We start from the raw sequence: 71232 nt of genomic DNA, 5'->3' as shown, positions 1-71232 counted from the left end.
TATAATGTTAAAGCAAGTTGAACCAGTCCTCATGTCAGTGGTCTCCTTTGTTTTTTAAATCAATTAATATTTGAAAATCTGCTTCCGTGTATAGCCAGCCTTCTGTCACATCTCAAAGAGAAGTGAAGTCCTGCTCTTTGTTTTTTAAAACAAGTGTGTGATGAACAACCTTGTATGGCGCCTTTTCTTTCTGCTGTCTCCTGTCTGACACCGCTGAATATTAACATTTAAGGAGGTTATCTGGCTTCTCTTGTTTGCTTTTATCTTCAAGGTAAAACAACTTACAGAACAAAAAAGAGAAAAGCAGAGAAACATGGTAAAGCTTTCAAATGATAGTCAACCACTACTTTCGACCTCCTACCTCTCTGCTCCCAACTCACCGGTATTCATCTCTTTTCATCAATGCTGCGGCCGTTGTTCAGGACTGAAAGACTGAAAGATACCCTCATTTTGGAGGTCTTTCTGTTGGCTTGCGCTGTATTTTCTAACAAAAAAACACACTGGGAATGAATAAAATGCTAGTTAGATACAAGTAAAGGCATGTGAATTCACACAGACACTCAAGTTAAGAACTAAAGCATGACAAGGACAGGGAACTTTTGAAGCCAGATGAATTATCCCCTGATATTAAAAGTGCCTTGGCCTTTCTGTGCTATTTGGGTATCAATGTTAGCCCCCTACAACTGAACCAGCTACTTGTATGGACAGAAATGACACCTCAAACTGACAATAAAATAAAATTATTTGCCTCTCTGTAGCTCCCATTGCTATTCCACTAGTTCCCTTTTCTAATGATCACAAAAACAAAACCTGCTGACTTTAATAACGTTATGGACAGTCTGTCCCTGAGCTCCCAGAGCTCATATATCAAAGTAATAATATAGACACCTTCTCTGACGCCACAGAGATCCCAACACTTTGTCACACACTGACACACAAGCACAGGAAAAAACACACATTATGGACAAAACTGAGAGTGAAAAGCCCTCCCATTGAATGAATCAGAATCATCAGAAAATGAAACAAAGCTGATTTGATCCGAGGAACAGGTGCTGTTGCGCGACACGCCATTAATCAATCAAAGATTAACAATGATCTCTGGACTCTGCTGGTTGTGAGCTTTGACCTCATCCATGAACATGTATGGAAAAGAGACTAATAGAGGTTGAACCTGCGTGAACCCAAACTGCATTAAACTGCTGAGCCAAAACTAACACATCTAACGATGTTACTCCTCTTCTGGAAAGGGATTGAAGGTGAAAAATAGCATGAAAAGGCTCTGTATACCAACAGTGAACTGACTGTTCTCACTAGTGTAGTCGAAGCTTATTCATCTGAAGATGAAATCATCCAAAAATGAAGAAAAGCACAGAAAGTATCCACTCTGTAGTCCTGGGAGGATTTGTGCTGATTTCAGTACACATGGGTACTGCTGTTTTCACTGAAATCCTGCCACAGGTAGGGATGGGGATTATTCATTTTATTGATACTGATACAATCCAAGTCCTTTTTGGTACTCTTGATACTTTTCTAGTGATTGTTGGAAAGACAAAACAAGACATCCTTTATAGTGGTATAAGCTGGATATATTTGGAAAGCCTCTTTATTTCCCTTTTAAATGATGCCACATTTGCAAGGAGCATGCATTTGTGGGATGAGCAGCAGAGCTAAGTATGTGGGTTGCACCCATGAAAAATTTGCAAAATCTTGTCTGCCAAAGCCAAACAGCTTATTCTGCTGTTTTTATCTACTCTTGTTTTGAGCTCCAGGTGCTGAAATCAGGTGGCTGATTAGCCTCACTTGACTGACATGTCTAGGGTTCGTGCAATAGGGCAGCTTCAAGCTGGTGTTCAGCAAAACCAAGTTGTGTGATTATTTGGACTGTGCCCTAGTACCATCTCCAAACTGAAGGCCAAGTTCCATGAGACAGGGGATGTCAGACAGCAGACCACAAAGTGGGCCTTCTAAGAAGACAACACCCCAAGAAGACCGTTTCCCCAACCTGTCAGCACTGAGGAACTGTAGGCTGTCTTCTACAGTTTTGCAGTCAAGGTTTGCAGCACAATACGGCAACTACTCTCTGCCCAGACAATCTGGAACAGAACCAATCTTTGGTCTCACAGGGCTGCCAGGAGCCCACCATGACTGCCCTTCATAGTCGGGCCTGTTAGCGCTGGTGTCGGCAACACGTGCACTGGAACATGAACATGTGGATAAACATCATGTTCAGCGTTTGGTCCAGATTCTGCCTACGGCAGTTGGATCACAGGGTCAAAGAGTGGAGAAAACACAGAGAACACTATGCTTTTTGTGGCGCTGATAGAGTGATAGGCTTGTCATCATTAGAGGCAACCCAATGCAGATAGATATCGAGATGAGATTCTGCAACCAATGGAAATCCCATATCTCCACCGTCTGGGACTGAACTCTATCCTCCAAGATTGGGGATTATCAGAGACTACCTCCCGAATTTGGGAGTGGAGAGGATGGAATGGCCTGCCAAGAATCCTGAACTCAACCCCACTGAACACTTGTGGAAACAGCTTGGGTGTGCTGTTTGTACCAACACAACCACACTGGCTGATCTGGAACTAATGCTGGTTGAAGAATGGGATGCCATCCCACATAAGTGAGTGACCAGGCTGCTGCCAAGTGTGAGCCTGCAGATATACTGTTGCAGAATTGACCAATATAGACATGACCTATTCGTACCAGAACAAGTGTTACTGAAAGTCTACCAGAATACCTTGTGAATCAACAACAAAATATTTGCTCTAGCATTAAAAAAAGTGCACAAAAACTACCTTAAGTTAATCTTTCTTTGAAGCAATGTGGTCCCTTCATTCAGAAAAATTGAAATTAACCACACAGTATGTAAAATTCCACCACTAGGGGGCTCTCAACCAAAACAGCAATACAACATGGCAAGTTTAGACTAGCGCTGTCCATCACTGCTGCTTACTTGATGTTTTGAATTGAGGACTCTGTTCTGTAAATTGCCACATCATAAGGCATATTTACCCAATTGAAAACCAGCGTTTTCTTTTCATTCATGTGTTTCTCATAATGAGGGAGAAATGCACTTAAAAGTGCACTTCTGTGTTCACGCTGGACGCAGTCCCAGAATGTGCATATGTGCTGGAAGCAACACAAGAGAGACTATGTGCATCCTGGTACTGATGTCAGCAGGAACCCAGAAGTACAAAGTAGTGTCAGTTAGATAAAAATATGTCATGTAAAATAAGTGACTGCATTAAGCTGGTTTTGGCTGCAAACACAGAGTCAGTGTGGATCACTCTCAACCAGGCTTACATATCTGCAACTTTACTCCACTCTTCCTTGGAAAACTGCTCAAGCTCTGCCAGATTTCACAGGAAGTGGACATGAACATCCCTTTTCAGGTCCAGCCTTGAACTTTCTGTTGGATTGAGGTCTGGGCTTTGGCTCAGCCAATCCTGACCATTCACCTTGTTGTCTTTAAACCATTTCTGTGTGGCTTCGCTTAATGCTTCGGGCGATTGTTTTGCCAGAAAAGAAACCTTCTTCCTTTCTGTAATTCTCTTGCAGACTGAATAAGACCGGCCACACACAACAGGATTTTAAGCCCAATTTAGGGCAAGATTTGCCTCCCCCAATGATCGTGGGGGTGCGTCCCAAGAGGAGCCTCATCACAAATGACTGTTTGCCTGAATAATCCTCATGTGTGTGGTGTCAAAATGATTGTTTTACTGATCCAAATCGCGTCGTAGCCTCTAAAATCACAAATTGTAAATATCTAAGTCGTAGTGCCTCTGATGAAGTAACCACAACAACCAATAAGAGAGAGCAGACGGGGTAGCGGCACAGCCGGCTCATACGTACTTTCACCGCTCACAACCATAAACACAGCTTTAACTTAATTCCAGCCAAGATTTCATCCTGAGTCTTTCCCTTGTTTTATTATTTTTGCTGCACCTATAATGCATGCCAGGACAGCCTGTTGTGGAGTGACAGCAAGACAGTATCGACAGACATCCGTGCTTGTTTGTTTTTTTCTGAAGTCACGTGATCACCGAGGTCGTCTGCAGGTCGGCCGGTGTGTGGCCTCCATGGATCTGACAGTCCGGCTGACTTGTCTTGTGTGTGCGTTCAGAGGATTAAAGATGAAAAATCTTTTAAATTTTCCTTATATCTGTGGTCTCCCACGGTTTTAAAATCTAAGTCCTAAGTCTAAAACCTAAGTCTTTCCTCAAGGATTTTGTCCTGCAGGATTAGTTTTTCCCTCTACCTTTACAAGCCTTTCAGGGCCGGCTGTCAAGAAGCATCCCTACAGCATGACGCTGCCACCACTATAATTCAGTGTGAAGATGGTGTGTTTGTGGTGATGTTCAAACATAGCATCTTGTCTGATGGCCAAAAAGCACCATTTTAGTCTCTCAGACCAAAGAACTTTTGACGTGGAGTCTCTCACACGCCTTTTGGTGAACTCCAGTCCAGATTTAATAGGAGTTTTCTTCAAAAGTGACTATCTCTTTGCTGCTCTTCAATAAAACTTTGACTGGTAAAGGCAACAGGTGTTGCATGCAGAGTCTCTTCCATCTCAGCTGCTGAAGCTTGTCACTCCTTCAGAGTAGTCACAGGTGTCATGGTGGCCCCTCTCACTAGTCTCCTTCTTGCTTGGTCACTCTTGTAAGGACAGGCAAATGAAAATGAGGGGTAGGGTAACATTCAGCCCAAAGGTTTGGAGTCACTATGTAATTATCCAATGATGCTAAAAGAAAACCATAGGATGATAGACAGTAAAAAGCTGAAATAACAAAATAAAGCTCTCCAGAACCATGATGGTGACACTGACAGATGTATGTCATATTTACAATGGAAATAGTTTATGAGTAATAGTGTACATCTGAGGCTGTACTGAGGCATTGCATTGAAGGAAGGTTTAAGAGGGTGCATTAGTGACAGACACACGGGCACACAGCATCAAAAAAACAAACAACAAAAAAAGCAATCCAGCTTGAAAGATGATGATTTGTGATGTGTCCAAATATCACAGAATCTGAACACATTTATCCACTCACCGCCTCTCAAACAGAAAATCACCAGAGCAATGCTGGATTATTTCTTTTATGCCATCTCAGATACTCAGCAAAATTTAACACAAACACACACATGGAAACACGGCAGCTGACCTTGTGGGGCTGTGTTGCAGCAGTCTCTATGGTGATGCACCTGAGAAGCTAACAAAGACACAGAGAAGCGTTTACAGTCCTCTCAGCTTTGAAGTTTGAAATGAGACTGAACATTTTTCTTGTCAAAAGAATAGTTTCCTTCAGAAGAACTGTTATTACTTGGAAGAAAAATATATAAAAATCATTATGCCAGCAGGGCAGTGGGGACAAAATCAGAGTAAAAGAAAGAAAACAGAAGTTTTAACGCAGGATGGAAAAATATTCAGTCCTTTTGAATAATGATTTAGAAGCTGACAAAAGTCTCAGCACATAAATTACATCTTACAAGGGCAGAATAGTAAAAAGGTGATAGATAAAAGTTAAAAATGGTTTCTGAGCCTCAGTCAGGCTAGTTTCTTTGCTTTACATCAGAGACATACAGACACTGGTGCTGTATATCTCCGTCTCTGATGATTTAAAAGTTTAGCCCACATAAGCCTGAAGTCAATTAGGCCACAAGCTGTGAAGTGATGAGAAGTTATAGGTATCAAGTGTAGGAATCATCTCTGAACGCCAAGTTCAGCTTGACGTCTGACGGATCTCTGCCAACAGGGCTGTTTGTGCTCTGCAGCCATCAATCTATTTTCCAGCCCAGATGGCTGCGATGGCTGTAGGAGGGGGAGACATGAGCTCTACCTGATGAGGATTAGATTCAGATCTGTCTTCATGTGTTTTTACTCCTCAGAATCTGCCTGTTTATTGTGCACACGGAGAATGCTTTCCATCATTATCGGCTTATTTTTTAAGAGTTTACCCTGAAGCACAAGTTGTATGTAAATGAGAGGGTGTGTTTGTAATTCTTACCAAAAAATTGCCTGCAATGTTTTTCATTTATCTATTCAACAAAAGCTGCGTTCACACATGCCCTGCAGAAATTTAAGGAGCAGTATGCACCTAAAAGTTTGGCAGAGTCTTAGGAGGCAGGACGCGTATGATGTGAAAAAAATACTTCATTAGTCATGTTTACAAGATAACCAAGATGGATATAAAGCAACAATGAACAACACACTAGTGACAGGTTTTAAGCCCCCGCACTGGCGATTGCTGAGGCTGGTGGCATTTTATTCATGGGATGTCCATCCATACATACTGTATGTAGGGGGGATTTTTGTAAACATAATATCACAAGAATGCTTTCAGAGATTTATGCAATCTTGCACAAATATTCTACTCTGTTTCAAAGACGTCCAAGTAAGATTTTGGTGGTCACAGGCAAGGCCGTGCATAAGGGGGGTAAAAGGGAGAGCTGTCTGGGGCCCAACCAAAAGGGGGGCCCATGGGGGTCAGGAAATCATAGTCCATTGTAAAGTTAATCATGATAACCATGTTTTATTTTTTACCTGAATAATAACCACTCTTATCAGAGCAACAAACTCTACATTTTATTCATTTGTTCTGTAGTACAATATAACCCTTTAAAAAATGGAAACCCTTTTTTGTAAAATAGTATCGCAATTTTTTTGTTAACATTGGACTCAACCATCTTGAAAATAATGTCAGACTTCGTAGCAAAGCCATGGTGTACACAAACTTCAGGCTAGCAGAGAATAAGGTAGAAGGAGCTGAAATAACTTTAAAGGAAGATGAATTAAATAATTGAAAAGACAAAAGAAATCAGCTAAACTGAGTTAATTTAGCCAAAAATTTGGTGAAACGTAGTGTTTAAATGTGGGTACAGGGTGGTTAAATGGGTTAAAGGTCACCCTTTTAAGACAAGTTTATATTGACTTCAGAGGTCCCCAAAACATGTTTGTGAAGTCTGTTTCTGAAAAGACACTCAACATCACAGTACAGGATTTTTGCATGCTGGAAACACCCTCTGTTTCAGCCCTGCTCAGAACGAGCTGTTTCTGTGTCTGTGGCTTTAAATGTTAATGAGCTGTCTGACTCCACCCCTCTCAGGAAATGGATGTGGCTTAACGGATGTGGCTCTCATGATCCTCCTCTCTGCAGAACTTTCTTTCAAGCAAGAAGGGCCAAACAAACAAACCTGAGGGCGGTGCTAACTCCCCACATGACATCATGAGGGGAAAATCAGCCTGTTTCAGCACAGGTTCTGATCCTTGGGGGGATTGTGGACAGGCAAGAGGTACATATTTTTGTTAGAAAAGCCTGAAAAATTGTGCTTTGCCTAATATGTGATGATGGAGGAATGGGTTGAAAGAGACAAAAATAGGATAGAGACAGCTAAAAGAGGCTAAGAAAGACAAAAAGGGGCAAAAATTGGTGGCAGAAATGAGTTAAAAGTGTCAACAATGGATTACCGAGGTAAAAATGTGCTAAAAGTGGAAAAAAATTGCTCTAAAAGTGAAAAATGGGCAACTGAAGTAGTGAACAAAAATGAAAAAGAACAAAAACAGGTATAAAGTGTCAAAAATGGGTTAATAGTGTAAAAGATGTGGCAAAAATGGCTGGAAATAGTCATGAAAAGGGATCTGAAAGTGACATGGATAGCTAATTTGAACATTAGTACCCAAGTCACACGTTGTACCTCAAAAATTAAGTAACTGTCAGCAGGACGCTAGCACCAATGCCACTGATCCAACACACCTGTATTAATATCATGAAATAAATCACAGCTGGGAATGCAGCTTTCTTTTCTGGGCAATTGAAGGCTCTGTCTCAGTCTCCTTTTTGAACCTTTCCCTGTCAAGCTCTACAATGACGTTTGTTTTAAACTAATTTTAGCTAGCTTGTGGGCTGAATTTGAGGTTATTATTTGACTGACATTTTGACATGTGTCAAGATGCCAAATGGCACAGACTGATTACATCACAGTAGAGAAGTCATTTTTCAAAATAAAACATCTTTAAGACTGTAAAAGCCAATGAAACGGAAATAAAATAAGTTATCTGTTCTTTCTGTGGGGCCCAGTACCAAACCCACAGATCGGTACAGGTCCATGGCCCTGTGGTTTGGCACTAGAATGCACTCCAAAATCTTGTGGAAAGGCTTCTAAGAGTGGAGGCTGTTATAGCAGCAAAGGGGGCCAACTCCATATTAAAGTACATGTATCTGAATACAATGTCTTTACAGTTCTTGTTGTTGTACTGCTCACTTCTGTCCATATAGTGTATGTAACTCTATCCACTCAGGACTTAAATCTATAGATCCAAATTCCATTTTAAAAATATGTCATTTAAACAAACCAGTTTGACTTGGTTCTAAATTTGAAGTCTGTGCCTGCATGAAATATTCATATATTACAGGATTAAAGATTTGTCTCATAGCGGTCCAGAGATGTATTTGCCTAATATATTTTTATGCATGGATGTGCTGAGACAAGGCACTTCATAGAAAGACGACTAGAAAGTCAAACTTTCATCACTTCTTCATCAGAAGTTTTTCTTCATTAGTCATTTGGGCTTTGTTCTTTTCATGATAATGAGTTCACACACAACCCACAACAGTCAGTGCTAATGCTTCAAGAACATCAATGGCCAACATCCAGAAAGAATTTGAATTAATCTCCATCAAACAAAGTGAACTGTTTGAATTAGTCCTCATCCTGCAAATGCATTTGATTAAATGAGTAGATGTGTGAACACAGCCGGAAGTATTAAGGAACATTTACAGCAAACCAGTTGATGGGAGTGGTTTTGTTTTTTCTATTAAATGGCCTTTTTCTTTTCCAGTCATTAGTTTATGAAGTAAGTAGTTCTGATTACATGTAGCACTGTTAAAAGAACAAAACCTGACATTATAGTCTCAGACTTTAATTCAGCAGCCATCTTGTAAACACTATATTGTCACTTCCTCTTCTGTCTTCCTCTGTCATCTTTTTATGTCACGTTTAAGTTACCCAGCTATTAATCTACAATGAAATTATATCTCACTATATAGGGATTACTTTTAAAGAGTGTCTAAGTAGCTATCTCCTCTATTAGGCTGGACACACACTAGATGATTTTCAAAAGTCTTCAATTTTGGGAGACCTGGGAGACCATGGACTAGAGAGGCTCCTCAGCGTATATCTCCCATCTGATTGAACGCTAAATATAATTGCATTTAGTCGATAAGGCTAGAGTCGAGTAGATACTTTCTTCAAAACAACTTTACAATACAACGTCAAACCGTAACAGTAATGGTGCGAAGCTGGTTTGCAGAATGTGGCTAATGTTAGCAGTGCTAGCCCACTGAAAGGATGTCAGTCATTAAGAGATGCATGTTGTTGTCTTTCGTTCCACTGGCAGACCAGAAGAACTTGTTGAGGTCAACTTAAAATTCTGGAAGTCTTCAGAAATTTTCTTTAAAATTATTAGATACATATTTCCAAAACAACAAGGAACAGTGCGAGATGTACTGGAACAGAGCCAATGCAGCAATGTTAGCTTTAGCAACAGGAACTTTAGCTGACATAGCTAAAGCTAATGTTAGCAATGTTGCTAATGCTATGTAGCGATGTGATATTCAGCAAATGCAGCATAAACTAACATAGCTAATGTAGCCATGTTAGCTTCAGCTCAGTAGCTAAAGTCATGTGCATAACTTTTGGGCATGAAGGGCGCTAAGGATTCATCACAGGGCCCAATGTGCCACAGAGTGGGGCTGGAGTGGGGGTGTGGGTGGCCAGAGTCAAGCTCAATACATGTTGTCACATGTATCACTTGGCAGCCAAGGTCAAGCTTGAAGGCATCTCTTTTGCTGAGGCCTTTTCACCTCTGGTAATACGCCTGGAGACTTGGTATCCTAACTCTTACCCTAACCCTAACTGGATGTTTAATCCGGTTTTATTTCAAAAGTTTTATTGTGTATTTCCAATCTGACAGAGGCGGCGTCTCACAATAGTTGTCTGCAAGGGGGGCGTCCGAGGTCTACAGCTAGACTGCCTTGTCTTTTAGTGGTTAGCCATCATGGTTAGCCACTGGTTTGTCCACTTCCACTTGTTATATCATCTGAAGTTCTACCTGTATTCATATCTACAGTAGTGACCCCAGGTATAAGGTGCAAAAAAGAAACAAACAACCAAATAAAACTTCACAATGCGAAGACCTACAGGAAGCATAATGGAGGTGGCTAAGCTTTCTTGTAGACCATGGATGAGACCAAAACCAGAGCAAAAAGGAGGGATCACAATAAGTTTCCTGGGGAAAAAAGCTCCTTCTGAAAGTTAATGTTGCTGCTAAAAGTGCTACATTTCAGAGCATGGGTTCAGTGAGCAGTTTGTCAACTCAGCTTAAAAAATGATGATTTTAGTACCGTGTTTCTGGTTCATTTCTGACACACCTTAACTGCCTTATATTTCAGACTGACATCATGGCAAATGGCAGAAACAAAGACATGTATTTTTACCTGCCAAAATAAATCCAACTTCACAACTCCTGTTTTTCAGACAAAAAGGGCATGTGATTACAGGTGACTGCTGCTCTCATGGCTGTCAGGTCCAATTGGTGCACTCGCCAGTCTCCTTAGCTGGGTTAATAAATCTCTGGCTCTGAATCAGCCAGTCGCAGTGTGAGGTTATTCTAGACCTTGCTCTCTTGCTGGGAGAAACTACTGTTTGCACTGTATCACCTGAAAGGGGCTACAATGGAGAGAAACATTTCAACTGAGCTGTAACTGAAAGCTGCTGCCGCCTGAGTTTCTCTGAGCCCGCAGCATTCATTTGCATAGTGTTTGCACAAGTGAGCATTCACTGAACCACCTGCTAAGTCTTTGTGATTACCACTGTGTTTCTACAGAGATAGAAAAGGTCTTTATATGACTAAATGGTGCATGAAGGGGATTCTACCCACTGACCATGATGCTGTTGGCATTCTCTCTTCTGCAACCACAAAAATGTTTCTCTGCATCAAATGAAACTGATAGTTCTTTTTTATTGTTCAACACAGTTTTAGAATTATGAACCACAATGATCTGCATTAAAAGATAAAAAAGACAATTTTTTTTAATCTTTTAATGCTGCATTTTAAGTGTTTTGGATATGACAGTTGATTTTCTTTCAAATACAAAAAAATTAAGACTCAAAAATCATTAAAGTTCACTTCCCATGAGACATTTTTGATTGGTTATGAGATGGACTGAAATCAATTTAAATTCTTCTTTATGAACAAAGAAAGTAAACAAGACCATAAAGACAAGGAATGACCTTATCTATATTCTTATTTTTAATGTATGACACTTTTACCGTAGGGTAGCTGTCAAATGAAGCTCATAGGGCACTGTCAAAGCTGCATTTTTGGCAATACATCATATACCGTTGGAATGCCAGTTTATTTCCCTATTAAATGGTGCCTCATTTGTAAGGAACATGCATTTGTTGGATTAGCAGCAGAGCTGAGTATGTGAGTTGCGCCCTTGAAAATGTTGCCAAATCTTCTGCCAATGGCAAACAGCTTATTCTGCCATTAACTCTTGTTTTGTGTTGTTTGGTGAATTCGATGATTGAAGTCTGAAGAAACTAGACATATTGACAATTTAACGACTAATTATTTTAACAAACAGGAGACTCAGTAGTGTGTATAAAAACGATACACAGCCACAACAGCCTGGCACCTCCTCCTCATGCAGGGAACTAGCATTGCCAGACACTGCGTTGGGATGGCATCCCATTCTTCAACCAGCATTTGTGGCAAGTCAGCCAATGGGGTTGTGTTGGTCACTCTGGCACGAACAGCACGCCCAAGCTGATGCCACAAGTGTTCAATGTGGTTGAGGTCAGGACTGCTGGCAAGCCATTCCATCCTCTCCGCTCCCAAATTCTGGAGGCAGTCTCTGACAAACACCACTCTGTGGGGGAAAGCAGAAATGGCTCAAAATTTGACCCAAAAAAGTAATGACCGTGGACCTGTCGTCAAATTTGAGAGTAAAAATCAACTTCGGTGAAACAACTCAAAATTTGACCCAAGAGACAGGACTGCAGATCTGTTGCAAAATTTTAACAAAAAATCAGCTGCAACAGAAAAGACTCACATTTGACAAAAAAGTCATGACTGCAGACCTGTCGCCAAATTTGAGAGAAAAATCAACGTTGGCGGAAACATCTCAAAATCTGACCCAAAAGACAGGGCCGTGACCCTGTCGCCAAATTTGAGCAAAAAAATCCACACCTGCAAAACGACTAAGAATTTGACCAAAAACTCATGACTGTGGATTTTTTGCAAAATTTTAGCAAAAAATCGACCTAGGCAGAAATATCTGTCATTTAACCAAAAAGTCACCTGTTGTCAAATTAGAGAGAAAAATTAATCTCGGTGGAAACAACTCAAAATTTGACCCAAAAGACATGACTGTGGACCTTGTCCTGCAAACTCTGACTGTGAATCTGTAGAAGGCAACCTCAGTGCTGACAGGATGAATTAACGGTCTTCTTCTTGGGGTGTCGTCATCTTCTTTGGATGTCCACTTCACAACCTGTCTCTGACATCTCCTGTTATATAGAACTTGGTCTTCTGTTTGGAGATGGGACTAGGGCTCACAATAATGCTGCAACATGGTTTTACAGAACACCACCTTGAAGTTGCCCTATCTCACAGGCCCCATCCAGATCAGTCAAAGGTAGCATGCTGATGCCAGGAGCTGACAACCTGGTACCTGATTGGCAGCACCTTGTTTTATCAGAGGCTCAAAAAAGTCAATAGCAACAGCAGAAGAAGCTGTTTGGGACTGGCAGAGAAGATTTTGCAAATTTTTAATGGGTGCAACCCACATATTCAGCTCTGCTGCTCATCCCACAAAGGCATGTTCCTTACAAATGTGGCACCATTTAAAAGGGAAATAAACAGGATTCCCAACAGCACAAGATTTATTATAAAGAAGAATTATTGCAACAAAGAAATTATCTACCAAACACAGATGTCCTTATTTTTTTGTGTTAGGTTTAGATAAGTAATTAAGTTGAAGGTTAAGAGAAAGCAGTATTATTATTTTTTGTTTAGAAATGCTTTTCAAACATGTACACAGCAAATCAGCAAAGAGATTAGAGTGTCCATAGTGGGCATCAAAATCATCACAAACTTAAAGTTCCTGATGCTTAAAGTTCCTTAAAGTCACGACTGTTTTTATTCTTTCTGTGAGAAAGACGGAAGGAAAGAGCAAAAAAATCCCAACAGGGAACTCCGGCACTCAATGACACTCTCTGTTTATTTGATCCCTCCCTGATTATGTTTCCTGTTTGTTTAATTAAAGATGAAAAATGCTGCAACAAACACCTTTGGTTTGCATAATGAAGCCATGTTGATAACCGTTCAAAAACATAAATAATGAGCCTGCAGTCGGTAGATGACTCATGTAAGGTGGCGATGCCTGCAACTCTTCTGTGCATTAGATGGAAAAACATGCAAAAGGCATAAAAACACATTTAGCAAACATTGTGTTTGGGCTTTCTATCTTTGCCAAAGTGAGCTCAGTTTCATTCTGTGGTGCCACCTTGGCTGCAGCATGAAGTGTCTCCAGCTGGAGACAAGCAGAATATCGAAGTGGCAGATTAGGAAATGGTAAAGAGCCGTCAGTGTACAGCCACAACCTCCTACCCTCCCCTCTATTTATGCATCTTTTCCTCCTCACTCTCCCTTCACACTCCCTCCCTTCCTCCAACCTCTCGACACAAACACATCAGAGACAGGCAGGCTGTTTCAAAGTCTCATCTTGCAGAGGGCTGTTTGTGTAACAACTATATTTCATGCACAAAATGCCTCTTTTACTCTGATTTTTCTATCAAGGGTTCAGAATTATCTTTTGCATGCAGTATACATCAAAAAAGACAAAAAGACGTACCTAAATTCACATGTGTTTGAATGTTTTTGTCCTGCTTTGCAGAATTTGGAGCCTATGTGGCTACTGAAAGTGATGATTTCATATTGTAGGCAGACACAGAACAAATAGAGAAAGAATAGAGGCCGATCAATATAAAATGAGATGCATTATGGTGCTTTTATGAGGAATCCTACAAAAATCAATCAGTGTAAATCACTCCCAGTATTCAACAACAAAGACAGAGGGGCGTGAAACAAAAGCTGCAGCCTCCCATAACTGCACAGCCCACATGGTGAAAGAGGATTACAGGAAAATTGAACAGCTACAAGTTGCTGTTACAGTCATATAGAGGCCTTTTGTCATTGCAGACGGCTTTGTCTTAGAAATCCCTCAATCTCTGCCTTAGTGAAAATGAAACTGAAATGTCGATGATTATTTTGATGGATGTGTATTTCAGTGCTCAGCCCAACTTTGACAGATATCAGCTGATGCTTTCAAGCAAAAAATAGAGAAAAATTATCTGGATCAGGAGGAAAATACCCCAGAGGGATGAATTAGGAGATCCTTTACATGCATCTCAGTACTTATAGATTAAATCCATTATCAGTAGTCATTGTTAGGATATTTCACATACACTGGCTGTCTCTCAGTTGACACATAAAGCACATATAGACAATTATGTTCTACTCTGAATGATTTACTGCTGATAAACGTGCATTAAGCACATCATAACAAGTGTTGAGTAATTACTTGGATGACTCCTCAGCCTCTTCTGTTCTGCCAAATCTGGAGGCTCTGGCATCATCACGTGTGATGCTTTTCATTGTTTTATCCATCATGTCGCATCGCCAAATGTCATGTATTTTCCACAACAAGATACATGTAATTTGGGAGAAAGCTCTGCTGGGAGTGCTTAGTGGAAATAATTGCGCAGCTGCGCAGGACAGGAAAAGGACTCTAAATAGTGAGAACATGTGACCCCCAACTGCAGTAAATAAATAGATTAATAGTGGAGGATATTTGGGATGGACTGCACTGACTTTGAACTGAATGGTGAAATTAAACATGTTTTGTTACCAGAAAAAGTCAGATGCCAAAATTAGCTTAATAGAGGAGATGTTTTTTAACTAAAAAAGGAAAGAAAAGCCATTTCATGCCGAAATCAACATAAGTAAACACACTTATCAGCAACATTTAATATGAGGTTATGCAGAATGGCGCGCTTCACTGTAATTTTCTTATAAAACTTTACGCACATTATGCAGAAATTTGCAAAGAAATGTTTGCATTAATTTGATAAAGGACTACTCCTGTTATACGTATAAATCATCACTTACTTCTGATTGACCATGATTATTATCTTCCATAAACCACACACTCTATCATCCCCATTTATGTTACTCTGTTGAGTTGTTGTGCAGCTCTGCCTATCTCCATTGCTTGACATTTTAATTTAAGGATTCTGTTTAATAAAAAAAAATCTCTCCATGACATGCTTTTACTAAACAGTAAAGTACCAATTTGGTTTGGTTTGGTTCACGGATGAATTTCACATAATGATGGAGAAAAGGTGTTATGAGTGTCCTCTCTGGTTTTAGCGGAAAGCCATCCTAATAGGTGACAGTGGGTATGTTGAAAATTATCCAGAATCTTGAAACCTTCTGATAATTTGGTTAAACGGCAATATTTTATAAAGCTGTCTGAAGTTTGGTATCTTCATTGCAAAAACATCAGGACTTCAAAATTTTTGGTAGCGCTTTATTTCAATAGGCCCTAATTATCTGGTAATTTTAAAGTAATAAGTGGTAATGATCTTGAAATTTCACAAAATAAGTGGGTAAATGCCAAGTAATAAGTTCTCATTTTAATTTAATAACTTGGTAATATTAAGGAAGTACTTGCCTAGTTATATTGTATTAATCATCAAGTAATTCCTTGTAATATTGTGGCAGCTATTTTACCCCAACCCTCACCTTTGTCCCCTAATCCTAAACCTTATCCTAATTATGCTAATCCTAATTAGTTGCTATATTACCCTAACTCTCTTAACCCCAACCCCAACTGTTGTTGTATTGTGGCAATTCTATGGTAATTAGGCAGTATTTTACCCCAACCCCCCGATCCTAACCCTAACCTTGTTATATTTTAGCAGCTCTATGGTAATATGGTGGTGTTTTACCCCAACCCTTTCTCTCTAACCCTAATCCTAATCCTAACCCTTACTCTAATCCATACTGTAGCAATTCTGGTAATTAGGTGGTATTTTACGCCAACCCTAACCCTGTAATCCTACTCCTCATAATATTGTGGCAGATCTCTGGTAATAATGTATTTTACCAAGTAAGAAATATTTTCCTATGAATAAAATGATATTTTCCTATATAAATTGCCTTATAATGCCAATTTATTTGTTTTGGTCAACTAACTTAAAGTGAGTCACTCCTGAATAATTTCTAAGTAATTTTTAGGGTTAGGGTTAATGCATCATGACTCAGTAAATACTTCATATTACCATATTTCCAAGTTCTTACTTGGTAAAATGCCAACTTGTGAGAAATTACAAGAAAATTACCACTTATTATTATGAAATTGCTGGGTAATAAGCCTCACTAAAGAAGGTGTTCACAAAATTTTTCAAATTGTGATTACTCTCAGAATTTCTGTAGGATTGCAATCAATCACATATTGTTGCATTTTGAAATTCCACTAATTAGTATTCATAGGGTAGTTTTTTCCATCTTGGATTTTTTGCATTGTCTTTTGTTTTGACAGAAAATATGGGACTTCAGGTAGATCAAAGAATACTGCATGATATTAAGTATGGCTATTAATGGCTATTAATTGCCATTTCAAAAATGTGTGCATTGATTATGGACCTTAATTAATTATGATTAATGCCTTAATGCTAATAGACCAATCAAACATCATTTATCATTTTAGGACAAACAGGAGGGCTACTTTTCAACATCTGAGGCTTGTATCAGAAAATCAGCAAATGAATAAATACATAAATAAGTAGTTAAAACTGCACTGTTAGAATTTAGTGTTTAATGAAATGGATTTAAAGCTTGTCATAACCAACCTCATGTCCTCAGTTTTTCTGTATCTTGTATCTAGCAGCAGTACATAAAGGTGTGGGTGATGCTTGGAGATGCACCTCTCTCAGGCTCGACGTCACACATATAAAGCAGCCTTGGAGCCGCGCGCGCTTCCACCAACTCTCAGTCCACCGCCGGCTGCTTTCCAGTCTGCTCCGTGTTTGACAGCATCTGTGGAGTCAACACAGCAGAGTTTCCCCGGGTCATTTATCATTAACATCACCACAACAATTTTCACCGGGGCTGGCTCGTAGTTTTTTGGAGTGAACTCAACAGTTTTATTACTGACGGAAGACCCCAACAAACGGAGCGGTTTAGTTTATTAACCAACTATTCTGAGACGTCATGAGACGGTGTAGGATGTTAGCGCCCAGAAAATCAAGGTACGTACGTTTTATAAAACGATTTCACTGTTACAATGTAGTTTTTATTTCTTCTTCAGCCGTAGTTAATTCTTTAATAATATTTATCTTGATATTTTAACCAACATATTTTAGTAACAGCACTAAGGACATCACCTTGGTCCATCTAATAACACGTCAAGTCAAGTTTATAGTTTTGATAAGACTGTTTCTCCCTCTCAAAAATATCAGATTAAACTTTACATGTAAACTAAGCTGCTTATAATAAATATCATAACTGGCGTCAAAAATGTTAATGCATCTTTGAACAGATTTGTGCGCCCCTTCTATTGTTCCATCCTTGATGCCTAATTAATCCAGTGATTATTGGGAGTAAAAACAGATTAATGCTTAATGACCTCTTTAATTAATAAGAAAGCCGGCCTGTCCTACATACTTAATGCTATGATTTCCCCTGAGGCTGCACAGGTTTGTCATCAACTGTTCAGTTTCCCACTGTTGTCTGGGATGCATCTGCTCTGGAGTCAGCTGGCTGATGCACTGATTCGCCCAGTATCTCCCAGCAACAAATTCCCTTCACACTTTATTAATCACACCAACACAGTGGTGTTATTTCATTGTATTCTGGCTTTACAAGGATGCATTTGTGTGTTTATTTATACATGTTTGTTCATTGTTTAATGGAAGACTAATCTTGTATCTCTTCATAGATGTCTCTTTGAATGGCTCTAATGATATCACAACACACACCTCTCCACTGAGCGCCTCCATCCCCATAAACCAGCCATGAAGTCTTCTCTGCACAGGATAGCAGGCACCACAGTGAGCACGCTAACAACAGGTGTCCAGTATCTGGGCTCAAATGATGCCAGCTATGACGACCCCTCCTCCGTGGACTCTGCTCTGATTAAAAACAGATTACACTTTGATAAACCTCCTTCGCTCAGTAACTCCTTTCTCCAAGGGTTTGTCCCTGGAAGTAAAGAGGTCATCATCGGTGGCCTCCCCAGTGTTCTCCCCACCAACGTGACTGACTTCCTGTTGAATGGCAGCTCAGTTGAGAGCGGAGGGACGGTACAATGTGGGGAGGACATGGTGGACAACATGGAGTGTTTTATGATTCTGACTCCCGGGCAGCAGCTTGCAATCGCCATCTTGGCACTCACATTGGGAACATTCACAGTCTTGGAGAATCTCATGGTGCTGTGTGTGATTTTACACTCGCAGACGCTTCGTTCTCGCCCCTCCTATCACTTCATTGGCAGCCTGGCGGTGGCTGACCTCATAGGCAGCATCATTTTTGTCTACAGCTTCCTGGACTTTCACGTCCTCCATAGGAAGGACACTCCTAATGTTTTCCTCTTCAAGCTGGCCGGGGTCATCGCCTCTTTCACCGCCTCTGTAGGTAGTTTGTTTCTCACTGCCATCGACCGCTACATCTCCATTCACAGGCCCATGGCGTACAAACGTATCGTCACAAAGACAAAAGCAGTCATCGCCTTTAGTTTGATGTGGACCATCTCTATCATCATCTCACTGCTGCCTCTGCTCGGGTGGAACTGCAAGCGCCTCAACTCTGTCTGCTCAGACATTTTCCCACTCATCGATGAAAAGTACCTGATGTTCTGGATTGGTATGACCAGTATCTTGGTGCTCTTCATCATCTACGCCTACATGTTCATCCTCTGGAAGTCCCACAACCATGCAGTCCGCATGCTGAGCCGCACCTCTCAGAGGAGTGTGATCGTCTACACTGCAGAGGGGACTAAAGTGCAGACAGTCAGGCCCGAGCAGGCCCGCATGGACTTGCGTCTTGCTAAAACCCTGGTTCTGATCCTGGTGGCTCTCATCATCTGCTGGGGCCCACTTCTCACCATCATGTTTTACGACATCTTCGGGAAGGTGAACGACTTCATCAGGACCATGTTTGCCTTCTGCAGCATGCTGTGCCTGCTCAACTCCACCGTCAACCCTGTGATCTACGCCATGAGGAGCAAAGACCTGCGCAGGGCCTTCCTCAACATCTGCCATGTGTGTCGGGGAGCATCACAGAGTCTGGACAACAGCGCCGAGAGTGACTGGAATAGCAGGAGCGTGAGAAGTACAGCAGGTGGGGCGGGGAGAGATGGGGTCTCCTCTGTAAAGGCTCGAGCAAAAGTAGCCCAGGTTTCTGTTTCAGGAGGGAATGACACTTCTACTGCAGCAGCAGTCTAAAAGAGGAGCTGCTCTCTGACACAACTGTGAAGAGAAGACGTAGAATAGCCCTGACCATTCTAGTTATTTGCTTTGTTACTGTGAAATGTGCCAAATAATGACAGTCACAAATCTGAAAATAAAGTTTGTGTTGCTGCAAAGCTGAAATCTGTAATGTTTGTTATACACCCAGGTACATGGTGGAGTGTGCAGACTTCGAAAATGCTATTAAAACAGGTAATCATTTCTTTGTAAGACAACTTTTTCAGGTAAGGAAATGTGTGAAAAAAATTAACAACAGAAAAAAGACAACTACAGTCACAAGAATTAGCTGGTTTAAATGAATTTGTTTCTGCAATTACTTTTACAAATGCTATGCTCATTGTTGCCATAGTTTAAATTTGTATGAAGTTACAGATTTCAGCTTTAAAGCTCCAGTGATGAAGTTTGAACTGGTCATAAAGCAGATTAAAATGAAGACAAATGTCTCCATATTACCTTTAAAAACAATCAAGAACGTCAGTAAGCAGTTTAAGTGTTTCCATGTGGTCGTTTTTAATGCCTGTGAACACTGCTGTGGGGTAGGTGTCAGACAAGACGATCAACAGAATCCTTATGTTTTCAGGAATCACAACATAAAGAGGCAAGAAGATTATAAAAAGTAACGCTTCACACACAGGGGGGTGAAAAATCCACAAAAATTACCTTCCTGAAAAGATGTTTGCTTTTGTTTCCTTTTCTGACATCATATCAGCAATATTGTGGAAGTAACGCAGGTGAAAGTGTGTCATTCATCGTACAAAATGTCCGTTAAATTAAAGCACAGTGCTTGTAAGTGAAGTTTGCATACTATAAGTAATGTAACTGAAATCAATGAATGATTTTGTAAAGCCATAATATTGTGAAATTTGGCATCTTTATTTATTCATTGCACAGTTGATTTAATAGATTAAATGGTGAGTCTTACTTTGAAACACGACTAGTGTTTTGATCAAATCAAAACTTTTCTCTGTAGTAATTTGGGTAGTATCACCTAGTTGCTTAGTACATGTGCTTATAAAACAGTTTAGGCATTTGTGAGAAGCTATGCTTCTGTGTTTATGTAAACATCCATTGTGCCAGTTTCCCCATGATTATGTACAGCAAAGACGTGAGTGAATAAATATATTAAATTGGTCTATTTTTTCCATAATTTCATCTGCATACTTAGTTTTTTATAATAATTTTTAAAAATAAAACATAAAACATTACAGTGTAACTTGCAGCTCATTTTGACATGTTTTCCTTTTCAAGATTAAAAAAGTGTTTGTGCAGCTGTTTTTTGCTTTGGACCTAAAATTGATGCTATAAAGCCCTAAGGAAGGGGTGTTTAAACTTTTTCCACTGAGGGCCACATAGAGGTAAATATTAGGATGGTGGGGCCACTTCCTTATACCTCCCCTTGAAGATGTTAAAGTTAGTATAACTAATCTGGTGTTGGTTAAGATAAGCTTAGTGCCTGCTTAAATTGATGGTTAATAGCTGACGAGGCAAAGACAATCATGTTAAGGTTTGGGAGGGGCCTGGGTCAGCCCTGTCTACTACTGGCTCCAACCCTGGAACGCCACTGGTACTGCTGTTTGCTGCTGTCATCCATCACAGCATTATAAATCAAGATACTGTTATTATTTTGGTTGCCGATATATTTACCATTTACAGTGTCATTTCAGTGTCATCACAAAGAAAAAACATATCAATGCATTCATCTTGTTAAAATGTTTGTTTACAGAATTAGAATGGAAGCACAGCCTTGTGCTGAAATAAAGAAATGCAATACAATCACAAGCTTTATGTTCTAATGTGGACTGTATTTCATTTTGTTCAGTGAATTTGGCCACTCAAAAATATACCACAGGCCGTATTTGGTGCCCAGGAAATAGTTTGGACACACCTGCCTTAAGGAAGGTTTTTGTGGACATTAAAAGCCCAAAAAAAGATAACTAGTCATATAGTGTTGCCTATCGTAAGGACCAGAGAGATTAAGAAACTGATTTAAAAACTAAGTCAAAGTTTTAGGTGCCATTTAAATAACTTTATTTCATATAGGTATAGATAAATGTATCACTTCTATAATTATGCTGTTGGTGATGTCTGGACTTTTGTGATCACTCCCTGTGGTCTGTGTTTTTTTGTGTCACACTGCCCTCTTGTGGCATTAAAGGAGACAACTTCCATCTATTGTGTGCAACTTTCCATCATAGTGATAGATAACATTTGTAGTTCATCGAACATGACATTGAAACTTTATAATTCATGTAGATCAACCATAGACTGTAGAAAAAATGAGATCAACAAGTAGTTTGGCACCAATCTGCAATTTCGCATTTCTTGGCTGTTTCACTACAAAACCCAGAATGCACAGCGGCGTATTTCAGATCTGACGTCAGAAGCCGGAGAAGCCGACAGCCTCATATCAAAAACAAGCTGCTAAGTTACGTTAGCTAGCTCCCCTGTCTAACAGCAGACGGTTGGCCCACAGCCGGCTGATCGTCACTTCAACTTTTGGGAAGCAACTTTTAGAACAACATAAGTTGTTGAACGCAGTTGGACGACACAACCTCACCCCCTCGAAAGGTAACAAAAAGCTTTTTTCAGTTGTACGTTAGAACACATCGCACCGTTCTACAAACGTTAGCCAAAGCTAACGTTAGCTTTGTTTTCTTTTTGATTATCGGCCAGCTTGCACAGCTAACGTTAGCTTGTTAGCAAATATTTAAAGCCTCAGCTGCGCAGTATGCTTAGCGTGTATTCTGTTAGCGAAGGGAACTTGTTTTGGCATTAAAATCACGCTTTAAACACTAAGCTCTGTTGAAGACTCGTAGTGTTCAACAGTCTCTTGAATTAACCGATGTTGACGCTGCATTACTGTTATGTTTCGGTATTTTGCACCCCCTCTCTCTTATCCTTTTAACAAACTGAAGTCATGGCGTGTGGAGCCACCCTGAAGAGGACCATGGATTTTGATCCCCTGATGAGTCCTACGTCCCCAAAAAGACGAAGATGTATCCCTGTGTCCCCCTCGTCCACGTCCTCATCCCCTAGGAAGTATCTTAGCATGGAGCCCTCGCCATTTGGGGAATCATCGTCAACACTTAGTGCAGGTAATGTTACTTATGTTGGCCTGCTTTGTTATCAGCCAGGGGCTTCAGGGGTATTAGCAACACGTTGTACCACCCTGCAACAAACCAGGCGACAGATAACGTTTGAATTTAACTGCAAATTCATAACGTGGTTGCTGTTTTGTCTTCACTAATGTACCTCTTTCTTTTGTTCCACTAGAACAAATCCTCAACAGCATCAAGCAGGAGTACAAACGCATTCAAAAGAGGAAGCATCTAGATGGAGGCTTCCAGCCGTCAGAGTGCTGCTATTCTCCAGAGTCCCCATCCCAGTCGTCTACTTTGAATGTTTCCAGCATGCCAGGTAATTTAAGCAAGGCTAACTATAGTTGAGACTAGTCCAGAATCCTACTCACATGCTCTATAACATTTCAAAATACAGAGCATGCCACTTAAATTTGTCCTTTCATTTAGGAGCGTCTTCTGGAGGCGTTTCTCCTTCTAGAAAAGAACAGCCATTATTCACCCTCAGACAAGTTGGAATGATTTGTGAACGCCTGCTGAAAGAAAGGGAAGAGAAGGTGCGGGAGGAGTATGAGGAGACGATGACCTCAAAACTGGCAGGTTGGTATACACAGACCAGTCTACTATAAATCAGCTTTCTTGTGAAAGATCTTGTGAAAGAAACATTAACTAATACTGCAAATGAAATAAAAACAAAAAGGTAAACAAACCCTTGAAATTTAGACATCTTAAGAGGCTTGTGTTTGATATTTTCCTTCAAGTTGTTTAGAAGTCACTAGAATTATAAATTTTCTCTGTTACTTTGACTGCATGTTTAAACAACAACGTGCATAAATTCAACTTTGTGTGTATGTAGAGAACTTGTACTGAGACATGTTTTTTACATCACAATGATAGATGTCAAAATAAGGCAAGAGACCTGTTAATGGTAAATCCTGAAAGTTTAAGTCCCCATCTGTCTAGTCCACTCTAAAAGTATTCCTCTCCTTAAAATTGCAGAGCAATACGACACCTTTGTGAAGTTCACACATGATCAGTTAATGCGACGATTTGGAGAGCAACCTGCAAGCTGTGAGTTATTTTATTTAATCTTGAATCATTTCCACATTCGCTGGCAGCCCGTGTGTGTGAGAGAGGCTTGGATCTTGGTTTGAGCTCTGTCTTTGAAGTTTTTAAAGTAACAAGTCTGTATTTTATTTCATCTCCTCTCCTCCAGATGTTTCCTGAGTGTGGCACAGAAATCTTTGCAAGACAGCCTTCCCTTGCTGCAAGCTATCATGCGATATCTCAAGAAAGGAAATCAAAATAAAGTTCATCATCGCAAGAGATTCAGTTCAGCCAGTTTAAATGAAACTTTTCTTACTGTGCCATATTTCTGTCTTTGGGCAAAGGTTTATATGACACTGTCGTCAGTTGTTGCCACTCTGTTGTAAGCGACTAGGTGCTTCCTGATGTAAATGAACAGACCCGATCTCTACCAGTGGCCTATGTTCCTCCCGCTGTACGTGTATCTACAGTTATCTCACTTTTGTAATGGTTCCCGGCATTCCAAGCTTTGTCACTTGTTTTCTGTTTGTTACATGTAAATATGATAAAGCAACAGAGTTTTACGTGAGGTTTGCTGGTCAATCTGATAGGAAGTGGAAGAAAACAGAGCTGAACAGAGAGATAATGTTTGCAGTTTGTTCTCTGTTCATTGCTTTTTAAATTCAACATATAGTGGGCTAATTTGATTTTTTTTGTTCTCCCTACAAGTGTTTTATTTATTTTGACTTTTGTTTTGCTGGTATCACTTTGAAACCAATGTACTTATTGGACAAAACAATAAAAATCTTTTAAGAGTTGAATTGTCCTGATGCATTTGAGACATTTTTAGAGTTTGGCATGTTTTAATGAGCTTATGCCTGTGTAAACTGGATAATAGCTAAAGTGGAGTCAGTCATGGCAAGAGCGCCAGCTCTAGAGGTGTTTCTAACTGAGGCTTTGGACAAACTTATTTCCATCGTACCCTAACCCTCATAAAGGAACAATTTCAACTGTCCGAAAGAAAATCTAATATCCCCGACACCCCAAATATACTGTACTATATGGTACCACTGGATGTCTGTCTGCATGATGCCTTTGCAATGCAAACAGAAAACCAATGCTGACTTCTATAATAAGCCATCAAATATGCAGTACCAGCCCAGTGATCATTGTAACAGTCAATGTGAATGGAAACAGCCATTCTAAGAATTCAAGTGCTTTGGTGTTAATGAAGATGAACTACTTTTCCTATATAAAATCCTGCAACCACTGTGTGCAAATCTCTACCATTCTTTCATCAGTTCTTATGATTCAGCCTCTTCAAGCTATTTTTCAATGAAGGTGAACTAAGTCAGTTACATCTGTCAGCCAATCTGCTGATGTAATGAACATTGGGTTCATTTTGGAATTACATCGACTCATAGTTATTACGTGCATGCAACAATCCAGTTCATCCCTCTGAAGATCTTGGTTTGCCCAAAGCACATCTTTCATCAGTTTTGGAAGACTGGCTGTCTTCAAAGCTATTGGGGTTTGTAGGCAGGCATCATTCAGGCCAGTTAAGGGTGCTAACTGCTGGGAGATGCCAGCGGATTTGGGAGGAAAACTTGCTATGTCACAGGAGATGGTTTGCACTAATTTGAAGCCTAAGTACTCTGGTCTTGGGATGGTTTATTTTATAGATCTGATGGTTTCCTAGGAGGATTCTATGGAGGAAGTGTATAAAGGAGCAGAAGCTGAATAGCGAGGATGGAAAGTTGTGGTTTTGTCTGGTTAGAATTGGGATTTAGAGGGTTTATAGCAAGGCTGGCAGTTTCATTACACAGAGCTGAAAGCCCTGGGACATATGCAAAAGACAGTTAAGGAGATGTCTGATGACGCAGGTCAGACCATTGAGTGGATTTGGATGAGGGGGAATAATGCTAGCTGGGGACCAAGAAAGAGACAGATAAAACCCTTCAACTCTGTTTTTCTAATACTGATAAAAGTACCTTATGTTTACTGCAAATCTTCAAGGCCATTAAACGCTGAATACCACAGGTTTTAAATGTGCAGTGTGTAACATATAGCCAAGTTGCACTTAGTGAAACAAACTTGGTACAAATGAAACAATATTTCTAATTAATTAGTGTTAAATCACCTAAAAAAAGTGCTATTTTAAAAAATTAATTTAAAATGAACGTATTATTCATACATAGGGTGGGTCCCTTCACGGACGCGGCCATCTTGGATTTTTGCATTTTGCATGTTTCTGTGGAAACGTAGAGAGAACCAAATAAAAGATGCACATTTTTTTTTTTTATCTCACAGGTTGCCACTGTTTCCACCAGAGAAATGAGCATTGTAATCCAGAATTGACAATTAGAAGTTGTTGATATTCAATTTTACACACTGCCCCTTTAAGATATAATCTGTTATATTAATAAATCTTTGTGGGAAAAATGACAAAACTATAAAAACTTTTATCCATTTCACAAGATAGGTGTATATCTGTGCAATTTAGATAAAAATGTTCCAGTGCGGGGTGCATAGGGATTAATTTTTGTTGCTGTGGTATCAAAACAACTATCAGTATTGTTTATTTTTTTACAAGTTTCATACTAAAGATCTTCATGTAGGTATCTTGACAACCATAGGTTCTTTGTCATTGTTCCGGTCTTCTGTTGTTTTTTACTTTTTTTTATTATTCCCCTTGTAAAACTGTTGTATAAACACAATACAACACTGGAGGTGGAGATGTTGAACTGGATTTCATCACTCTTTCTCTATGATATTACTCAGTTGTTGAAATGGACTCCTGCAAAGTTCACTCCTCTTATCTCCAAACTCAGCATTTGTTTGTAATGTAGGGGGAGCAGAATGCTAGCTCCATGTCAGATCCTTTTCACCACAGATACCCCAAGCCTTCCTATGTCTTGTTTCAGAGGTTAAATGTGTGAAGAGCTCTGTTTAAAAACTTAGCCTTCATCATCAGACACTTCTTATTTTATTAGACAAAAATCCATTACAAAAGATAAATCCACGTCAAATTTGTTAAGAGCCTCAGTGAAGTGAGTTTCCACAGATGTACCAAGAGAAGAGCAGGTGTGGGTTTTTTCCTGTTGGGTCAGCAGCCTCCCCAAGTGAGTCGAGCCACGTGATCGGTCTTCTGTCTGGTGGACTTGATGAAGCCCAGAAACTCGAGCTCGGACACGGCTCGGATGAAACGAGCGCTGGAGAACACGCTAAGGACGAAAACTTCACAAAAGTGGTTTAGACAAATTTGTTTTTGATTGGTTTATATGAAATAACTTTTCTAGCACCTCACTTGTCATGGAAAAATGTGTAAAAAGTTACAGAAGGATACTGTTTGACTTCGTCCACTTTCCCAAAACTGTCAGAATCAGGATCGTTGCCCTCAGCAGCAGAAACAACAGTAGCATAAGCCTGAAAAACAAACACATTTTCAGTACACAGTCCACCCTGGGCCAATAATTGATTTTACACATCAATACTGTGACACATTGATCTTTGGGATCAATAAATTGTCCTCCAAAGAATGAAAAACAAACTGCCAAACGCTAAAGTTTGTAGGACAAGGGTGCTGTAAATCCTTAGTGTTAAATAATGAAGCATATAAACTTACCTCCAGCCAGTCATAGAGGTTAATTAGCCTGCCGCACTCCAGATGAAGTTTGTAGGCGATGCAGATATCAGGAGCTGCATTAGAGACAGAGCAGTCCTCCGTCTTAAGGTTGTTATTCTAAACACAAAAGGGATGTCTTTTCCAGTTTATCAGTCTTCAGATATTTTTTTAGGTAGTAATGTACAGGACAAAAAGAGTTTTAACTAAAAACTTGCATTTCTTGTTTGTCTTACTCTCAGAGGATGTGGAACATGAGAGGAAATTTAATTCAAGCATCAATACACTGTAAATGAATGGCGCTGACCTCCTGAGACCTGAGCTTTAGGTAAGTTTGGAATGCTTTTTTTTTGTTTCTCCCTCTTATTTGGCATGAGTAGGACCTGATAAGTCTAAAAGCTCGGCCTCGTCTTTTGATGGGATTTTTTTTTCTTTTTTTAACCACAAATGCTTGCCAAAAATCTCCTGAAGGTCCAGTTTCTACAGAAGATACAGCACTGGACAGGTTTTAGAGCATGCTGGTCAGTTGCTGGGTGTCTTCAGTCAATCAGAAATGGTGTCAGTCACAGAGGCGTGGTTGCCAGTAATTTTGATGATGGTTTACAAGAACTTGTAAACACCATCAACACAATTTACACTAAAATTCTTTTTTAATTTTAGTGTCATTTTCTTAAAGTCTTATCTCTTTATACTGTTGTTCCCTTTTTGATTGATCGTATTAGATTTTATTGTCATTACCTCCACCAAGGAGGTTATGTGATCGGGTGGGTTTGTTTGCTAGTTTGTTAGCAACATGACTCAAAAAGTTGTGGACGGATTTTGATGAAACTTTCAGGAAATGTCAGAAATGGCATAACTGATTAGATTTTGGGAGTGATCCAGATCAACGTCTGGATCCAGGAATTTTTTAAGGATTCAGTACTATTGGGAGATAGAGCTAATGGTGGAGCTCTGTGCTGTTACCACTTTACACCAGAGGATGGCAGACATGAGTAACTTCAATCCCAGTAGCATTTTGGCTGTGTTTCCATTCAAAGTTTTGGAGTTTATAGAGTTTGAAATACACACGCCCGGTAGAGGACACAAGTTGGAGTGTAACAGAGAGAAAGACAGCAAACTGTAGCGAATACTCACAATGCTGGGAGGAATAGAGGACTATTCACCCTCTGCCATGACTTCCAGTCATCCAGTGATACCATGGGTGAGACTGTCAGTGCATCTGTTGGCACCAGCAGACAATGCTTCTGCCACAATAGGCCACCCGTCGGGAAGCCAATGGTTTGCCTAACTGTCTTACCACCCCACTTGGGAGAAAGTCATTGGCGAGTGACGAGTGGTGGGGGGAACATGGGGACAGATCCAGGGATTTTTTAAAGGATTCTTCACTGTTGAGAGATAGTGCTAATGGTGTAGGTCTGCGCTCTCTGAGTGCTTTTCTAGTTTTCTTAATGTTTTATCACTTTTTACCGTTTCTTTCCTCTATGGTGGACATTTTAAAATTTGACTGTGCATTATAAAGACTCTCTCTTCTTACTGGTTAACACTTTATTTCTTTTATGGAATTCATTTATGCTTTAATATTTATCAGTACTTTATTCTACTGCTTTCACCACTTCTAATGGTTACCTTTTATTTCTTGATGATAAATCTTTATTCGGTTCCTACCCTCCTTTTTACCTTTAAATTTTTTTTTCTTGCTGTTCAATTTTCTTTTTATTTGCCTTTAGATCTTTATTCCTTTAACTTTTTGTATTTCTTTGAATTCTGTTTCTAAAGTCCTTGTAAAGCCTTTTTTTTCAAATGTTCTACATAAATTACACCACAAAGTATATTTTTTAAAATCTGTTGATCATTTCCTGATGTGAAGATACTGTTATGTACAGATGTACCTGTAGATAATAGTAGGGACTGCTGAGAGCAGCCTGAATGGAGGTACGAGGTGTTGCGTTGAGGTGACGCCTCACAGTGGCAGACGAGCTGTAGTAGCAAACTTCATTCAGTGTCTGAGATTCAGGAGGGGACAGGTGAATCCTGAGATAAAGAGAGGAAAGCAGAAGAAGAATTAAACGTTTGTGTATTTTAATAGTATAAAACGGCTACAGATCATTTTCAGCAGAGCTGCAGAATAATGTCTCACTTCACTAAGCCGTCGATGAACTCCAGAGCTTCGTTACGAACAAGCTCAAACGGACTCAGTTTCTTGGATCGCCGTGTCTCGTTCATTTCCAGCAGTGTCTACAGAACAATGAGAACCAATTTATGAATTTAAGGATAACAGAAAAAGAGAAATGTGGTGAAGATAAATTAACTCTGAAAACCTTCTGCAGCTGGAATAGATCAGTTTTCTTTCCAAGATTTTTCACTGGAGATGTGAGACTTTCTTCCACACAGGGAGGAGTTTCAGCAGCTACTGCAGTAAAGAACAAAACAAAAAAAAAGATAAAAACTTCCATTAAATTAAAATAAATCAAGTAGTCCATGAATTACATTTTCAATGTCTAACACATCTTTAAAAATAGCACTAAAAGAAACGTAACAGTTCAAGGTAAGGAGTCGATTAGCAGAGAAAACTATGCAGGTGCTCTCTCATATTTACAACTTACTGTCCAGCTGCTTAAACTTAGCGAGCAGCTCCTCCAACTGAACACGAGCACTCTTCATCTTCTTTGACTTGACAGGCTGTAAAATCTCCACACACCTCTGCAGCAAAACTATGAGCTCATCCTTAGCGAGCATCCTGCAGGAAAACCAGACATGGTTAACTACAGAAAAGTGAAGCATGAAACCTGAAACCCTCAAACTTTAGACTGGGCTGTTGTTTAACTCGAGTCTGAGTTGTTCCCAAAAAAGTATTATTCTCCTAAAAGAGTACAATTACGGATACCTGATCAGGTTTTTTTCTGCGGCCTGTCAACTATGAGTCAGATGGACCAATCACTGACACTGACACGATCGTATTTTATGATGCATCAGCTGTTTTAGTTGTTTGTCAGTCTATTGAGCTTTGTGTTTAAATGAGACTACTATGAGTGCAAGAGTAAAATGCAAAATTCATTATAACATGCTTTTACTTCTAATAAAAAACTCTAAAAAGGAGAAACACAATGAGTATCCTTCAGCTATGAAAACTGAATTACATGTGGTTTTTCATTACATATGTTCATCAAGGAAAAATATAAAGTTTATTAAGTCAAGAGGCTGAACAATACAAGTAGCTGAATAAATAAAATCAAAATGATTTATAATGCTGGAACAGATTTCACTACTTAACAACTCTATTCAAGTTTCTCACCACAACACAAATTTCCTTTTCTTAAAAGTATATTTGAACACATTTTGTGACTTTACCCTTGGCTAACAGTCATTTTGCCAACTGGACCTTAAACAAATTATTCATGAACATTATGTCAGCTTAGCTAACTGTCTCTATTCTGCTGGCTTCATCAAAGATTTTAAACTTTGGGTTGATATTTTTGAACAAGAGAGACTCAAAACAAAGCTGGGGGGATTTTCACACAGCTGCTTCAAGTTAAGGACTAAGGAACAGCTGCTGGAGCAGTTAAACAAGACGATTGATTTTTGACTCCTAGCATTGTGTACTTTATTTTCAACCCTTCATTTTTAATAAATATGGGATGATCATGATAGGCTGCCGATCAACTGAGGTATCCCCTAGGTATACCATTTTAGTGCGTAGTATGGTCACTTTAACCACCAGGAGGAGTAATTTTCTTCCAAATACCTCTGAGGCTGTTGCCATCTGTTGGTTAAACACTTAAAATACATTAGCTAAACAAGACACCAGTCTATATTTATAAAAAACAGTTTGTTTTTTCCCCTACAGATTTAATATCTAATGTTTTTATTAACTGAGTGTGTATTAATACACTTAAATACTCCTGGAGTAATTAAACAGGAGAGTGTTAAACATCATCATAGCATCAGCCATAAAACATGCATACAGTACACAGAAAGGATTGTCATATCAGACCATCACCACAAAACTATCATGACCAAACAACATTCATGCCATCATGATATTTATAAAGTCTGGAAAATAAAGGCTTGCAATCAAACCCATCCAAGGTACATATCCAACAGTCAACCCCTCTTTACCTCCCTGGTGTCTGTAAACCACCATCCCACCCAGCATGCAGACCTACTTCAGGAGCTTCAAGGCAGATTGGTAATCTTCATTTTCCCAAACATTCTTCTCCAGACAGATTAAATGGAGCTCTCTGATCTGTGGCACACAGATACTACAGTGTTATGGCAAATATGTTTTTCAAAAAAACCTACACAAAGTTATTTCATCCTTAAAAAAAAAAATCTATCCATTAATTTCTTGCCTGTTTTCCAAGTGGATATCGAGGTAAAGATGTGGTCAGAGTGTGGAGGCACCTCAGCACAGGGTAATAGTTCTTATGATATTTACGGAGGCTCTTAATCAGCTTCTTACAAACCTCCTGAAAAAATAGAAAAGTTTTTTATTTTGCTCTCATGTCTGTAGTCATTATTGCGTAGAGATAAAACAAGGAATGTACCTTTAAATGAGCGTCATCCGTCGACAGATTCACCTGTTCTTGAGGTTCCTGCTTCTCTACATACCTGAGAAACACACAAAATAGACTTGATTTAAAATCCTAGGTTTAGGTTTAAAAGTTAAACAAGACACAAGATTCCTGTGCATCACAATTGATCATAACACCCCTCAGCAATCATATGAGGGGTGACCTCCTGGCAGGATTGTCTTTTCTGTGTGGTGTTGATGTCTGTAATAAACGCCATCATTTCTTTGTCTATATTATCCCAAGCACAGTGCTGTTCCTGAGCTTTCCCAGGTTTGTCACTAAGAGGAGAAGAAAACTTCTACTCTGTTTTTTAACAGAGTTAGGATCCTTTCTGAGACATTTCAGGTATGATTAACCAGTGACTGGATCTTCCAGACACAGGTGTCTTTATACTACAGTCACTTAAGACACATTAACTGCAGTCAGGCGATTCCCATTTCACTACTTATTTACCTTACATATTTTTGTTTGACATTGCTTTGTGGCTTCAGTTGGCTAAAGGTTTTTTTTTTTTTGGTGATCAACCTTTTATTTCCATTTAACAATTTAACAGGTAAATGCATACATTAAATATCGCAGAGCTTGGGGGACATAAAAGTCTGTATACCAACACACATATGCATATGTCCACCATTGAAATGTTTTAAGTAAAAGTACATAAATATATCAGACAAGCGCTTGCTGTTTTTAGTCCCTTACCCATACCAAAACATGTTAAATCATACATGTATAAGGAAAACAAACAACTAAAAAGAAAAGCAATAATAATAATGAAGAAATAAAATGAATATAAAACAAAAACCACACTAAACCAGGCCCCTAACCAAATAAAAACCTTTTGGATTATCTATTTATTGAAGCACTTTTGGAGGACATTTATTACCACAGACCACATCTCAATGACAAAGTCTTTCACTCCATGAATGCGGGCAATGGACATCTCTAAATAAGCTACGTCTAAAGAAATGAGAAGCCAAGTCTGAACGGAAAGAGAGTGAGGGGGTTTACAGCGTGTAGCCACCAACTTTTTTGCCGCCATAAGCCTGGCCAGTAAAGCCCGTTTTTTACAAACTGTAATACCAGCCAGTGGGAGGTCATTTAATATCAGAACTGAAGGTGAACAAGGCAGCACTAAACCAAATATTGTGGAGAGGTTAGACGCAACCGACTTCCAAAACGCTGCCACAGGGGGACATTCCTAACCTTGCAAAGCAGATAGATATGGCCGTTTCCTGTTTTTTTTTTCACTGGCGAATCCATCTTGCAAAGCTCCCATCTGAACCGTTTGGGCCCGGTTAGAAAGTGACAGGACCAATCCGCAACAAGGGGCAGTACTTTCAGGCGCAGCAGAGTCGTGACGTGAACAAGCAGCAGCAAGAGCTGGTGCAGTTATGGAGGAAGAGATTAGCATGGATGCTGCTAAAGCACCAGTTTTATCAGAAACTGATAACATTTCTTCATCAAAAGAAGAACAAAGAACAGCAGTGAGTTGTTTTCTTTTCAAAAACGACAAAGGTCGAGTACTTACATGTCTATAGTCGCCATGTTTCGCGTTATTCCTTAGTACCTGCACACGCGCAGCTTGATAGCGGCTATGTCACGTTTTTTGTTGCTCTGATTGGCCCGTAGAGATGTGAGAGACAGAACATTCATCCAATCACACTCTGAGATTTACAAAGCCTCTGCCTTTTTTCAAACATTTCCTATTGAAGTTTTCCCAGATGGATGCGTGAAACAAATCCATCTGGCGTGTCAGGTTAGGACATTCCCAAAACATATGTATAAACGATCCAACTGCTTTTAAAGTGCAGAAAGAGCACAGAGGGCCAGTAACCCTTTTCATTTTATGCAATTTTCTGGGTGTTAAATACAACCTGTGTATACAGTTGTAATGAATTTGTTGGTGGTCGGAGTTCCTAGAAGCAAGACCTATATTAAGCCAAACTTTGTCCCAATTGAGAGTGGGATTCATATCAGGGACATCTGCTCTCCAAATAGTATCTAGATGGAGGGGTCTATAAGCATGCTGCGAAAGAAAACTATAGATTCTAGAAATTAGGCCTTTAGTACCGTTGAAGGTGGATATTGTTTTGTAGAGTGAATGTGTTGCAAGAGGACTGTGCAACAGAATCTTATTTGCAATCATAGCAGATCTTAATTGTCAGAAAAAGAAAAAGGTGTTGTGAGACAGATTATGCTTGTCACACATCTTGGAAAGGAAGTAAACCCTCCTCACCAAAAATATCACCAAGAGTCGATATACCTTTTCTTTCCCAGCTGGGTAAACAGATGGGTGTGCCATCAATCAATAACAGCTAAAGTTTTTTTAATTCATACATTTCAGTTTTGTGACTGAATTTTTGTAATTGTGTTTCTCATGTTTTTACCTCACTGCAGAGCAAATTTCCCTTAGGGAAAAATGTAGTAGAATTTGGAAACTTGGCATGCTCCTAATTAGCAAAGAACAGTCTTTACACAACCAATTAGAGATCAAATTGAGTGTGTACCTCTTGAAAGACGGCAGCTGCCTGATCCTTTCCAAGTCGCCGTGACTGAGCTGCATCACGTTAAGCAGAGCCTCCTTCTTCTTACAGCAGAGCACGCTGAGAGGCTGAGAGTGAAAGTGTTCCAGCAGGGCCAGCTGGTCCGAGACAAAAACACAACATTTGATTACAGCATGTCTGAAGGAGATTTACAGACAAAAGGACAGATGCATAAAGGATTACAAAGCTGGAGTATCTGGTACCTGAACGCCCTTGATGAAGTTTCTCACTGAGAAATCGTGGTAGAGGAAGATGCTGATGAGCACCTGCATCACTTTACCGTTCAGCTTGAAGGGGAAGTGAGAAGTCAGGATCAACTGTGAACAAAGATATGACAAAAAACACAATAAACCTCTGGGGTTTACATTCAAACAAAACCACTCGTAATAAATGGAAATGACTTTGAACAATACATTTTCAGTGTCTGGGGTAAAGCTTGCATATCTTTACATTAACAAGGTATGTGACTGGCTGCCATATTCTCTAGCCTTCTGAAGCATCCCTTCTCCACTTTACTGTACTCTATGAGAGTAAATCTACCTTGTCTATGACTGTGGACAGGTGCTGTGTACAAGACAGAGACTGGAAGAGTTCTATGCACAGCAGGGAGGACACCGAGTGGGGCAGCATGTGCTGGATGGTGCTGGGCGATGTGGCGATACCAAAAATGAACATCAGAGGGAGACGTTCAATGTAGCGGCTGTGCACGAGAGGATATGAATACCAAGTTAGTGATTAAACAAAATCACCCATAAAATTACCAGATACACTCAACAATTATATGAATTAAGCTTTATAAAGGGTGCCAAGAGGTAACCATGCTCAGGCCTTCATGGGCTTGCAGCAGTGAGAGTGCAAGCCAGAAGAGGACTGGTTTAGAGGAACTGGAAATTACTCTTACTGTCATTTAAAATTATAAAGACTAAGAAAAAAAAATCCTGAAAGACACAGAGCTACTTGTTACCTGCATATAAGAATGAAGTCCTGAAGAACTCTTGAGTTGAAAGCCTCCAGATCTTTGAAAATAATAACAACAGGAGGCTGCTGTGGCTCATCTTTGACAGGAGAGCTACGCTTCTTTCCTGGAGTGCCAGAACTGGATTTCTGGAAGTTCAGGAGAGGAGAAAATTGCGTATATATCGCTAATCTGTATATTTGATTGTGAATAATATAGATTAGAGTAAGTAAACTATTCTTAAACCATCACACCTTTGTTTTTGCGTTGTACCAATCACAGAGTGATCCAAGTGAACAGTGCACACTCTTGTGGAGCGATGTGCTGGTTTGTTCTGCCTCTTCCTCCTCATCATCCACCGTCACTGTGGTGTCCATTAACCTCTCCAGGACCCTCTTCATCAAATGCTTTAATGCTGTAAAGGCAAAACAGACAATGAAAATTCAAACTGTAACAGAGACACACAACAAAATCATAGAGTAGCATAAAGGAGTACCTTACCTCCACACTCTTTGGCCTGCACAGAGGCCACGTAAGGGCTGACAGACTGCTGCAGCAGCTCAGACAGACTCTGAAAGGTCATGTCGTGGTCTGGGACATTCACACCTGAAGACAGACTATAGAATTAGACTCCAAAAACACCCACAGAACAGAGATGAGAGTAATTTGGCATTTGTTTTGTTTTGGCATTCAATCAGCAGATGTTAAAAGTATCTGTCTCTTCATTTACTTACCGAGCACAAGAGCTGCTGTGGGAATCTCACTCGCCCTCATCTGTGCAGCCCAGTCACTGTGCTGGCGAGTGGAGGAGCACTTCCTTGTGAAGTCCAGCAAACTGTCTAAGATTTTCCTGTTGAGTTCATCCTGTAAAGTCTAATAAATGGAAAAACAAGTTTTATGATAGAAAAATGGTTTATCATAGCCTGATTTTTGACTAATATTTAGGCTATTCCATAATACATTTGGTCAAAAGACATTCAAAAAAGTGATTGGGGGCGCAGGTGGCAGAATGGATAAGGCGCGCGCCCCATGTACGTGAGCGGCCCGGGCTCGAATCTGGCCTGAGGCCCTTTACCGCATGTCTCTCCCCACTCTCTTCCCTGTTTCCGACTCTATCCACTGTCCTCTCCTCTATCAAATAAAGGCACAAAATGCCCAAAAATAAACCTTAAAAAAAAAAGTGATTGTATTTATTCCAACTGTGGTTTTGGTATAACAAATGCAATGCAAAAGGCTTTGGAGCCGAGTTAAAGCATTATGTTTTGGTGACTATGAAAAAAAAAGGTTTAGTATTTCAAGTTCATCACATCCACCATGTTCAGTTAAATGCCTAAAAAGTTGGGATGCAATGATACCTGGAGGATCAATTAAAAAAGTGGTACAAATATGAAAGATTTAAATCAATGACAGAAACAAATGTATGTTGCAAAATCTATTTTTACTTTTATTCTTAATAAAAACATATTTTATGTGGCTTTATTGGTGTTACATTCTATAAAGAAGCAATATACATACAATACAATAACCTTAGAATTAAAAAGAATTTCCTGTGTTCATGAATGAAAATATGAAGAATAATCTACATTTTTATTGTCAGAGAAATAAAACTAAAAAAAAAAAAGTAAGGGGACTTAAATCTCATTTATTTGCATATATTAGAAAATTGTTAAAAATAAAACAATCTTGAACTTTTACAATACGTTTTGTATTGCGACTTGAGGGTTTGTTAAATCCTAAATAAAATGTGTAAGATAAACAGATAAAGTGATATTTCCAAATTAATTTTGGCCAATACCAGTATAAACACACCTTTTTTAAAATGAAAAACACACCAAGTGTCTGTAGTGCAAAGAGAGGCTGAGAGAAAAGTGGGGAAGTAAACAGACGATAGTTTTACGTTTGGAGCATCATTAAAAATGTTCAGGATTTATGGTGGGTCTCTTTGAGTGTGTGGTGGCCTAGAAACCCACCAATACCTAATGGAACAGTTGTACATTCTGCAGCCAATAGATGATATTTACAGCCGATATATCGTAGAAATGTTGCTATCTCTGATACCGATATCATGCTGCTGGTATCAAGCATCCATAAAATTATTATTTTTTTCCTCCTGGACTTTAACTTACTAATCAATCAGACAACCAAGCTGGTTTTGCCAAGATAGTGAGGTATTTCCTTATGAAATTCAAAACTTTGATGAGAAAATTGAGTAAAATAACTGTATTCATGCTTGTTCTCACAGGATACATGCTTGCTTTTTCCTAACCTTGCAAAGAAGATGGATTGGCCAGATCAAAGAATAAAAGTCAACTTGTGTTTCTGCAGGTTGTTGTTTTTTTTTTTTTTTAACTTTTCATGAAATTAAGAAAAATGAAAAAGCCTTGATCCAGAATGTTTTGGGAAATATATACAACATATATTATCTCACATCATGACATACGTCCTCACCTCTGTTTCTGCTTTAATTGTGTCCCATAAATCTTGACAAAGTTTAAATCTTGTCTCTCTGTTCTCAGCTCCATCACAGCCATGGATGAAATAATCCTCTGTTGAGAAATGACATCCACACATGAGCAGGACTGAAGACATACTGTAGTTATCTGACAGATTCTCATCATAAAAGACTTTATTTATGTGGTAACTCACCCAAACTCTGCGTCTTTTTCTTCTTAGCACTTGGCTTAAAAACGAAACAGCCCTGAAAGAATAACAGCCTTGAGCCACAGACAGTGACAGTTGACAAACACGTAAACAAAGTGACTACACCGTCATGTTGCTATAGTTTGGGGTTTTCACACTGCATGCGGTATTATGTCTAGATTTTACCTTAGACACGGATGAAGTCGACATCACAGCACTGAAGAGGTGCGGCTGAAGACTCTAGATTTGCATTTAGACGGTTTAATTGTGAAATAAACGGTGAAATGTGGGTTTAAAATGAGTCTTGTCTTGTCCTCTACGAGGAAGCGATTATTTCCCGCCTAAGTGACGTAAGCGGAAAAGGATGTGTTCATCTGCTCAAATAGCCCGCGAGTTAGGTGTTCATAGAGAAGTTACGTTTTAGATAAGCGGACAAAACACTCTGAATCTACAAATATGTCTGAAATGGCGTGTCAGAGGCGATTATAGTGTTTTTAAAATAACGCTCTACTTCTTTAGGCATCCTCTATCTAGTTTTGCGTTTAATTTTTAAACTTTAGTGGTCTTGAACGTCCCTGTCCTGTTTAAAGCAACAATGCTGTCCCCTTATGTGGCCTCCCCGCAGCTACTGGGTTTAATCTTGTAAGAGAGTTGGTATGCCCTCTGAAACTAATTATTAGAATATTAAAATCAAAACATATTATTCAAGGCTGTGTATAATAGATAATTTTAATTTTAATAACCTTTAATATCAAAACTGAAAACTTTATGGGATCTGTCAAGGACTTTAAAGACCTCAAATATAAGTTAGGGCTTCCTTTGTGACCTTCCACCAGCACGCTGTGATACGGTACCAGAATGATTTTTCTCAGCCAATCAGTGATCAGTCGTCATCACGGCCAGTGACATCACACCCTCCTACCAATCAACAGTGGCCCAGGGCATATCAAACTTCCTGTTTTCCCCAGAACTTGAAAAATGCAGTGTTATACCTCTTTTGGTCACAAACAAATGGTTCTTAAATCATAACTAACCATGATAAGATGATGAAACTCACATATTACAAAGGTGAATAGTAGTGCTACATGTTATTGTAATTTTCATCTGGGTAGGATTTATACCAAATACTGAAATTTTAGGGTGAAAAATGCCTATTTAGGATTGCAAAATGGTGTCTTAAAACATAAATCATCATGTGGAATAACAGCAGTCTAGGTATGGTGTAATTAGATGTTGCCATAGGTTTGTTAAATTTGAAGTGATCCAGTGGTAAATTTAGTTAATCTATTAAATTTCATGTATGAATAGTAAAATAGGTGTGATTTTTGCTCAGTTTTATTATTCGTATGTGGTGTATATCTGTTTTTGATTTTACTGTGAGCCTTATCTCAGCTTAAATTAATTTTTAAAATGTAGTATTTGTGATTTCTTTTTAGGTTTTCCGATGGAATTATATAGAGAAATAAATGGTATAGTCAAAAAAATTAGTTATTTTAGTCTGTTTTACAACCGTTTCATTAAACTTAAACGACATATATCAGTCCTTTTTTGTCAGCTGCATTACTGCTAAAATTCCCTAAGTAATTCAATATTTGATTTTCATAGATCTGTTGGAATTATAAAAGAAAAATTGGTGGTTCCACCATTACTTGTACATTATTCTAAAGCCAGTTATGTCTTACCTCCAGAAAGGGTCAGCTTCTAAAGTCAGTCTCACCAACTCTGATGTCCCTCAATCTGTCAGGGGGGATTGGAGAGTCTCAGATTACTGTGAGATGTGACTTGTCCATATTTGTGGCCACATGCTCTAAGTTCTATTGAGAAGCAGCATGTTGATTCCTTCTGATGGTTTCATAATGTATCTCAGTAATAATTATAAATAGAAAATCAGTTTTGTGTATTTACATAAAATTTAAATGAGCGGGTAAATACTCATTAGACTATATGTGTTTCATTTCTATTATTATCATTTAAATATGCATAAACTGAATGGATTTTTTTTACTATAAACAAACAAGGAACCATATATGGTCACTTCATTGACCTTGATTTTTACCACATTAATGAAAAAATATTTATGTACATAAATAGTATTGGGATGTCTACCAATAATAACCTAAGGTTTAAATTTGAATTTCCAAGTATTTCAACGGTTGCTCTGTAATGGTTTATTAAATAAATAAAATCCTCCTTTTAAACATTTGAAGAGATTATTTTGTGGTCAGCAAGCACAATTAATGTTTAGTGGTTCTTAGTGTGAACTATTTTTTACTAAGCATAGGGCCTGACATCTCATAAAAAAAAAACAACAAAAAAAAACAACAACAAATAAACTAAACTGTGTGCTACAAATGATATTGTCTTACCCTGTATCTCATTTAAAAATATAACGATTTATCTTAAAAACTCCATTTGTTGCCAAACTATAAGGATGCAAAGTAAACTGAATTTAAATGAAGCACAAAAAATATGTAATTGTGTGAAGAGCCTCAGTAGTTTAGAAGAAAAATTAAATTGATTTTTCTCTGAGATTATCTGAAATTCAGTGAGCTCAAAGATAAAAAATACAAAGAAGGATCTTTACACAGTACTTTATAAAAAGAACCAGTAACATTTTATTGAACACTTTGTGGAAGACATGTAAATATTACAGATAGGTCTACTAGTGTTGAAAAAGGATAAAATAAATACAAACAGAACTTGAAATCCCATAGGGATATATAAAACATTGTTTTTCTTTAAAAGTCTCCATTTAGCAAAAGAAAAAAAAACATCTTCAGTACTAAGCATAAATACAAACATGTTTCTAAAATCTATGCCCTATAGGTTACCTGGTTATTAGAACTAACATACATACTTAAAATCATCCAAGACATTTTTTTCATAAAGTACAAAATAGGCCATTTCATTGTTAACTGTGACTGTTACCGTTGGAAATCTGATGCATTAACAAACCATTCTGCAGCATTACATCTCAAATCCTGAGTGAGACTGGGTTGAAAACATAACATTGGGCTAGGATCCGCTATAAAGCCACTTTTTTATTTTGACTATGGGCTTCATGTATTGTAGCTGCTTTAGCAGAAGATCAGCACCTTCTGATAACGTTTTATCCATGACAATCTTGACATTATTGACTGATTTGAGATTAAGGGGATTTCTGAAGTCTACAATCTCAGGAGTTTTTCTACTCCTGGTTGCAGGTCTCAGTTTGTGAGTTTGATGTCTTTTGGACGGCAGTTCAGCACTTGATTTGTCATTTAATTTGCGTTTAGAAGAGTTATTTGACTCTGAGGTTTCCAGGAACTTCAGGAAGGAGTCCTCAAGTCCCAAAGGCTTAAAAGCAGCACCCTGAATAACCCCGTCATCACGTTGTTCTTGGGCTGTTGGCGTACCAGGATTTGAGTTCTCTCTTGAACTGTTAACAGTTGTACGATTTCGAAGAGTCTGCATCCTCTCGGAACAAGCTGGTGTGGGGCGTGCTGGTTTCTTGTGACGGCCTTTTTTAATGCCACCTTCTGCCCCAGTGGAAGCTTGAGATTCTGCACTGTCTTCAGTTGACAGCTTGCTGTCTTCTTGGACTATTTTTTCTACTGGCTCCTCAGATTTCTGCTCACTGGGTTTTTGTGTTTCCTCTGGCTCCGTCTCTTCAGAAGATGAGGCTGATGGGACCTCAGCTTTCTCTGGTTCCTTGAATCTGGCACGTGAGTACTTTTTGCAGAAAATGAACTGGCTCCTCTGATCTTCTATGTATCTTTCTGTGAGGCCATGAGTGGTGTAATGCTTAAATATACTTCTCTCTGCTCGCTCCACAGCATCACAGCCTATTATCATGCATGGGTACTGCAGGGCAGCCTTCTTGGTGCACATGGCTGATGCCTCCTCATGAGACTTTAGTGTTGGTTTTCCAAAACTAGTCCAGTGTTCCATGGACTTCCCCTCTTTCTTTTTAGTGTTTTTCTTTTTCCCTCTCAATTTGCTCTCCACATTCTCTTTCCCGTTGTTAACTCCTTGGAAGAACCCTGCAGATTTAGTCCGTCTTCCGTCACTTATTTTAGGATCATAAACGTAATCATGCTTTTTGATCAGGTGACGGAGGAGGTTTGATTTCGTAGAGTAGACACGGTCGCATCCTTCGTACTCGCACTTAAAAGTTGGATCAACTGAGCCGCTTTCAGAGATTGCAATCTCTTTATGAAAATTCTTTATGTGCTCAATGTAATTCTCCACAGAGTCAAAAGGGAGAGCACACTCCGGCCGGTCACAGTTGAAAGTCCCGATGGTCATGCAGGCCATCATGGAGGTCGCTTTGTCACGGGTGAACTTATGGAGTAAGAGGTAATGCTGGATTAACCGTGTGATTCCCATGAACACCCTTGAACAGTCTTTCACCTGACACCTAACTTCATTATCGTTGCTAATGCTCTGATGGCTGTCCTGTCCATTCTGAACACTAGTCACACTTGTCACACTAGGAACAGGAGTGACAGGAGCGACAGTAGACTTTTCAGTGTCAGCTTCAGGTTTGCTGGCGGGCAGAGATGCCTGATGCATGGCCCTGTAGTGTAAAATCAGATTTTGCTGGATGGTGAATGCGGCAGTGCATCCTTCGTGTACACAGCGATACGGTCTATATGGACTGAAGGCGTTGTCTGCATCACACATTTTGAGACTCAACCTTTTCTGATGCTTCGGTTTCCTCTGGGACTCATCCTTGATTGGGGTGTTTTTGGAGCTGCTGGGTTTTTCTGGAGAGGATGAAGCTGATGCAGACGCGGGGCTGAACTTTGGCTCTTTTTCTTTACTTAACCCTACATCTAACGGCCCTTGGTGATTTTTTGCTTTTCCACCTGGACTGAGCTTGTCTTGCGGTGTAGATTTCTTTTTCACGCTAGGACTCTTATTTACAACTCTGGGTCTATCTGGGGATTTCTGAAGAACAGTTGGTGCCCCCTCACTAAGCAGCCTGTCAGTTAAATAGCTTTGAGGTGATGGTAGTCGTGTAACAGTCGATACCTCTGGTGTAAAGCCCTGTGTTACTGTGTTTTCTTGTGGCATGATCTGAATAACTTCTGGAGGCTTCTCAGTGTCTGTTTGAGATGCAATTGCAATGTCAAGCGGTTCTTGTTTAATAATGGGCAATACTGGTGCTGCAGACTGTTTGGTGTGACTGCTGTTGGCATCACTGTTTGCACCACTAACTACAACGTTATCTTTGTTAAGTCTAAAAGCACGCCTATTTCGAGCACTGATCTTAAGCTTCTGCATTTCTGCCTTGGACAACCGATGGACTTTTTCATAGTGAATTCTCAAACCTGTTGTTCTTGTGAATGTTTTGGAGCAAATCTGACAAGGATAAGGCGATAGTTTGGATGGGGCTCTTTTAAGTTCTTCTATCATCTCATTTGTGTAATCATGCATTTTGGCCAGGTGCTTAAATAATGCCTCTTTAGTCATGAATGAGTACTCGCAATCATCCTGGTCACACTTGAAAGGCTTGGGCACCTTTTCAGATGGTTTCTCATCACTCTTAGATGTTTTTCTTTTATCAACATCATGAGCTGTATTGCTATGACTGACATTTTGTTCTAATAAAAGAGCATTACGCATCTTCTCTTGTGCAGCCTCAATCAAATCCAGCCTTTGAAAGGCATGTGAAATTTCCATCAAATGATCCTCTTGATAAGGTACAGTAAGCACTGGATTTGCCAGCTCAACAGCTTTCTCTGGCTGGTTTTCAAGGGGAACCGATACAGAGTTTGAGTAGTCCATTATATTTGTATATTGGGGCTCTTGTTTCAACGCCATGGGTGAGGACAAAGTGGTCAAGCTACAAGGTTCCTGTGAGAAATCCCCATTTGAAATGTTGAATATTGCTCCGTTTGTGTCAGGGACATGAGGATCGTTGAGGAAATCGAGGAAAGATGTTGGCAGTTCAGCCGTGAGGTCAATTTCATCTACGGGGCGGCACTGTGAACGTTTAGATAAGTGTCCTCCGAGAGATTTGGTGCTAGTGAACTCTCTGAAGCATCTCCTGCAGATGACCTTGCCATCCTTAATGATCGCCGGCCATTTGGTTCGCTTGTTCAACCTGCCTTGTTTGCCCTTACTTTCAGGGTCAACAGACTTTTCATCTGACATGTTGCTGTCACAGTCTGCGTTTGGACACTCCTCGTCAAAAGAGAAATCTCCTTGAGTGACACTCTGTGGGCTGAGCATGCCATCTACAGAGTTGTCTATGTTGTCATAACAAGGAGTGGGCATGCTGTTATTTTTACTAGTTTCATTTGTTGCCTTTAATCCAAGTTGGGCCTCTGGACTCAGGCATTTCATGGGCATACTGGCCGAAGACGCCTGGGTAAGAGGAGAGTTTTCGTTTTGAGCATATGGAGTGTGGTAACTTCCTTCAGGGAGGCTATCGATTGTTGAAATACTGTTGCCATTATCCAACTGGTTTGTACTGGCTTTCCTGTCTCCACTGCCCTCTGGGTGTATTATTCCATACTGATGCCCTCCGTTATGAATTTGCCCTCCATTGTCAAGCATCAGAGAGCTGGACACATACTGCGACATCAAACTTGAATCTGAAGGCGTCTGTGACATGGTAGAGCCGTGCATAGCTGCCACTGAATTATCTCGATCGGGCGGAAGGGCCGCTGTGTTTTGATAAGGGTCAGCCTGCCACTGAGGATAGCTCCTATGAGGGGGGTACTCATTCATGTTGAAGGCCTCTGGATAACAGTTGTTCATGGGAGGTGATGACCATGTCTGGGACATGTCGGGCTGCATCATTCCACCTGGATGATTTGGGCTTCCCCATGATGGGTACAGCGATGGGTTCACCATTGGAGTGATCGGCACAGGCTCCATTGATCCAGCATAACACTGGGCAGGAGAGCCTGAACATACTGTTGGGTATTCCATTTGCTGTATTCCAGGTTTGTTGCATAGTACTCCCGGCTGATTTGGAGGCCTGTTCCCCTGGGTCTGACCCTGATTTGATGAAGCTTGGCCACTTGTCTTTTTTGCAGTAATTCTAGCCACTTTGTTGTACTTCTTTGCCAATTTCCAGTCCTCAAATATTTCTGGATGCTGCTTCTTCACATGTCTAGACAGACTTTTATTTGTGCTGTACGCCCTTGTACACTCACTATACGGGCAGCAATGCAGATTTTCCTCACTGCTGGCAGTAGCAGCAGGTGTGCTTGAAGGATAGCCTTGCAGAGAAGAAGGGATTTCTGTCTTTATCTGAGTTGGAGACATTATTTGTGGAATCGCTTTTGGATATTCATTGCATTGAACATTATTGAGCCCTTCTTGCTGATGACTCTCTGCAGGATTTGGTGCAGTGTGTGGAGGATATGCTGGAGGGTTTTCACTCTGCACAGCAATGTTTGAGTGAATATGAGGAGGCTCTGGTGGAGGGTTTGCTTCAGCTGCTCCTGCAGCTGGAGTTGGGTTTGCTAAAGGAGTGTAGCACTTGTCTGGTTCTTGGATTTCGGGATGTCCGGCAGAACTAAGAATGTTTTCCACTGAGTGTTTGACTTTAACTTGATTTGCGTCTTGAGCAACCTCTGGTGATGTGCATGGTGATGTGTTTGATGCCTCTATGTATACGCTTGTGTCTACACTTTTAGGGCTGACAATTGCAGAAGTTGCGTTTTCTGAGATGGGGGGGCTTTGGAGTGGGGTATCTACGTTTGGAGTGACAGGAGGATTTTGATTAGTGACGGGCAAACTGCTTACTGTACCATTTGTACAATGAATCTGTTGGTGAGAGAGGAATTGAGACTGTGAGTAGAATATTTTGCCACAGTTTTCTGTTTGGCAGGTGTATGTGAGGTAGTGCTGTGCCTCGTGATCGTACAGCAGGTAGGCCTCACTGAAAACTTGGCCACAGTTTGGAAACATACACTGGGCCTTGAACTCAGAGTGTATTTTTCTATGCATTAGAAGCTCCGAATTGGAGTTAAAGTTGGCTTTGCAATCCAACTGTATGCAGATGTACGGCTTGCTACCGCAGTGCATCTGCAAATGATCGTTAAGATGTCTCACATTGACAAACTGACGTCTGCAATACTGGCACACCACTTTCTGTTTTTGTATCTCTAAAAACCGCGTGGCTTCCTCGTCATCCTTGTGAGATCTGACGTGAGCCATGAGGTTACGGAAAAACTTAAAAGCCTTGGAACAGTTTTTGACAGGACAGAAACAGTCTTGACTAATGTTTGTGTCAGATGTTGTTTGTTCTATTTTAACAGGAGACGCCAACTGCTCATTAATTTGAGCTTCAATTTTAACAGGACTCATCTTTGTTGCAACTTTTGTAGTCTTTGATGGGCTTTTAGGGGATTGAGGTGGTTTGGTTACCTTCCTAGCTGCTTTCATTGCAGCTAGTCTCTCTTTGCACGATTGCTTTACATGGGATGCTACATGTGGTTCTAAAACCTCCCTACTCTCAAAACTGTCAGCACAAATGGGACAAAGATACACTCCATCCTTGAAATGCTTCTGTGCGTGGCGGACAATTCTGTGACCCAAAAACTCCTTGTCACACAAAACACAATACTGCATGTAAGCTCGCCAGTTTCTGAAGCGAGCTGACACAAAACCCTGCTCCCGAAGTTTTTTAGCCTCTCTGTTTTTCTCTCTCTCATCCGTTATTTCATTTAGTTCATTTGTAGTGGTTAACAGAAAATCCTCCAAGTCTTTGTACTCCGGGAGTTTGCCGATTGCACTTTCCATCTCCTGTTCGTCCGTGTCGTTGAGCGTGTCTATAGATGACACAATAGCTGCCTCGTCTCCCATCAGTGACAAGCAGTTGCGTTTCAGTGTTTTCCAGTCCCAGAACTCAGGATCAAAAGGCCACTGTGTCTTCAAGGCCAGCAGTAACTCGCAGCGCAAAGAATTGGGCACCGGGAGACTCCCGTCCTCCTCAGGCTTTTGGTCTGGTTCATTGTACAGTGACTCCACAGCATAATACGAGTCAATAGTAGGCTGGAGGAGGAACTCAGTCAGCTGGCATGCCCGCTTCACCTCAAGATCTGTTGGCAAGAGGCAGGAAATAGTCTTGCAGATAGTAGACTTGCTGTCCTTATGGTCACTGGAGGTCATTTTCAATGCTTGAATGCACATTTCAACACACACTGGAAGCCCCACCTCTCCGACCTGCAGAAATAACAGAAAAAATAAACACCACAGTTTGATTTTAAAGTAGCGTATGCAGCATTGTATGTATTATCGTAAATGTGAATGGCTCTGTTTGGCAGATACAAAAACCATGTTTATTTTCCTCACCTCGTTTTGGATAACTTTGATTAGAAACAGAATATGACAGACGCTTCTGCAGAGAAGAGCCATCTCTTTGCTGTATCCAAGAAAAGCATCAGCTGACGCCTCTATACGCATTAGTAGTTTACTCCAGAACAGTGTGAGTTCCCTGAAAAACAGCAAAATTGTTCTTAAATGCAAATATTGGATATCTCATTTGGTACTCTCATTCTCTTTGAAAATAATTAGGTATCACCACATATTCTACTCTGAAAAGATAAATAATCATTAAAAAATACATTATAGTTTATGTTCAAAGTCAGCCCAATTTCCAGACAGATTAAGCTTAAAGTTCCTGTAAAGAGAAATCCAAACTTTGTGTCTTAACACTCTAGATTTGTTGGAATAAGGTTGCTGTAAACTCTGAGACCTACGTGTGGCTGAATTTGAGATTAAGACAGTTAAGAAAGTTGTTAATCTCTTCCCTGGCTTGGTTTTATTTGAACAGGGCAAATATAGGAACCCATGACACCACCAGTCTTGATGGAGGATTACAACAAAGCAGTTCATGTTAGTACAGTCTGTTGTTAGCTGGATTAACTACCTTCATTGAAAGTACACAGCCAGCTACATGCTGTGTTTTGTTCATTGTGAGTTAAATTTCCCAACTCTATCAGCCATGGTGGCCTACGGGTCATTTAAAGTATCATTACAGAGAAATTTGTGCCAGAAAACAGTAAATTTAATCCCCAACTTCCATGTCTCTGCTCTGGTACTGGGGCAGACAGCTGAACTTTTTTTTTTCTTTATTTGAGAGTATTATTCCTGAGTGGGCGTGGCTTCGGCTCATTCAACTGATACACGCACACCATCCTAGAGCAGATTTTACTGACTCATTTTTCATGATTTTTAAGCTTAATTTTATAAACTTAGAGATGCTTTTCATGACTGAAATTTGGCCTGATGGTTTATAACACAGTGGCCTGTCATACAACAAACATAAAATTATTTTTTTTATCACTTTACAGGGACTTTAAGATTCCACCTACACCACATTTTCGATTCCCCTAATTCCTCAATGTTTTTCATTCATGACGTTTATACACTGTTTGTGTTTGACTTCAGGAAAATTATTTATAATGCTGATCTAAAAAACTACTACTACTATTAAATGAACAAAAATATATAGCCAAAAGGGTCTAATCCAAGCATCCTGCAATTGCAAAAACTTCCAAAATTACTGCAATATTGGTTTCTTACACTATTGTTCAGCCTTATTCCATAGTTATGAATCATTAACTAAAATTTAAAAGAAAATAGCAGGAAAAACAATTGTGCACCTTTTTAAGACGTCTGTTGCCGATGCAAATAGGTCACACATTTAAGAGGGTAAATAATTCAAATTTAAATTATTAATTGAGATCAGCTTCAGACACAGACACACAAGGAGTCTCACATCTTAAATTCACACAATTGAAATATTGCTCAACAGTGAATGCACCTTTGTGCATCTTAATACAGACATTGCTTTAGATTGCATAATACATTTATTCAATGAGTGCAGTACTCCTGAGGGTGATTTCAGAAGTGGTCTATGAGTATTTGTCTGAAACAAACAGCAACACTTACCAGGCACAATAAACATCTCCTTGGAGAAGCTGTCGCTTGAGAAAGGCAGAACATAAGCAGAGAGCTCCTTTCTCATCTCCCTCTGACTCCAAGTTGCAGATCATTTCAAGAGCATCTTTACAGTCCATAGATGAAATCTAACAGGCAGGAACAGAGGTAAACAGTGCGTTACAAAAAAAAGCAAACAAGAATTTGTCTTTTTACCAACACTTCTTTGAAATGTATTTTCTAAATATCAATCAAAGTCTGAACTGATTATTTTTGTTCAACTAGTTTTAGCTCAGGTCAAAATACAATCAGTGTTTAGAAAGTCTTAAGTTCAGCTGTCTTAACAATCATGGTAACTTAACCAATATTTTCTATGGGATGATTTTGACTTTTTGTTGAAATTGTCAACAAAACAAATGAGTTTTGAAATGCATTTTCTCTTACCTCTTCAATTAGCTGCTCCTGATTTTTTGTCATGCAGATACAAAGCAAATACGTTTGCTTGAAGTTTCCTTTTCCTTCATATCCCGGATATTCTGAACATATCTTTGCAAGGACAGCAGCTTTATCGACTCTGTCCACTTTGATTAGATGCTTTATTCTCATGTTGACAAGCGTAGGGCCTTCCAACTCGAGAAACTCGTGAACTAAGAATCACAAAGTTAAAGAGGACAAATATAAAATATGTAAAAAATGTTAATACATTGGAAATGATTCTGATTAGGTTAGAGTGGTAAGAACACACCTTGTTCCGTTTGAGGAGTTTGATTGGACAGGATGTTGCTTAATGTGGTGTTGGACCAGACGCCATCTTGCTGCGCCAGGACTGAGAGATGGCAGAGCTGTGTTCTCCCACTTTCTTGCAAAAGGCTGTGTGCCAACTGTAAGAGAGATTAATAATAGTAAGCATAAATTAGAAATGGGCAATAATCCCATATTCCGGGGCATTAAGAAAAAGCCAAGGTATAGGTTTAATCAGTGTCATGAAGACAGTGCTGTGTAATGAGGGCACTTTTAAAATAAATGCCTTGAGAGTATGGGTTCATACCCAACAGCAGCGTCACTTTCTGTGTGTGAAGATGCTTTCAAAGTGATGACAAAACTCCTGTTCATGATGTTGGGACTATTTGGCATATATCAGTGCATAGAGACTTGTACGCCACAGCCCAAGTCATGCAGTGCTGGTACAGCACTGCTTGGCACCACAGTGTGGTCTTATTTAAAGTCAAACTGTTAAAGTGAACCGCTGGCTATACTACGATCCACCACAACATGAGCTTAAAAACACCTGAATTCTTCTTTCTGGGTGTAGATCAGTGATAAAAAATTATGAAGTTTATTAATAACCATACATGATGCATCCTGCAGCAGCAGCAACAGGCACAATTAAAACCACTGAAGGTTTCAAGCTTATCTTCTACCCCTTTTCATGTTTAATAGAAGTTAATCAGTGATTGTTGATTATTTTAGGTGGTGAAGTAGCCTGTAACTTTTTATAAGCTTCCTATAAAGTGAACTTGTAGCAGGACAGAGCTTAGTATTGTTGTATAGTTTTTCAAATTTTATGGTCAACCTTTATCTGTTTAAAAGCACACTGAACATTACTTCACATATTTTTATGTGTTTCGTTGCATTTGGATGTTGTCTTTTTCAAATGATCAGCACTGGGGTCTTGTGGTCATGTTTTTTGCTGCTGTTTTTTGTAGAGGTATGACTTTACCTGAACAACCCAGTCAAAAATCTATTTTTTGTTGTCCTTGCCACTGAGGAAATATCATATTTGAATAACTATATCTACTCAGTACTTAAAAGTAAACTATAAATAAAATACTGTTTACTTTTACTTGAGTAGATTTACAGACCAGTATTTTTACTAAAGTACATTTTAACTAGAGTAACTGTACTTTTACTTGAGTTCTTTAGTTGTGGACTTTTTCCACCTTTGATTTCTAAGGTTTTACAGTGTTGGCCAATTCTGCAGCAAAGTAACAAGTTCTGTATAAATAACTTCATATACATTTGCTGCATTGTAAATTAGCTGATCACCGCTAACCTCCTGGCCAACTTCAGCTTTGCAGTGTTAGCTCATCATATCATTTTTTCAACTCTTAGGTTTTCGTTCCTGACAACATGGCATCAGTGTGAGCTGTACTGAAAGTTTGAATCTAAAGCCCACCCGACTGAAAATCATTAACATTAACTTGGTCAGCGTCCTGATTGTCCAAGGGAGTTAAGGGGGCGGGTCTTGGAAATAGGTCAGTTGTTTCAGATAACAATGATACTTCAGTGGCTTTGTGCCATCTTTCAATAGTTTACAATTTCTTCATTTTTTTTAAATACATTTTTAATGATAGGCTCAACACATCACACTGTAAAGAGATCCAACTTTTCATTGCTTATCACTGCAAAGATAACTTCTCCTCACAGCTACAGGGATACTGACCTTCATGGAGGACTGAAACTCCTCCCATAAGGCACCAGGGACATGCTGGGGCAGTAAGAGCAGCAGCTCCGCACAGCTCCTGTGGATCCAGAACAGTCATTTGTTAAAGCCACATTTAGGTCAAGGATGCAAACAATATGCACTTCAAGAAAAAAGAGTAACCATGTAAGTATAACGGCTCATAAAGTGGAACATTAAGTTTATTTTCAAATTATCATTGTAGGTTTTATTACATAGTAACAGTCTCCTGCAGTAATGGAAGCAGTTTATAGTAGATGGGTCAGTCTTTTTGATAAAAGCTTCATTACACTAAAATATTTCTTCAAGGTTCATCTTCAGTCCCTCTGATTCTCCACAACCGCGTTTGCACTGAGCCTCTGAATGCAAACTTTACTATTTAGCTCATCCCAAATATGTCAGAGCTCCCCAAGAGGTAGCCTACATTTTTATTCAGTGCTTCAGCCTCAAGGACTCTGCCTTTATAAATGCATCCAGAGCACACTGTGGGGCTAGGTGGGTAGTTTCTGTATGCTGTTTGCAGAGTACTTTCAATTTTTAGATACCAAAAATTTCCTTTGGGATTTCATGGTGTGTTTGTTTTATATTTAAGTCAAATATTGTGCATTTTTGTCTGAAATACTCAACATAATGAAAAATATTTCATGAAAATGTTGAAAAGGGACCAATGTCTCTGATTATGGGTCTCCTGAGTGTAACCACTGCAACTGGAAAAGGGTGATATAGCATTCTCACTTTTGCTGCTACACAAAACACATTATTACAATGTATTAGTGATTACTCAGTGAGCTGGTTCTATTGGAAGATCTCACACATATTTTATGTGCTAAAACAGATCAGTTCTAAAAAGTGGGGCAGGCCTAGTTGCTTAGGCTGCCCTTATCTTACAAAAAACCTCCTAATTCTGGGTATAAATCATGACCTATGTAACATTGGCAATTTCCTATAACTGCAACTCATTTTACCCTCTACCTTTATATGCCTTCCAGGGCCTGCTGCTGAGAAGCATCCCCACAGCATGATGCTGCAACCACAGTGGGGATGGTGTGTTTGTGGTAATGTGCAGTAATCAGTGTCCTGCAAACATAGCGTCTTGTCTCACCAGACCAAGGACTTTTTTTGACTTGACCACAGAGTCTCTCACATAACTTGTGGTGAGCTCTAACCGAGATTTAACACAAGTTTTCTTCAACAGTGGTTTTCTCTTTGTCACTCTCCCATAAAGCTTTGACTGGTGAAGAACCCAGGCAACAGTTCATGTGTGCAGAGTCTCTCCCTTCTCAGCTGCTCAACTGCAGCTGAAGCTCGTAACTCCTTTAGAAAAGTCATAGGTGTCTTGGTGGCCTCTCTCACTAGTCTCCTTCTTGCACGGTCACTCAGTTCGTGAAGACGGTCTGATCTAGGCAGACTCATGTGCCTTATTCCCTCATTTCTTGATGATTGATTTAGCTGAACTCTGAGGGATGCTCGGTGCCTTGGAATTTGTTTGTACCCATCCCCTGACTTTTACTTTTCAATAACATTTTCTCTGAGTTGCTTGGAGTGTTCTTTTGTCTTCATGGTCTAATGGTAGCCAGGAATACTGATTAACCAGTGAATGGACCTTCCAGACACAGGTGTCTTCATACTACAATCACTTGAGAAACATTCACTGCACTCATGTGATCCCCATTTCACTAATTGTGAGCAGTTGTTGAGCATCCACGCTAAGTTCTTCTGCCATAACTGCACCGGCTTCTTGTTGCTGCTTGCTTAAGTCACAACTCTGCCGCACCTAAAGGCACTGCCCCTCGTTGCTGATCGGTCCTGTCACTTTCAAACAGTTCAGACAGGAGCTTTCCAAGATGGATTCGCCAGTGAGAAACAGGGAAACAGGCGTATTCATCTGCTTTACAAGGTTACCAATCTGCTGGACCTCTGTTGAATTATGTCAGTCACTTTAAAGGGGGTAAATAACTATTTAATCACTTATTTTACATTACAGATTTTCATTTAGTTGATATTTGTAGAAATCTGTTTTCACTTTGACATTAAAGAGTTTCTTTTGTATTTGTTTTTGCCAAAAGAGCCTAATTATATTGACCATGATTGGTTTATAAAATCAATACAAGGGTAAAACATCCAAGGGGATGAAAACCTTTATAGGCATTGTTTATTGACAGCCAAACATGTGTATTTGTTTATCTGCAGCTAAGATTTGTTTCCCAAACACAATGTGTAACACCTAAGGTCTAATGAAAACTTTCAACACAATAAATCCTTATTTGTTTGGGTTTTTTTGCTAATTGTACCAGATTACACTTTAATTCAGTTCAAACTAAACTTATTCAAATGACTTTAATCAGAACTTGATTTTCCTTGATCTCTTGTTGCACACACTCTGTCTTACATGCCACTTTCTGAGTCTTTCTCCCCATTTGTGTCTGCTGTGCTGACTATCTTCATAAACATGTTGTGTAAGGTTTCTCTCTCCTCAGGATGGCAGAACTGTGGTTAAAAAGAAAGCATGTGGAGGTTGTCCACAACTGCATCAAATGCAGATGATGTTCATGCTCTCTAAAGGATTAAAATATGACCAAAAAATGCTAAACTGGGCCACCAGATACACTCTAGTGGCCCTTATTAAACCTTGGTGGCCTGCCATGAGAAGTCAACGTGTGGGAAACAGTGCAGCGTTTCTACTCACAGTGCTAACTTTTCAAGTAGGAGTGGCACGTTTTCACATTCGGAGGAGAGACAGGAGGCGGCCTTTGCGAAGCTGAGGATGGCCACAGTGTAGACCTCCAATAAAGGTAGTGGATCCTCGTCAGTTTTCCAACGGCCAGCATGCTCCACAAGGACCTGGAAAACATCAAAACACTATGATTAGAATTCAAACCAACTTTACACAGTGGAGCTTGTATACCATAAAGAGAAAGTTAAAGGCAAACTGATGATCCAGCGGATCCTAAAATAGGAGTCCATAGTTCTGACACAACTTGTAAACTGAGCAAAATACTAGAAATTCTTTGATGTGATTCCGCCTCATTCGGGAAGCTTGTGAACGTTAACTTTTTTAACTTCTTTATCAACTGATTTTTAGTATGTTTTGGCAACTCCCTGGATAAGAAAAGTTACTTACCAATAACAAATAAAGCAGTATAAAAATAAGAGTTAGCTTCAGCCTTTTCTTAGGTTTCTACTATGTGATCAACTTAATCTGTTATTTTAAGTATTGATAGTATTGCAAAATGACAAAGCTTTAATAAACGTAAGATCTTGAGTCCTATTTTTGACTTGAAGTTGCCACGAGAGAAGGAATGAGAGGAGTGGACCATGCAAATTCACAGATGTGCTTAACTGTTCTTTGAGTGATAACTGAGACTGAGTCTCTTAAAAAAAATAATTGATCATGAAAACAAGATAATGGGGATTAAACCATTGCTGAACAGCAAGACATGTTCTACTCATTTTGTCTAGAGGTTTTGTCTTCTTGTATGGTAAATGGAGCGTCCCTTCTGCCTCATCCACCAAAATGGCTCTCACTTTAATTCAAGTGAGGAGCAGAGGAAGCCTCATACAGCACATGCTCTGGTTAGTTTTAAAGTGAAAGTGCCAAAAAAAAGACGGGAAAGGCAGCTACTGGTTAACAAAAAAAGGCGGAGTAAAATAACTTTTAGAATTTGTTAAACATTAGTGGCTACCCTCCAAGGAAACATGCCAAATGTATCTAATCTAGGGCTGTCAGGATTAATTCATGAATCACATTGACTAAATATCCATAATCAATGCATTATTTCTTTAATAGCATCCTTTGTTGTTCCTTTCAGTGCAGTTTGGTTACACCATGCAAACAGCATAGTGGACACGTGAAGAATAATCTACACTTAGTGAAATCAAATATTTACCTTTTTACTGTTCCCTTTAGTTCATTTTTCAAACTCTATGATATTGGTTATTGGCTGAACTTAATTAGTAAATATCAGAATATCAGCATAAAATTAAATATCATGCATCTGAACAGGAAGTCAAGCACCCTTAGTTAAAGCTGCAAAAATAAAAATGGAACAAAAGTTTTAAAGGCAATTTCAAAATGCAACTGAAAGGTGTAATCAATCGTGATTAACTACAGAAACTCTAAGTTGAAAACAAGAAAATTGTGATATCAATTTCAATCAAAATGATTGTGATGATTATTGAGTACACTCTATTTTTGAGAACATCCAAAGACACTGTTGTTACGGTACTAAAATGATGCCAAATTAGTTGCGAAACTCAGACCATGTGCTGCAGTTTAACTGCATGTTGTTGAGTGTCTTGAGCTTTATTTATGATGCTTTTGCATCAAAACAGATATCAGATAGTTGAACAATTTTGGAAAGATGCATCATAAAATCAGTAAATATGACGATTTCATACTGATATTATGACTCTGAAAAAATGCCTGTACCAGCTGTAAATATTGGCTGTGAGAACAAATAAAATAGTGGACTGTTAGGCTGGACCAACAGACCTACTTCAGCAGTCTTTTTCTTTATTCATCATCATTCCTGACACGTAAAAGCATTTTTCATGACTGAAAAGTGTTCATTTGTTTATCCTTTAACTATAAACTGTGTTTAAGGGATGACGTTTTAGGTCTGAACTATATCTAATTATCATTATCAGTTTGAATTCATTTGAAAATATTGGCATATCAGATATGGCAAAAACAAATATCATGCACCCCTAAAATATTGGTTTAGTGACAGACCCCCTGTGTACGATGAGAAAAGTAAAAACTGCATTTCAACAAAAACAAATGCATTAAATATTTAAAAGTACAATCTAATATTCCCATCATTAAAGATGTATTTATACTTTAGCAAGCAGAAGCAGAGCAGTTTTTTAGTTGTAATTACATGATGACCAATGCTGTTTAGCCTCTTTATCAGTAAGGGAAGCCAGAAAACAAAATGGCCTCAGTTGGCCTTAGTAGTAACAGACAAATAAACATTTAAGGTGAGACAATGTTAACTCTGGGTTAGATCTAAAGAAAATAAAAGGGTTTTAATTTAGAGTGGAGAACAGCAAAACTTCAAGCTCTGGACTGGATAGAAAATTTAAAAAAAATGTCCCAAAGATTCTCAAAAGGATCCATGCTTACTATGTTTTGGTAAGTTAAAACGTAATTCAGACCAGAGGTGGGGACCTGAGACAACAAAGCAACAATGTGTGGCTAACCGAGGAAAAAAAAAAAAACATTTTTCCCTCCTTCTTTTTCACACAGAAGTAAAATGAGTTAAACCTGGTCTCCAGCTCTAAAAGTTAATTCAACACACAATACCCCTGCAGATTCATCTGATCCTGCAGGTTTTCTTTCGGGAGGTAAACCTCCATTAAGACTTCACTGCACACAGTCCAAGACTCGCCCCCTTTTATCTCCACGAATAACTTTTTTTACTTGAATTCATTCCTCGCAGTCGGGACAAAAACAAACTAATAATCTCACTCGTTTTACGCAACGACAAAGACTCCAGTGCGACGCTAGATAAATAGAGATCTCCGGTTGATATTTACGTGGTCAGGGCAAATTAATGAGCAGGATGTGTAATGGAGTCAGTGACCACGGCCACACTTTCCCTTTTTAAATCACAGCTGCAGGCAGGTCGACTGCATAAACACGAACATCAGTGTAACATCTCCTGCTGATGCTGGCTATATGACTGTAATAAACATGTCCACGTATAAACAGAGCTGGATTAATTAGTGCACAAGGCCTGGGCTAGCACCTTTGAAAAAAATCATTGATCTTTCCGAGCGATAAATGTGCTCTACAAAAGTAACCCCTCTTTTGCACCAGGCAGAAACCTAAACACTTACAGAGATGCGGTGTTATTACATCGTAATTTTGTTTGATTGGCGCTATATAAACATTAAATTCCGTGCACATTTGTCTGAGAGCCCTGTAGGATCTCGCTAACGTAGCTATCCATTTTTTGCACAGCATGACCACTGCACAGGACAGGGGGACCCTGCATACCAGCTAGCAGCATTCATCTGCTATTAGCTATCTGGCCTGGAAAATACGGGTAATACGTGCACAGCGCGCACACAATGCTGTGACTTCTCACCGCGTGGATACTCAGACTTTGCAAATAAGTTCACAACACAGACAAACATTATGAAAAGAATGGCTAAAAACAACACAGGAGTTTTCCCCCATCTTGAAATGCCTGGCTGCTAGCAGTAAAGCTAGCTCCCTAGCTACATTGTTGTAGCAAACGTAGACGCGCATCCTCGGCCAGGAAGCCAGGGGGCTGCAGGCTGCTGCCCGGGATGAGCTGCAGCAGAGCGGGCTAACCTGGCAAAACTCCTGGCAGAAATGCAGCGAGGCTTCCAGTGGAGACTGCGAACTCTCTTTCAAAGCTGTGGTCAAACCCTGGAAGCGCTCTCGGAGCTCCGCGATAGCTTTCCGTGTGTCATATTCCTTCTCTGTCTCCCCCTCCGCCATCTTCACAACAATCACGACCGCGTACGCACAGATGTTACGCTGCCAGACTCGCACACGCACGCGCACGCAGAGGGGGAAGGGAGAGCTCAGAGAGGCCCCCAATACACACTCACTCTCTCACACACACACCCCTGATGTCAACAAAGCAACCCTGACCGTACAGTGACACGATATCACTCCCGCATACAGGCCTGATTTCATTAATTCCTGGATTTCCTGAACACCTCATGATGTAAGCCATCATCCATGTAAACCTATCCTAACCCACCGCAGGCCAGCTTTGACCTCCAGACAGTGAGCATCAGCAGAAAAAGACAGCCTCCATTATAAACCAAAAACTGTTAGACTTTTACTCACGTTATCAACTTCTAGGACCCACAAAACAAGACATTCTCGTCTTTCTTGTCGCTCCAGAGTGGTCACAGCACACAGAGGGCAATTCTAGCAATCTTCTTAGAAGTAAAAGGAAAATTTCAGCTCAAACACTTTAGAGCCTGGCTGACTTGTAACTTGGAATTTTGTTCAATAAGTTGCATGAAAGTGTATGATTATGTAAATAAACTTGTTTCCTATGTGGTAAGAACTGCATTCAGAGGCGGAGCTGGAAATCATACACATCCAGGGCTAGACCAAGCCTAAGAGGGTCCACAGTATTCAATGTAAATTTTATCCTTATAAGACGTTTTAATTCACCATTTTAAGATATCTTAGATATCAAAAATGTGTGCATAATTGTGCAAGAAAATCATAGCTCCAATTTGTTGTATCATTTGGTATTACTTCTAATACAGTGCATTCAGAAGGTATGCAGACGGCCTTCACTTTTTTCAGTTTTGTTATGTTTCAGCCTGATGCTACAGTAACAAAAAAAAAAAAAAAAAAAATTAAAAATTATTCTCATTAATCTACATCGTGTCCCCTATCATGACAAAGTGAAAACAGAATTTTAGAAATTTTTTGCAAACTTATTAAAAATAAAAACTGAAATATCACATTTACAAAAATATTCAGATTCCTTGCAAAAACACTTGAAATTTAGCTCAGTTTCCTCACATTTCTCTTAATGGCTCCTGACATTTTTCTGCACCGTGATAGGAGTCCACCTGTGGTACGATGAGTTAACTGGATATGAAGGCCTCACAGCTGGCGATGCTTATCAGAGCAAAAACCAAGCCATGAGGTCCAAGAACTGCCTGCAGAGCTCAGAGACAGGATTGCTACAAGGCACTGATCTGGGTGGCTACAAAAATATTCTCCTTCACTGAAGGTTTCCAAGAGCACGATGGCCACTATAATTCTTAAATGGACGAAGTTCAACATAACCAAGACTCTTCTAAGAGCTGACCTCCCAGCCAAACTGAGCAACCAGGGGAGAAGGGCCTTAGTAAGATAAGTGACCAAGCAGGGCTGCCCACAGAAGTGATGGACCCTCCCCAGTTGTGATTTCTTGACGATATCAATGCGTGTGTGTTGGATCAGTAGCGTTGGTGCTAGCATCCTGGCCAACAGTTTCCTCATTTTGGAGCTGAGAAGTGTGTTAAACTATTACTGGGTTCTAATGTTTATTATTTGGGTTCTGATGTGAATTATTTATTCATGCTACGTTTAAACCCCTTTTCAACACGTTCTCTGCCCATTTTTGCTACTTCTTTTGACACTGTTAACACATTTTTGCTGTTTGTCACCCTTTTTGCCTATTTTTTGCCACTTTTTTGCCAATCAACAATCTAAAGTTTTGCCACTTTTTACCCCTTTTTGCTGTTTTTTCCCTTCTTAGCCACTTTTTGCCACTTAAAGCCCATTTTTGCCACTATAATGCAACTTAGCATCCATTTTGGCCACTTTTTTGGCACATTTGTACAATTTTTCCTGCTTCTTGCCTATTTTTGCTACTCTTGACCAATTTTTGCCACTTTGCACTCATTCTAACCCCTTTTTGCCACTTCTAACCCATTTATTTATTTTTTATTAATTTAACCAGATAAAGACCCATCGAAATCAGGATCTCTTTTACAAGGGTGGCCTGTGATCAACAGCACACCTAACAATGAATAATACATTTCTGAGACAGATTACAGCAATGAGAGATTATTTTTAAAAAATGGTCTCACAATGTCCATCATTTAAGACAGAATGAAAGGCTTTAAGTGAAATGGTTCTGACAGTTTCAGATAAGTTTGGAGAGTAACCCCTGCAGAGGGGGCAGCAAAACTAAATAGCTTTTTCCCATTTTAATCCTGACACAAGGAAAATGTCACTAGAATAAAAGGCATAATGGTTTTTATTTCTTTGAAGAAGAGTAGATAAATAAGAGGGAAGTAAGCCAAGAAGGGCCTTTTAAGTCAGAGACAAACAACAAGTATACCTGCAATGATGAGTGAGGCAACTGCAACCACTGACAACCAGAGATAAACAGTATTCAAAGACTGTCAACTTTTGGCTGAAGCACTCATATACAGAACATCACCATAATCAAGTAAAGGTCAAAAGGTTGCTGATATAAGACGCTTGCGCACTCTGAGAGAGAAGACTTTATTTCTATAATAGAAACCCAGTTTCACCCTTAGTTTGGTGACCAAATTGGCAATGTGTGTTTCCTCTACTTGGTTTTCTGCCACCCTGACATTTCTGTAGATCATGGCTTACCTTTGAAGTTAACATTACTTTCCATTGTTCCATTATTTCACATTGTTTCCATCACCAATAAAGGCTTTATTTGTACTACAGCAAAAATAAATAAAATATTTTTTGTTGCCTTTATAAGAGTGGTTATTATTCAGGTTACAAATGAAATATGGTCACATCTTAACTTTACAATTAATCAGGATTTTGCTGACCTCCATGGGCCCCCAGTATGGCTGGGCCCCAGAAAGCCCTGCCCTTTGTCCATCTTATGAATGGCCATGTGACCAAGACCACGATGGTCACTCTGACTGAGCTCCAGAGATTCTGTGTGGAAATGGGACAGAGTTCCAGAAGGACAACCATCACTGCAGCCCTCCCTGATCGGGGCTTTATGGTACATAAAGACGAAAGCCTCTCCTCAGTGCGAAACACACAAAAGCCCACTTGGCTTGCATGTGGAGTTTTTGCCAAACTCAGAGCAGGCTTTTATGTGTTTCACACATGTTAACTTTTAGCCCCTGAATGGGGCTAAATTAGTTTTCAGAAGCAATTCTTACACGAAACCCTACATATCATCACCCAGAGTGCATTGCACAACAATGGCATCCTGCATGTGAATCAGATTTTAAATGTTCTCAAAATCTAGAAATCTACTGTTTCTTTGTGCACCATACATCCACAAGACACTTACTCTGATCCAGCAAGGTCAATATTTCTTAATATGAATGATTCCTTTTGAATTTAGAAAGCTGAACTTGTTTTATATTAATAAATCTAATATTCTATTGCAGTTTAGAGATCGTTAAAGAGCCTATTACCAGAAATTTGATATTTCCCTCCAAGAAAGCACATTTCTTAAATGACAGCAGAAGTTTTTCAGTCAATTTTTTGCTCCCAACTCTGATTATAGATGAAGGGTTTCGATTGCACAAGTGATTTATGAGGATCCCTTTTGTTTTTACTTGCATAATGTGGTAGTTTGTCAGAGTACAACCATAGTAGACACTAACACACAAACTCACTCTCACTTAAATCTCCCATATTTCAGTACAAAACACAAAATAAAATGACAACATTTGAGTGAATATTTAATTGCTTTTTAGTCTACAATTTTTCATATTTGTCTATCCATGCAAAAATGTAGGCTAATAAATACACATCACAGACATCTGCCAACACAAGAGTATACATTTAAAACAAAGATTAGCCTGTGCATATTAAAAAGAGCTTCATTTACTGCCAAGCTGAGTGCTACAGAAAGGTCTCCACTTCCCATCTGTCATATCTTATGAAAGTAACAGGTGCTGCAGTGACATTCGGTGTGGTTTCTCACTCGTACGCCGAACACCTCGGTCTGAAAGGAGAACAGATGAGGAAAGAGAAAGAACAGGATGTATTAATAAAGCCCCAGAGCAGTGAATATGATGGAAGTTTACTTTCAGCAGTGTGACGTGTCTGCACTTCTTAATTAATTCATGCAAAAGGTTGGATCCCAGTTTTTCAAGCTTGTCTTTAAACTAAATGTTAAACTAGCAAAATAAACACAGAAACACTGTCTTGTTTTATCATTTTTTTCTTCTGATAATGGACAATCAAAGCTCTGTTTCTAATGTGATTACAATAAAGCTTAAAGAGGACAAAACAAACCGGATCAATCAAAATGTAACTAAGGCTACATTAAATGGCACAGAGTCGATTATAAAAAGAACAAATCATCCAAATTCTGACTCTTATTTTAATCACAGTATTAACAGATTCATCATTGTAGATAATTGTTTTATTAGCGCAAACTGAAAGCATTTCTTTTTAAATATCTTTTTCCTGACTATCTTTAAGCCTTTTTGCCTCTATCGATGGATCAACTGAGGACAGAAATGAGAGAGAGAGAGAGATAAAGCTTTCTGTGGTAAAATACCTCACTGCATATGCACATTTGCGCTAAGTAATCTATTCTATCAGTGGTAACTTAAATCTCAGTTGCAAAATACCTCACGTCATAGGCACATTTTCACTAATCAACTATCTTATACTATCCTGTCTACATCCCTGCATATTGAATACTTCTGATCATGTCTAGTCAGCATTCTTGCTCCATTTGCACATCTTACAACGATACTATTAATGCACACGGACTTGTGTGTACCAGAAAAAAATACACATGAAACACTATAACCTTTACATCATCTGTGCCAAATAGGACATCAACTTTTATTGCGATGGAACAAGTCAGCCTATTGACACTAAATATTAAACTTTTAGCTTTTTGTGCTACACTTTAATTGTATGAAAATTGCTACAAATGAAGTCTGATAGATTGATTGATATTGTCTGAGCTTTTCTAGTTTCACATTAAAGTTTACCATAGTACTATCTTAGCTCTACTTGGCTTTGTTTGCCTTTGTCGGCATTTCAAAACCAAGAAACAATTCAACATCCAAACACAAATAACCCCCCAAAGCTATAGATCTATCTATATGTAAATAAAACTAAATAAAAACATTAACTTCCATCTTCACTCACAGTTCTTTAACAGCAGGGATATTGGGAATTATTTATAGGTTTTTAATCCCGCATCTGTACCTCATAGCTGTGCTTGGCCACACAGCACGTTGCTTCCGAGGTGATGTTCTTGGGTATGGTCATTGTCTTCATGGCCTTGAGAGGCGTTGGGTATGCTCTGGAAAAGCAGCAGCCCATGCACTGATAGAGAGGACGATCAACAGAGAAAACACCATTCTTTCTAAGCGAGCACTCCTCACAGCCCACTGCAGAGAGGTAAAAGATATGTATTATAGTTAGAATCAAAAGCTTAAGCTCATAGAAAGTTTAGGATGCAGAACAAATCTTACTGTTTGCTAGTTCACTGTTGGGGTAGGAATCAGCTACATAAAGAAGAAAAGACAACAGAAGAAGAGAGAGACCGGCTGATTTCACTGAGCCCATAGCGGTTGCAGCAGTAACCTGATATCACAGAGACAAAGAGGGAACTGTCGATCAAAAACACGTCAAATGAAAGCATGCCCTAAGATAGAGAAAGAGTGTTACTATATTCAGAGAGAGTCCCACCTTCATTTTGTGTCTTTGTGCAGGCCGGTTTTATTGAGGACTTCTACTTCCCTCCAGGTAGATTTATAGCTCCTGTCCTGTGGGCAGATTGTGACCACTTCCTGGATTAAGTGAAGTCTGCTGACCTTATCAATGATCTAAGTGACTCACTGAGCTTTTTGCAACCTTCCCCATAATCCCTCAAGAGCTCAAAAGATAAGAGCAAACAGTGGAAACATACATCCATCATCCTTCCATCCTGACTATGAATGCTGCTTTAATCCCGGGATTCCAGTTACCTGGTAACTGGAGGTTGCCATTATTATTATTTGCAGCGTCATAGAAAAATGAGGGCTATTAGTTTGATTTTGATCTTGTCTATTATAGTTTTCTGCTGATAAAATGCTTAGGGCCACAAGTGACCTCAAGTTGGATTTAACATACTAAGAGCAATGTGAAAAAGAACACTTTAAAGCAAAAATGCCCTCGGTCATTGTTCTGGTGAGATTCTCACAAGAACACTGACCTGAACAGAATCAAGTGAGGCCTGCAGGTCCTCAGATGTTCTGGGTTCTTTTGTGACCTCCTGAATGAGCCAATGTTGCACTCTTGGAGCAATTTTGGTTGGCTGGCCTCTCCAGGGAAGGTTCAGCAGTGTTCCAAGTTTTCTCCATTTGTGGAAAGTGGCTCTCACTGACCTGAACACAGTCGAGTGAGGCCTGCAGGTCCTCAGATGTTCTGGGTTCTTTTGTGACCTGGATGAGTCGCTGATGCACTGTTGGAGTTAATTTGGTCGGCCGGCTTCTCCTGGGAAGGTTTAGCACTGTTCCAAATTTTCTCCATTTGTGGATAATGGCTCTCACTGACCTTAACCGAGTCAAGAAAGGCCGGCATATCTTCAGATGTTCTGGGCTCTTTTGTGGCCTTCTGGATGAGTCGTCAATGCATTTGTGGATAATGGTTCTCACGTCTGTTTACTGCAGTACCAAAGCCTTAGAAATGGCTTTACAACCCTTTCCAGACTGATAAATGTCAATGACATATCTGCTGTTGAATTTCTATAGATGGTGCCATTATGTGTTACTTTTTGAGATCATTTAGCCTACTTAACTTTGTCAGACAGATTCTATTTAAGGTCATTCTGGATCCAGCAGGTCTGGATGTAATCAGGCCTGGGTGTGGTTAGGGAAATTAGATTCAGCTTTCCAAAAACATCTGGTTAATTCATGATTAAACAACGGGGATTAACTTTTTCACATAGGGCCAGGTAGGTTTGGATGGCTTATTTCCTTAATAAAGGAAATCATTATACGAAAACTGCATTTTGTGTTTACTCCTTTGTAATATTAAATTTTGTTTAATGATCTGAAACATTTAAAAACAACAAATATGCAAAAAAAAAAAAAAATAAGAATGGAGAAATACTATTTCAAGGCACTGCGCACGTAAGAGTTAAACAGTCTCCAACCACATAGGTGTTTTAGTACGATGTCATGAAATTTGTTTGATACATTTGACTCTAAAAAGGAAGCAGAAGAAAATTTTCTGGACAGGACAGGGTCCATCAAATATTCACAAATCAAATATTCCTCAGAGTAACTTTAAAATCACACCATTTATGAAAAAAGGCATTTTTCTTCATTGCAATGTAAAAGATGTGAAAGTTATAGAAATCTTTTATTAACTTCTTTAGATTAACCTTTTCTGTTTTTCTGATGTTTGTCTTGGATCTTTTAATTGTTTTTTTTTTCTAGCATGTAAACATAATTGTTTTATAAAGCAACCATTATTATAAAGAAAGCAATTAATTGCAACACTACATCTGCAAATAGATGTGGCTCAGAGTCTGATACTGGAAACATTTGTATTCTGTTTCTGCTACACAAACTGATGCACTCCATCAGATTTTGAGAGGCATCTGGCTGCAGACGTCTGTGGTGGAGAGACCTTGACCATGAGGTGGATAGTGACGTGCTAACCTTTGTTGGTTTTTCCTTAGTTTATGGTGTGTGCGTTTTATTTGTATTTTATCCCCCTCCCCTGTACACTAAACCTAACCTGTAGGGTTCAGGTGTCTAACCCTAACCCCCTTTGGGTTTTCCTTAGATCTAAAATTATTTTCCTGGGCACATTTATTCATAAAATTCTGCTGTTGTGAAAAAAAAAACTTAGTGTAGCCTCTGAAAGTGAGCTGCAAATATACAAGGTTAAGGCTGCTCCATTGGAGAGGCCTGAAACCACATCTTCAAGCAGATTTCTGATTTTTTTTCACTTTTGAAATGCTGATATTTCCTGTTTAAAATGTTTTTTTTTTTAAACAAACATCACTTTTTAGTCGAATCCAGTTTAACCTAACTCTACATACTGATAATTCAATAATCGTTTTTCATGTTTCATTAGTTTTTATTTGTTAGTTTTTACCTTTTGCTTTTCAGTCATTTTTCCTGCTATTTTCTTAGTTTAGTTTAGTTTTAATTTTGAAAAAATACTTTGTTTTAGTTCAGCTTTTATTAGTTTTAGTGTTGGTTTTATTTTTTCAGCAGTATGGGACATCTGTTTCAGGCCAGACCCAAAATTACTCTTCACTTTTCATTTCATTTATTCAATTTTGATGTTTGTGCACAACTCAAGACCTAAAATTAACCACTGTGTGAAGTCTGACAGTCTGCTTCTGTCAGAGACTAAAACTAAAGAGATTTTGTCTCCAGTTTAATTTAATTTTAGTTTTGTCAGCACAGAATTTTATTTCTCATTTTTCTCATAAAGCTCAGTTTTTATTTCTTTCAGTTAACTACAACGATTTTTACCTTTAGTTTTAGTTATTTAATAAGTTTTAGTAAACTAATAACCTTGTGGTGGAGTCTCTGAACCATATTCTGACACAACTGCCAACCATGATGAGGAATCATTTAATCAATTACTGGATGGAAGTGATGAATGAATGGACATGTGTTGTTAAGGAGTATTTATCCTTCCACCCCAGTGTCCAGATGTCACGGATGAATATTAACTTGTTATGTGATTTTTTTCCCTGATTGTTTACTTAAGAGCCCACATCCTGTGTCCTTGGTTGTGCTGGAGATAAATCCTTGGCCTAAAGCTCAAAATTCAACACTGATGATGACTACATTTTAAAACAGATGTTTGAGGCTCCTTTAAAGCTTCTAATTATTCAATTTTTACTCTTCTTCTCAGAACTTTAGAAATGTATTTCAAACCATATATGTGGTGCTTGTCATCATGTTGTTGATTCCTGATCTGCATGGTTGCAGAATATTGTAGGACAAGTTACAAAGAATGCAGTTGACAAAACATTTTCACCAACATCATCTAATGATATGGATTTTCTAATCATTCAACTATCCCTGTTTTTTCCTGATTTTCTTCTTTCTCACTCTTCTCTTTTTTCTTCCTGTATGCTCATAATTTCATAAAGTCTGATTATTTTGTAAGTCTCTGTATTCTTGAACACTACATTTGATATGACTATTGTGCAGCACTTGTGTCATACACTGTATGGACAAAGTACACGACTGCCTGACCATAACACCAGCAAGGACTGCAATGATATATCCAAACACATGTCCTAAGATGGAGTTGGCCCTCCTTTTGCAGCTATAACAGCTTCCACTCTTCTTGGCAGGCTTTCCAAAATATTATGGAGTATTTCTGTGGGAATTTGTGCCCATACATTCTGTAGAGCATTTATGAGGTCAAGGACATGAAGGCCTGGCTCACAATCTCCGTTCCAGTTCATCCCAAAGGTGCTCATTTGGGCTGAGGGCAGGGCTCTGAGTGGTACTTCCACACCAAACTCATCAAACCAGGTCTTTATAGTCCTTGCTTTGTGCATTGGGGCACAGTCATGTTAGAACAGAAAAGGGCCTTCACCAAACTGTTGCCACAAAGTTGGAGGCATAGCATTGTCCTGAATGTCTTGGTATGCTGAAACATTAAGATTGGCTTTCACTGGAGATAAGGGGCCAAGCCCAAACCCTGAAAAACAGCCACATACACTGCCTGGCCAAAAAAAAAGTCGCCACCTGGGTTTAACTAAGCAAATAGGTACAAGCCTCCTGTTGGATAATAACTGCATGGGCGATTATCTTTCAGCTGGCAACAAGTTATTTAACCACAGCTGATGCAATGAGTAACTTCTCATTTCTTAAACAATGGATTTTTTCTTCCCTAATGGCACGGGCATATTCCAAGATGACAATGCCAGGATTCATCGGGCTCAAATTGTGAAAGAGTGGTTCAGGGAGCATGAGACATCATTTTCACGCATGGATTGGCCACCACAGAGTCCAGACCTTAACCCCATTGAGAATCTTTGGGATGTGCTGGAGAAGGCTTTGCACAGTGGTCAGACTCTCCCATCATCAATATTAAAATTAATGCAACACTGGATGGAAATAAATCTTGTGACATCGCAGAAGCTTATCGAAACAATGCCACAGCGAATGCGTGCTGTAATCAAAGCTAAAGGCGGTCCAACGAAATATTAGAGTGTGGGACCTTTTTTTGGTGGTGACGTTTTTTTTGGCCAGGCAGTGTATTATCTCTACTCCACCAGACTTCACAGTTGGCACAATGCAGTCAGACAGGTAACGTCATCCTGGCATTTGCCAAACCCAGACTTGACTTGACTGCTAAGTACGGTGCTTAGTTTATATTCATAATTAATCATCAATCAATGCATGAGCAAGCAGACTACATTTGAATCATGTGTTTAAGTCATTTAATAATGTAAATGTGTTAAATTAATGAAAATACAATAACATGATTTTAAGCTGGCATATCAGCACTCAGATATGCATAAAAGTGCTCTGGAGTGTCCTTGGATGCTGTTTTAAGCTTCAACAAATTTGTCTTAATTTTAACATTTTTAATCACTTCTAATTTTAGTCTTAATCTGAAGGATTAAAGTGTTGATTTTAGTCACTTCAAGTCATTTGTACCCTTTATAGTCTTCGTCAAGTTTTAGTGAACAAAAAAATCATACCTGTCTGTTTTAAGCACCTTACAGAGTAATTTCTCAAGATCTCTGCAAAATTGGCCAAAATTTACATATAATGAATGATAGAAAAAGAGGGTGTAAAAACACATCAGTTATGCCCCTTCTATTTTCCACATCATGTATTTTGGTCCAATCATGCTCAAATAGCAATATATTAAATTAAACATGTGATGCTGACATTTTCTAAGGGAACTTTGGGTTGCAATTTGACGTAAGGGTGACTGGTGGGTCCTGAGGCTGGACCAGTTGAGAACTGCTGGTTAAGAGGGCTTGAAGAACAAATGTACTATTAGTAACGGTCGGGGAATGAGTGAAAGCAAAACCATTCACTCACCATAAAGCTTTGTTCTTCAGTGGCGTACTGAACCAACCCCACAGCAGAGTTTACAAGCATTACACACAGCTACAGAGGAATTAACAAAATCTTGTCATTCATGGTCTTGTTTTCTTTTGTAGGTGTAAGAGGCATCAGTATTAGCACTTTGCAACTAATTAATCACAACTACTCACATTCAAACCACTAATATGAGAAGGATTGCATTACAGGTAGATTCGATAAATAACAATAGTAATAAAACAATCTAAAATAATGTTCTTTTGGAACTTTTCACAAGCCTTTAATTCAGCAACTTTTATATTCAGCAGAACGGTTGCACATACTGGCAGACGCAGACAGGAGGGGAGACCTTAGGGATTGACAAAATGATAAAAACTGAGAAAAACTAATGCATGCAAAAATACACTTATTTACAACATTAAATATAGTGTGCATATTTTATGCCTTTGCAAAATAAATAAAAACACCCAAATGTGGAATTTAAGAAATTTAAGAGGTGCCGGGTGGTGTTGTGTTTGTTGCTTGTTACACAGCGGCACTCTCTCCACATGGTGGCATGAGAGATCTCTGCTACAGACAGCATCATGGCACTTATCTCATTCAAGAGTTCATGGTGGCCATATTACAGCAAAGGTGGAAGAATTAAAGCAAGCATGGTCAGAGAGAAATATTTCAAAGTAATATATAAATATTTAAATACATAAATGTTATTAAACTTGATCATTTTAAAGTTTGTAAGATTTTGTCCTGGAATTTAAAAGTTGTTCAATGTCAGGAGGCACCTATAATCATGGGACTTTTATTTTGAAATTAACTGATAAAAACAGATTGCAGCATAACTGATCATCCATGATTCCAGCTGACACTCGTGGCCAGGCGAAATGGTTTGTAGATCCTGCTCGAATAAAGATAAAAACGTTTATTTCAGTCAAAGGTGGGTGGGAACACTTCCATGTCAGGTGATACAACCGATGTAAAACTACTAAATATTTACTCTACCATGAAACTCTTGATTTTATTTTAAAAATATACATGTCAACTTTCAAACAAGAGTGAAAATAACAACATGTTTAATTTTCCTCTGTTTTCCATGCTAATTAGGTAAATTTTCTTGAGATCTTGACTTTTTATCTCATTACAAGATAAAAATGCTTGCTGTGAAAATAAATCCTTAAGCCTAAAAAAAAAAAAAAGTTATCCCAGGAAACCCAATGTTGTTATCCCAAGACAAAAAGATAGGCTAACTAAATTGATATATCAAGAATACTACCAAAATGTGCTCATATTCACAGGGAAACTGAACAAAAACAAGTACGTATGCATGTCCTTGAAGGGCTTCCATACAAATAATAGTAAAATGTTAGGAGCATTTTATTACAAACACACACAAAAAGTACATGACTATCGTACTCAGTTACGCACAGTTAATGTGGTAAGAAATTATTAAAGTAAAGTAAAAATACGGGTCTATACATCTACTCAAGTATAAGTAAAAAGTACTTTATTTAAAGTTTACTTTGAGTACTGGTAGCAGGGTTGAATTAGTTCTGAAAAAAGTCTGAAATAATGATAATAATAAAAAAAAAACATGAAGAGTAAGATTTTTGCAAACTATTCAAGAAAAAAAGATGTTTCAGTGTTTGAATGATGTGTAGACCATAAGAGTGCTGATGCAAAAAAATTGTATGAAGCTGTTTTTCCTTACTGGCAGTAACAATCAATATGGGAATATGGATATCCAATCAGTTTTTTTAAGGTAGCTAGTTAAAATGTAAGGAAAAAAGTAAAATTACTGATTTAAAAATATACTCAAAAAAACAAAACAGGTACAGTTTTTTGATTAAATGTAATTAGTCACTTTTCACCCTTGCACACGACTTACTTTTACCAATACTTGAAAAAAAAAAAAATATATATATATATATATATATATATATATATATATATATATATATATATATGTATATGTGTGTGTATAGTACATAGTATACAGTACTATAGCACTACTATGAGTAGTTTTACTCACTCAAAAAAAATTTTCATAAGTTGTAAGTTTTCCACTCTTACTGTGTAACTAACTAACTCTTTTAGGCCACCATACAATAATTTTTGGGTTCTTTTTAAGTATACACTCTGTAGACATCTTCCTTTGTTCATGTGGCAGGACTATGTTAAATCTATGAAAAGGGTGACACGGTGTGGTGGAAAGTGGGACCTACCTCGGTTCTTCAGTTAGCCACTCTGCTGAAATAGTGCAAGTGTTGGTCCACTTTAGCCACCGTACAGAGGGCATGTAGTTTGGGACTTTGCCATATGTAGACTTGATTTAGACAATACTTTAACCAAGAA

General features: G+C 39.1%; 5 protein-coding genes across 6 annotated transcripts; 2 read left to right on the top strand and 3 right to left on the bottom strand.

Annotated features, from left to right (window-relative positions):
- Window positions 1-17149: 17149 nt before the first annotated feature.
- Window positions 17150-21035, top strand: LOC121526440 (cannabinoid receptor type 1B-like). Its single transcript, XM_041813034.1, has 2 exons — window positions 17150-17385; window positions 18075-21035. The coding sequence occupies exon 2, from the start codon at window positions 18151-18153 to the stop codon at window positions 19576-19578; it is 1428 nt and encodes a 475-aa protein (XP_041668968.1). The 5' UTR covers window positions 17150-17385; window positions 18075-18150; the 3' UTR covers window positions 19579-21035.
- A 958-nt stretch (window positions 21036-21993) lies between these two features.
- On the top strand, window positions 21994-24526 carry LOC121526795 (akirin-2-like). Its single transcript, XM_041813549.1, has 6 exons — window positions 21994-22170; window positions 22518-22697; window positions 22876-23019; window positions 23130-23279; window positions 23679-23750; window positions 23896-24526. The coding sequence occupies exons 2-6, from the start codon at window positions 22520-22522 to the stop codon at window positions 23904-23906; spliced, it is 555 nt and encodes a 184-aa protein (XP_041669483.1). The 5' UTR covers window positions 21994-22170; window positions 22518-22519; the 3' UTR covers window positions 23907-24526.
- A 2148-nt stretch (window positions 24527-26674) lies between these two features.
- On the bottom strand, window positions 26675-38373 carry orc3 (origin recognition complex, subunit 3). Of its 2 annotated transcripts, none has more exons than XM_041811983.1 (20): window positions 38223-38373; window positions 38043-38094; window positions 37845-37942; window positions 36131-36269; window positions 35898-36002; window positions 35651-35811; window positions 35406-35545; window positions 34982-35141; window positions 34645-34758; window positions 34406-34539; window positions 31872-31935; window positions 31677-31793; window positions 31491-31570; window positions 29931-30064; window positions 29646-29737; window positions 29465-29562; window positions 29217-29358; window positions 27331-27447; window positions 27052-27131; window positions 26675-26917 (listed from the first exon to the last, which is right to left on the bottom strand). In XM_041811983.1, the coding sequence occupies exons 1-20, from the start codon at window positions 38244-38246 to the stop codon at window positions 26812-26814; spliced, it is 2157 nt and encodes a 718-aa protein (XP_041667917.1). In that variant the 5' UTR covers window positions 38247-38373; the 3' UTR covers window positions 26675-26811. The 2 variants fall into 2 exon arrangements, 1 of the variants encoding a protein (XP_041667917.1); XR_005993272.1 differs by having other exon boundaries at window positions 26856-26917; window positions 27331-27404.
- Window positions 38374-40649: 2276 nt separating this feature from the next.
- On the bottom strand, window positions 40650-57889 carry znf292a (zinc finger protein 292a). Its single transcript, XM_041812746.1, has 8 exons — window positions 57707-57889; window positions 54071-54225; window positions 51367-51445; window positions 49669-49804; window positions 49368-49570; window positions 48936-49072; window positions 47334-47475; window positions 40650-47204 (listed from the first exon to the last, which is right to left on the bottom strand). Exons 1-8 carry the CDS (start codon window positions 57854-57856, stop codon window positions 41052-41054), a joined length of 7155 nt encoding a protein of 2384 aa, XP_041668680.1. The 5' UTR covers window positions 57857-57889; the 3' UTR covers window positions 40650-41051.
- Window positions 57890-61568: 3679 nt separating this feature from the next.
- On the bottom strand, window positions 61569-63570 carry cga (glycoprotein hormones, alpha polypeptide). Its single transcript, XM_041812738.1, has 4 exons — window positions 63548-63570; window positions 63331-63442; window positions 63062-63246; window positions 61569-61835 (listed from the first exon to the last, which is right to left on the bottom strand). Exons 1-4 carry the CDS (start codon window positions 63551-63553, stop codon window positions 61761-61763), a joined length of 378 nt encoding a protein of 125 aa, XP_041668672.1. The 5' UTR covers window positions 63554-63570; the 3' UTR covers window positions 61569-61760.
- Between the last annotated feature and the right edge of the window lie 7662 nt (window positions 63571-71232).

Source organism: Cheilinus undulatus, linkage group 18 (genome assembly GCF_018320785.1).
Source record: "Cheilinus undulatus linkage group 18, ASM1832078v1, whole genome shotgun sequence".
Classification (NCBI taxonomy): Eukaryota; Metazoa; Chordata; class Actinopteri; order Labriformes; family Labridae; genus Cheilinus; species Cheilinus undulatus.
Note: the sequence above shows the minus strand (reverse complement) of the source record. Positions and strands in the feature narration are given on the sequence as shown.

Coding starts and splice junctions, on each gene's coding strand:
- LOC121526440 (XM_041813034.1), top strand. CDS start 18,151: ATGAAGTCTTCTCTGCACAGGATAGCAGGCACCACAGTGAGCACGCTA.
- LOC121526795 (XM_041813549.1), top strand. CDS start 22,520: ATGGCGTGTGGAGCCACCCTGAAGAGGACCATGGATTTTGATCCCCTG. Junction 22,698..22,875: donor ATCGTCAACACTTAGTGCAG/GTAATGTTACTT, acceptor TTGTTCCACTAG/AACAAATCCTCAACAGCATC. Junction 23,020..23,129: donor GAATGTTTCCAGCATGCCAG/GTAATTTAAGCA, acceptor CCTTTCATTTAG/GAGCGTCTTCTGGAGGCGTT.
- znf292a (XM_041812746.1), bottom strand. CDS start 57,856: ATGGCGGAGGGGGAGACAGAGAAGGAATATGACACACGGAAAGCTATC. Junction 54,226..57,706: donor TCTGCCAGGAGTTTTGCCAG/GTTAGCCCGCTC, acceptor GATGTTTTCCAG/GTCCTTGTGGAGCATGCTGG. Junction 49,805..51,366: donor AGTTTCAGTCCTCCATGAAG/GTCAGTATCCCT, acceptor TCTCTCTTACAG/TTGGCACACAGCCTTTTGCA.
- orc3 (XM_041811983.1), bottom strand. CDS start 38,246: ATGTCGACTTCATCCGTGTCTAAG. Junction 37,943..38,042: donor GAAAAAGACGCAGAGTTTGG/GTGAGTTACCAC, acceptor ATTTCTCAACAG/AGGATTATTTCATCCATGGC. Junction 36,003..36,130: donor CACAGCAGCTCTTGTGCTCG/GTAAGTAAATGA, acceptor GTCTGTCTTCAG/GTGTGAATGTCCCAGACCAC.
- cga (XM_041812738.1), bottom strand. Junction 63,247..63,330: donor CAACAGTGAACTAGCAAACA/GTAAGATTTGTT, acceptor ACCTCTCTGCAG/TGGGCTGTGAGGAGTGCTCG. Junction 61,836..63,061: donor TGGCCAAGCACAGCTATGAG/GTACAGATGCGG, acceptor TTCTCCTTTCAG/ACCGAGGTGTTCGGCGTACG.